The sequence below is a fragment of the Helianthus annuus genome, chromosome 11 (genome assembly GCF_002127325.2).
Source record: "Helianthus annuus cultivar XRQ/B chromosome 11, HanXRQr2.0-SUNRISE, whole genome shotgun sequence".
Classification (NCBI taxonomy): Eukaryota; Viridiplantae; Streptophyta; class Magnoliopsida; order Asterales; family Asteraceae; genus Helianthus; species Helianthus annuus.
Window position 1 is genome coordinate 54,263,101 of NC_035443.2, and position 72,089 is coordinate 54,335,189.

The 72,089-nt window shown below is 34.8% G+C and overlaps 1 protein-coding gene and 1 long non-coding RNA gene across 2 annotated transcripts; both read left to right on the plus strand.

Annotated features, from left to right (window-relative positions):
• The first annotated feature begins 30,860 nt into the window (after nt 1-30,860).
• On the plus strand, nt 30,861-32,556 carry LOC110892029. The gene is made up of 3 exons (XR_002565776.2): nt 30,861-31,115; nt 31,196-31,310; nt 32,263-32,556. It is a non-coding gene; the product is annotated as an uncharacterized LOC110892029 (long non-coding RNA).
• A 10,245-nt stretch (nt 32,557-42,801) lies between these two features.
• Nucleotides 42,802-49,310, plus strand: LOC110890306 (cytochrome P450 81Q32). Its single transcript, XM_022137899.2, has 2 exons — nt 42,802-43,708; nt 48,562-49,310. Exons 1-2 carry the CDS (start codon nt 42,806-42,808, stop codon nt 49,174-49,176), a joined length of 1,518 nt encoding a protein of 505 aa, XP_021993591.1. The 5' UTR covers nt 42,802-42,805; the 3' UTR covers nt 49,177-49,310.
• The last annotated feature ends 22,779 nt before the right edge of the window (nt 49,311-72,089 follow it).

Here is a 72,089-nt window from a genome sequence, read left to right on the forward strand (position 1 = left end):
CTTTGACGTGGTAGTCAAAATGGATTGGTTATCAAGCAACCGAGCAGAGATCGTATGTCACGAGAAGGTCATTCCCATTCCGATGGCGAAGAGATAATTGTAGTGCATGGAGAGAAGCACGATACGCCCCTAAGGATCATCAGTTGTTTGAAGGCTCGAAAGTGTTTGCAGAAAGGATGTGTTGCCTTCTTGGCACACGTTGTGGACAAGGAAGCCGCTGAGCCAAAATTGGAAGATATCCCAGTTGTTAGGGAATATCCTGAAGTTTTCCCCGAAGACTTGCAAGGATTGCCGCCACAGCGACAAGTCGAATTCCACATTGACTTAGTTCCAGGCGCCGCGCCTGTAGCTAAGGCACCATATCGACTTGCACCTTCAGAAATGCAGGAGTTGTCGACACAACTTCAGGAGTTTTTGGACAAGGGATTTATCAGACCAAGCTTCTCGCCTTGGGGAGCTCCAGTGTTGTTTGTTAAGAAGAAGGACGGTAGTTTCCGCATGTGCATCGACTACCGCGAGCTGAACAAGTTGACCATTAAGAATCGGTACCCTTTACCAAGGATTGATGACCTTTCGATCAACTACAAGGTTCGAGTTTTGACTCCAAGATCGATCTACGATCAGGTTATCACCAATTGAGAATACAAGAGGAAAGTATTCCAAAGACTGCCTTCAGAACTCGATATGGACATTACGAGTTTCTGGTTATGCCGTTTGGTTTGACAAACGTGCCAGCAGTGTTTATGGATTTAATGAATAGAGTCTGCAAGCCAGATCTTGATAAATTTGTGATCGTGTTTATCGACGATATTTTGATTTATTCAAAGACGAAGGAAGAACATGAGCAACATCTAAGAGCTATCTTAGAGCTGCTCAAGGAAGAGAAATTGTACGCGAAGTTCTCGAAGTGCGAGTTCTGGTTGCGTGAAGTTTAGTTCCTTGGTCACGTGGTTAACAAAGATGGAATTCATGTGGATCCCACAAAGATCGAGGCGATCAAGAATGGAGAGACTCCGAAGATGCCAACCGAGATTCGTTAGTTCCTAGGTTTGGCAGGATATTATCGCAGATTCATTGAGGATTTTTAGAAAATCGCTCAACCTTTGACCTCCCTCACACAAAAGGACAAGAAGTATGAATGGGGAGATAAGCAAGAAGAAGCTTTTCAGTTGTTAAAGAACAAGCTTTGCGATGCACCGATCTTATCCCTACCCGAAGGCACTGATGACTTTGTGGTATATTGTGACACCTCGCGTCAGGGATTAGGTTGTGTGCTGATGCAGCGACAGAAGGTTATAGCCATGCTTCGCGCCAATTGAAGGTTCATGAGAAAAATTACACCACGCATGATTTGGAATTAGGCGCAGTGGTGTTTGCATTAAAGATCTGGCGACATTATTTATATGGCACTCGATGCACGATCTTTACTGACCACAAAGCCTGCAGCATATATTCGATCAGAAAGAGCTTAATATGAGACAGCGCCGATGGGTGGAGCTGTTGAACGATTATGATTGCGAGATTAAGTATCACCCAGGGAAGGTGAATGTGGTAGCAGACGCCTTGAGTCGGAAAGAAAGAATTAAGCCCATAAGGGTTAGGGCTTTGGAAATGATCATTCAGACAGACCTCTCATTGCGCATTCGTGCTGCGCAGAGAGAAGCTCTCAAGAAGGAGAATCTTGTGGAAGAATATCTCTGTGGGATGGAGAAGCAGCTAGTACCCAATGAGGAAGGAACATTGTGTTTCATGGGAAGAATTTGGGTACCCCTCTTTGGTGGTCTTAGAGAAGTAATTTTCGATGAAGCTCACAAGTCACGGTACTCGATCCATCTAGGATCGGATAAGATGTACCAAGATCTAAAGGATTTCTACTGGTGGCCGAGATTAAAAGGTGATGTTGCAACGTATGTTGGCAAATGTTTGACTTGTGCCAAGGTAAAAGCCGAGTTTCAGAAGCCTTCAGGTCTTCTACAACAACCGGAAATACCCATGTGGAAATGGGAGCAGATTTCAATGGATTTTATAACAAAGTTACCAAAGACACCCAGAGGTCATGATACGATTTGGGTAATCGTAGACCGTCTGACGAAATCTGCACATTTTCTGCCGATCAAAGAAAAAGATAACACAGGTAGGCTAGCCGAGTTATACCTCAGAGAGATTGTTGCACGTCATGGAGTGCCTCTCTCGATTATTTCCGACAGAGACGGAAGATTTGTGTCAAGGATTTGGCAATCCATCCAAGAAGCCTTTGGTTCTCAGTTGAATCTGAGTACGACATTTCACCCACAGACAGACGGCCAGAGCGAACGGACAATTCAAACGCTAGAAGATATGTTACGAGCTTGCGTAATGGATTTGGGTGGCAGTTGGGACACCCATCTACCCTTGGTTGAATTCTCGTATAACAACAGTTACCATGCAACCATTCAAGCTGCACCGTCTGAAGCTCTCTATGGACGCAAGTGTCGATCACCGTTATGCTGGGTAGATGCGGGTGATAGACAGCTTGTTGGTCCCGAATTGGTTCAAGAGACGACAGACAAGATTATACAGATCCGAGAGCGCATCAAGGCGGCTCGTGATTGACAAAAGAGATGTGCGGACCAAAGGAGGAAACCTTTGGAGTTTCAAGTGGGAGATATGGTTTTATTAAAGGTTTCACCCTGGAAGGGTGTAGCACGCTTTGGGAAGCGTGGGAAGTTGAACCCGCGATATATTGGACCGTTCAAAATCCTGGAAAGGATTGGTCTTGTAGCTTACAAGTTGGATCTACCCGCATAACTGAATGGCGTTCATGATACATTTCATGTATCTAATCTGAAAAAGAGTCCAACTCAAGAAACAGTTGTCATTCCTGCCGATGAAGTCCACATTGACGACACACTCCACTTTACCGAAGAACCTGTTGAGGTTACTGATTGGAAGGTTAGCAAGACACGAAGGAGTAGTGTTAAACTCGTCAAGGTTCGTTGGAACGCGTGTCACGGCCCAGAATTCACTTGGGAGCGTGAGGATCGCATGAAAGCGAAATACCCGCATTTGTTCCCCAACTCCCCTGCTGCTAGTAGCAGAGCTTAAAATTTCGGGACGAAATTTTCTTAATAGGGGGAGAATGTGACAACCATCAAAAATCCAGGTATCCGTACACTTAATTAATCTTGATTAGTGCTTAATGACTGTGCTGAATTACAACTGACTGCTTTCTGATTTCTGCATCATACTTACATGTGCATCACATTTCATACTGTCACATCATTTTTACATACAAACTTTAGTGACATAAACGATGCACAAAGCACAGCTAGCACAGTTAGCGGATAACTCAGAAAAATGCTGACAAGGTTCAGTACATAGACAAACAGTGTTTTGAGACCCCGTATGGGCCAGAGACAAGGTACTACACTAGTATGGTGTGTAGGGAAGTAAGGACCACAAAACTGCTTCACTAGGTGATAGTTTAAGTGCCGAAAAGTGCCTAAAACCCACTTAAAGTGCTGAATTCAGCATTTTTCAGCAAAAATCAGCATTTTAACAAATTTGTATCATGCAAAAATATGACTAAATAGTCCCGAATGCTTTCCTAAGTGTCGGGAATTAAAAGTGTCACAAAAGGGTACTTAAAGATCACTAAACGGAATAGTTTGACAATTTAACGAACCGATATCTAACCGAATAACCGGACACTACCCGAAACACCAAAATTATACTAGAAGCACTATTTTAATGTTTCTGAGCTAGTTATGATCCCCGAACACCCTAACACACTATATACCACATAATATGCATAAACACTAACTAAATCACTTAGATTTCAACCATTATGCTTAACTTACCATTGGAAACCAACCAAGACCCCCCCTCTTCATGTTTACGGTCACCAAGGGAGTGGCCCCACCAAAATCTTACTTAATCCCCTAAGATTGGATTAGAGATTTGTATTGTACTTACAAGACATATTATCCAATGGTTAATACTCTAAACTTGGTTATAAGAAGATCTAATGTTCATCTCTCACACACACAAACACACACCATCTTTCTTCCTTCCTCCTTTCCTCTCTTCGGCCGTGAACAAGCAACAATAACACCACCATCATCAACTCACTTCCATCCAATCCAAGATCACCACAAGGTGGTAGAAGGTGTTTAAGGAAGTGTGGAGCTTGTGGATCTTGAAGGACCTCTTCCAATAGCTTTTATCCAACACATTTATCATCTTCTTCATCAAGTGTTCTTCCCTAGCCTTTGTGCTAGTAGTAAGGCTCTTATGATCCCTAGTTACTCCTTATATTGTTGGATAAAAGATGATATACATTGTAAATCTTGATGAACACTAAGGAACATAATCTTGAAACATGAACATAACCTTGTCATACGATGAACTCTTGATGAAACTATGATGTTTAGTGTATGTGTGATACTTGATTGTTATTTTCTTGAGATTATGATGTTAATCATCATAACGAGCTTGCTAGATTGTGATTAAACACATGCTCTAGCAAGTAAGAGGATGATTATGTGATAAAACAAGATGATCATCCTCATGTGTAAACATGAACGTGAAGAATAAAGTGATTTCTTGAAAAATAATAATCAAAGTAAGTTAATAATCTTATGGATCTAAGATTTATGAATGGTTTTCCAAAAGAACCAAGTTTAGAATATGAATTTTAGAAGATCTTGGTTCTTACTTAAACACACACTATTTTTGGTGATAAAACAAGTGAAGAAACACTTGAGAAACAAGAAGATTTCATAAGGAAACGTTTTTGTAAAACATGTTTACAAGTTGTAAACACCCAAATCTTCCAAGAATGAGATTTTTAAAGACGTAAACACACTTTAAAGGGTAACTAAATCTACTAAACACACTACCAAGTTACTACAAGTTTTTATGAAAGTTCAAGTTCATGATTATTATGTAGATAGCATTGTTTTGGCACTCGGTAAGTGTAGATTAATTGTTGATTGTTTGTGATGATTTTGAAAAGAAAATGATATGCTTTGATAGCATGGACACCTCCATTTTTAGGGAAACTATGGCAAAATTTTCTAAAAATATAAACCCTTAGAAAAATATTTTCTAAACAATATTTACAAGTGAGTTTTACTATGGTTTTCAATATAAACTTTTCCATAGATTTTGCTACAAAAATACAAGTATTGGAGGTTGGTTTTTATAAGTAAAAATGGATAAATATGTATTTAGAATATATATTTACATTAAAGACACATTGTGTGTGATTATTTGTATACTTTGTGTACTAGTTATATTATTTTAGGATTTAAAGTAATATAACTTAACAAAATACCAAGAATTTACAATCCAAAATAATACCAAATACAAGAATGCGAATATACATGTATAAGATACCCCCATCCTTGGGAAGGAAATACGGAAATAAATACTTGAGAAGTATTATTACAAATATTGTTTAAACAATTATCCCAAAATTAAATATAATTTAAAGTTAAAATAATCATAGTTTTAACAAGAATTTATAACTTGGGATAACATTAAAAGAAACTTAACTCAAAAACATAAATACTAAGGCAAGGCACGGCCCGTTCATCTAATAGACCCTAGTACATTGTAGGGAGTTGTGTCCGCTGAGGAGATTTGAGTTACGAGTACCGAAGACGCAAAACTGTGAGTTCATGTCCCCATTTTCTTTAAACTATTTTGTTTGTTAACTTCGGGGGTGAAATACATGTTACAAAAGGATTACATACAAATACAATTGGTATGGTTAGCCTAGGAAAGTACCATAGATCATGTGAATGGGTAGGCGGATACTTGAGACCATTAATCCTCGTATAAGGACCGAGGGGCATGAGTGATAGATCTATTTGGGTGTAGCGAGCCCACACCCATGAGGACCAGGGTGGCCCATAGGGTGACTATGTCTTCCAGCCGGAAGCCCGGTGTAAATTTGCTAGGTTTGAGTCTTCCTACACCGTCACACATATCAGTGGCCTTGGAAACCATTGGTGATCTTTTCCTTGTTTGCTTTCATACCGGGATTTACAAACATACATACACTGTTTACAAAGGTTTATACATACATATACGAAACACATGAACTCGCTCAACTTTTGTTGATGTTTTCAAATTACATGTATTTCAGGGAACTAAGTGGATCTGGCAGGTGTTGCATGTTTTCAAGCTGCGTCCTGAATAAAAGATGTCATCCAAGGTCCTTAGGGTTTAGAGGATTTATCTTAATCCTGGACGAGATACATAGTTCTAAACTCGGTTTTAATTAAGGTCCTTTGTCGAGTCTTCGTGAACTCATTAAAACATGTTGTGGTTTGTAACTTGAATTTGGTGTCAACGTTTCAGACAAGTATCTTGTGGTATTTTCAAACTTAATTAATGGATGAACATCTTATGGTTTTTATCATATACCGTTGTTATAATTGAATGCTATGGTATTAAGAAAGTCACACCAATAATCATGCTTCCGCAAAAGTCAGGGTGTGACAACCTTATTACACAAATTTTCAAAAAAAAGAAAATACAAGAGTTGATTGTATTTATTTACAAACTTCAGAAAGGGGAGTGCAACTAGTAAAATTAAAAAAAAATGAGAGTGCATTTAGCAACACCCAAATAAAATACACTTATATATTATTTATAGGTTTAATTATTTAAAAATAAGAAATACTTAACATTTAGTTAATCCATTTAATATAGACTCATATAACACTTGTCAACATATTAGTAAAACACTAAAAAGTTAAACAAATTTATTTAATCTTTAGTGGGATGGGTAAATTACACTTTTTATCCTTTATGTTTATATCGGGTTACAATGATGCCCTTTAATTTCAATAATTACAGTCATAATTCTTTATTTGGAAAATACATTACACCCTAAGTCCTTTAACACTAACCAGGTTAAAAATTTTAGTTAAATGTATTCACATGATGGTAGTTTTGTAATTTTACCTATTTACTTAAAAAAATATATTAAAAAAAGGAAAAAACAAGAAAATATATTAATATTATATTTATAAACCAAACAGTCACACATTCACACACTCTCAACTCCCTCTAAAACCTTATAACCTAAACTCCTCGCCACCACCATTCCTGCCGCCGGCCACCACTACCACTAAAACCACCACCATCACAACCAGGGTGTAACAACGCATCACACCTCCTCTCTCTCTCTCTCTCTCTCTCTCTCTCTCTCTCTCTCTCTCTCTATCTCACCTACACAACCAGTAACAATTAGCCACCTGGAAGCTTCAGACGGCTGGAGAAATTCGTGAGAGAGAGAGAATCAAGAGATATGAAGATAAAACCCAAACTCATTTCATTTCCTCGTCTTTATCTCTCTACATTCTGGTGCACCACCGCCCTAGCACCACCACCGTAAGAGGGAGATGACGAGAACCCATATCTGCAAAAATGAAGTTTTTATTTTCGTTGCCTCCTCTTGATTCGTGTTTATTTTTTATTTTTTTGATAGTGGTGGTCGTGGTGGGGATTGGTGGAAGTTATAGAGATAGTTGAGGTAGAGAGGCCGGTGGGTTGGTGCGGATGAAGTCGATGGTGGATTTTGACTTGAAAGGATTTGAAGTGAACAAGCATTAATTTTGTATCTGAGGTTTTTTTTTGTAGATTTTGAGTATTTAGGTTTGCTCGGAACAGGATAGTGAAAGTAGATTTTTTGGTAAGGTTTTTTAAGTGGTCGGATTTGGTGGACTGTGGTGGTGCTCACATCGTCGGAACTCGTTTTTAGGAGTGGTTGGGGGTAGAAAAGGGTGGCGGTTGTAGCTGGATTTGGTGGTTAGTGGCTAGCTGAGATAGAAGAAGAGTAAAATGACAAAAATGCCCTCATATGAGGTGCACATGATATGTCTTAACATTTTAAAGTAACCTGGTTAGTGCTAAAGGACGTATGGTGTAATGGGTTATGTAAATAAATGATTGTGATTGTAATTATTAAAGTTAAAGGGAATCTATTGCAATCCGATACAAAAATAAAAGAAAAAAAAATGTAATTTACCCAAATGGAATGGTATGTTTAAGGGTATCCGGGGCACACTTGGGGAAGGCATGCGGTGACCCCTAACCCCGATCGGGAACACCGCCGCCATCAACGCGGGGACCCGATTCGGGGAAGGGGATCGGTGGGTATTCACCGCGTTGAATTGGCACATTGTTTGAGGAACGGTCATATAACGGTCCAATTTAAAAAAAAAATCACTTTTTAAACAAATATAAATAACCACACCATTCTTTCATTTTTTATACTATCAAACCACAACAATTTCACACATTTTTTATACTCTCCAACCACACCCACTTCACTCATTTTTTATACTCTTAAACCACACCCACTTCAAACCGAGCAATGGAGAACCAACCCCGCGAAGCCAAGAAAAAAACTAAGGGACTGGGCTCGCAACCATCTCGTGGTGGTTCGAGCGGTGCAAGTGCACAACCACAACCCTCTTTCGGATACACTTCACAACCCCCGTTTTTTTTCCAACAACCTTCACACCCCTCCTTTTACAACACCCAACCACCCAACCTTCAACCCAATTTCAGATATTTTCAAAATTTGTTATCAATGGATGCTCCTCCTCAATCCCCCGCCTTCGACCCATATGGTTTTCGTTCCCCACAAGTTCCATCTATACGAGGAAATGTCGAACGTCCTCTACCTATTTACGACGACGAGGACGATGAGGTAGTGCCCGAAACTCAAAATTTGGGCGATGAGGACGAGGACGAGGAAGATGAATATAGTGTGGATGAAGACGCGAGCAACGAAGAAGATGACGCTCGGGATAAAAAGGGAAAAATGAAGAGCCAAAATTGGACAAAGGTCCAAGAAGAGGCGTTGGCGAAGGCGTGGGTACATTGCTCTACCAACAAAAAGAAGGGCAATTAACAAAACCGCGATAGTTTTTGGCGTAAGATTTTAGATCATTTTAACGCCACCGTCGGTGGAATTAACCGGACCGTGCATCAAGTACGGTCTAAATGGAACCCGATGTTGACGAAAATAAACTTTTTCAACGGCCTATACCAACAAGCGGTAAAAAACATATTTTTTTAACATTGTATATTTTTTAATTTTATTTACTAAGTTCATATTTTTTTAACACTTATTATTTTATAATATGTAGGATCGCACACGAGGAAGCGGATGTAAGGATCTCGACGTGATGAAAGTCGCTTTAAAAGAATTTAAAGAGAGATTTCCGGACGGTTTTCAACATGTCGAGGCGTGGGAGGTCGTTCGAAAACACGACAAATGGGCCCAAGTCCCATTGTTGGGTGAGGAAGGTGAAGGTTCGGCACATAAAAGAAAGCCCGTTGACGTGGACCCTTCGATACCGGATATGAACGAAGACCCCTCGCCACAAAGACCACAACGGCGAGACAAGCGTCAAGCGACATCGTCCGAGGGAAGCTCGGCCGAGTTGGCGGCACAATTTAAAGAGTACACCGCCATGATAGAAGCGAAGCACGCGATGGAATTGGAGGCGATCGAATTGAGGAAGAAACGAGAGTCGGAGGCTCGCGAGCTCATATCGGAACAACGCGAGACGATGAAAAACTACAATTACGATCGAGATATGAAAACATTCCTCAAGCCGCACGACGATGCTCCGCCAAATATGTTGCCGTTCATCCTCGCCCAAAGGCGCGACATCGCTAACAAGTACGGGTGGCCATGCGATTTCTAAAATTTTTATTTTCTAGTTTTAATGTAATTTTTATTTTCTAGTTTGAATGTAATTTTAATTTTCTAGTTTAAATTTAATTTTTATTTTGATTTTCTACTTTGAAATGTCTTTTGTTAAATTTTATTTAATATTTTTTTTATAAACATGCATAATTTCAACAAATAAAAAAACAAAAAATAAAAAATAAAAAACCAAGTCACCTAAGAGGGGAGTACCGTCATCAATTTAAGGTGTTATAGGAGTTTAAGAGGGGAGTTGACGTGACACACGAGGATTGGGGAGTGCCCCTTACACCCTAAGGAGTGTATGCATTTCAAAATAAATAAATAAATAAAGTGGGATGGTTGCATTAGTAGCTATTTGACTTCAAAATCAAGGTGGGAAGAGAGTCATGATGGATCACACCAAGCATGCTTCTGTTTTCTTACACACACCATAGATCTTTTATTTATTTTGGCCGTGCCAATAATAAATTAGGAATTCGCAATTCAAATTCGAACATTAAATTATTTCTTAGATTATTCTATAGTTTGCAAAAATTTAGATTTCTTTTCTAACTAGTAAAAATTCCCCGCGCGTTACGCGGGAGTTCGGTCGGTATTAAATCATTAAATCGATTCCTTACGGTGTAGGCATTCGGTATAACAACCGAGAGCAAAAAAACCCTAAAAATAAAATCATGATACGGCCAAAACGTTATCAACACGGATTTTAAACGATCAAAATAAAATAAGAAAAAAACCAAATAAAAGAATATCAAAAACTATAAAAACATATATCAAAAAGTTAGGGTGAGCACCCTTCCATCCGAAGTTTTTAATTTGGGTTTCAAGGCGAACCTTTACGTATGAACTTTTATTTTTGGCCATCAAAATAAAAAGTAGATTAGTAGAGTAAGACCCTGAAATAAATTGGCAATGAGCCTCTAGAATAAATGAAGCTAATATTATAGCTATTTGATAAATATACATAATAAAGCTAAAATAAGTTGGATTCTGTTTATTTTTCAAACATAAAAAAAAATCAATTTATATAGAAAAGAGGATAACATACTAATTCGTTTCATTAAAAAAAGTCTCAAATAAATATTAGAAATAAATGTTTATAACTTAGGGTGAAGGGGGTGCTCACCTAATAGGTGAGTCCCCTCTCTTACGCCAAACCAATCCCCGTGTGCCACGTCAACTCCCCTCTTAAACTCCCCTAATACCCATTTTTGATGGCGCCACACCCCTATTAGGTGAATTGGTTTTTTTTTTTTAAAAAAAAAAAAAAAAAAAAAGAAAACATGTGATTGGATGCAGCTCCCTCTCTCCTCTCTCTCTCCTCTCTCTCTCCTCCCCTCTCTTCGGTGAACCCCCACCAATTTCACTCCTCTCACCCATTCACCTAAGGGATGGCGGCGGTGTTCCCTATAGGTGAATGGGGTCACCGATTGCTTTCCCCGCTTACACCCCGTATACCCTTAAATCCAAGCTAGGTTATTTTGTAACGAATGGATATATGCTATATTAAAATTTTTGTCCATTTCCTTTGACTTTCTTTAAAACCATTTGAGCTGAAAAGCAGTACACCTGGCATACATCACACCACAAACCCATCATTATCTCTATAGAGAGAGAAAGAGATCTATATACAAAAGAGAGAGAGAGATATGAAATCCGGCAAGCCTGGCGGAGTCGCGGTGGTGCTGCGGCGGAGACACCGCTTCCGGTGGGTGCCTCACCTCTGACCCCTAATATGAAGCTGAGAAACCCATTAGCGGTGACAAATTGGACCGATGAGCGGCGAAGGTAGGGTTTTCGAAAGATTTTGGCCACTGTAAAGGTGGTCTTTTACCCGATCCGTGAAAAAAAGGTAGAGATTGTAATGAGAGGAGGTGGAGACGACGAAGATGGTGGTGATCCAGAGACCTACCAGCCATCTCCGGCGAAGGGGGCTAGATTTCTGGCAAAGCTCCGATAAGTCAATATTGAATTATGTAGCGGTGCGGTGGTGGTCCACCACACCCTCTCTTTCCTCCTCCTCACCATTATTTTCTCTGAATGGAACCTTGATGAAGGTTAAAGGACATCGTAGGGGCTCAAATGAGAAATCAATAAAGTCTGGGGCCAATGAAAAGTATAAATTTTCCTGGCGCAAACCTATGTTGTAAATTGATATATATAATAATTCATGATTAAAATCAGATTTCATTATTTCGTTTCTAACATAGTTACAATATTATTGGTTCCACTTCGTGGAATGAATCCGTAAACTCAGAGGAGAAGGCAGCCAGGCAGGCTTTTACCTACTACCACGTTATGATTGATAATGTCGGAATGCAACCAACATGTCTTCGTCAATGTTGGAATGAAGCTTGAATACATAGTCGCTTAATCGGATCTACTAAGTGCAGCTTGTAGTATATATAATCAACTTAAGTGAAGTTGCAACTTTGATTAGCTTGAGAAGGGCCGGCCCTGGAGGTGGGCGGGGAGGACCACCGGCCAGGGCCCATAATTTCGTAGGGCACGTAATTCAAAAAAAAAAAATCCAATATTACATATGTAAAAAAAAAATTAATAGGGTATAGCCAAGCAATTAAGCAAATACTAACATAACATAAGCCCACTTACAAAAAAAATCATATGGTTTAGATTAGTTAGCCTATTGGGATTAAATTATGAAGAGTTGATTCACCAATTTGCTATCAAAAATGCAAGGAGAGCTTCACGAATCATTGGTTAGCTATTAGCTTATTAGTTTTTTATGGTATGTCAGTCATTCGAATACTATATTTTGTATTTTATTAATTGCATTGTTTATCGAATGCTATATTTTTGTCAACGGTTCACGGTTGTATCAAAAACTAGTTTAAATTATTTATTTCGCTAAGGCGCGTGGGCACGTTTTTTCGAGCTCGAACAGGGTACAAGAATTCTCAGGGCCGGCCCTGAGCTTGAGTAGATATGAATTTAAAAATAACTCTTTGATATTTGGCTATAGATAAATATATGAATTTTGGTTCTCTACTTTGAAAAGAATCTGGAAAGGAGTCTACAACTACTATATGTTCACATCAAGGCTTAAATTTGAATTTCAAAGTTGAGTATAGAATTTGAATAGCTTACAATTTTTTGAAGTAAGGTCGACTCTACCAGTACCGGTATTTATTCTTATAGTTTTGGTTTGAATACGAATTGGTTTTGGTTATACTTCAATTATCTCTCCATGGAGCCAATGAGCTACAACTCAATTGGCAACGGAGGAAAGTGAAGACTTAGGTTTGAGGCTAGAGGTTTCAAGTTCAAATCCGATTTCAACTGGGTTTAACCATAGTGGGCCTTTGAGCAGCGAGTTTTTCCCGGAACTGGTGATGGCGGGCTTGGGCTAGCCAGCGCTGTCTGTGGTCGCGAGTGTATGGGTTCGCCTTTTACCATTGTGTTACCCAGGTCGCCTGACGTTTATTTCGTTGGTTGTTCAAAAAATTTATCTCTCCATGGATCTAATCATAATATATAGATGAATACGATGATAATTCTAAAACAGTTTGTAAAGAACTACATCACATGCCTCCTTATATTATGCGCAAATCTAAGGCTAGAGGGTATGGAAAGGATCCATTGCGCCACATCAATGATACCATAGCTCCACAAAAGCACATCAATGCCATATAAGCAATGCCCCTCCCCTTTTAACAACAAAGAAATGAGTTAAAGCCCTCCGATAGAGCCCCTCTTATTTATTCTTTTAGTTTTAAAGGTTTAAAAGTGAAGTGATGCCCACATTTCAGTCGTTATTGCTCGTTATTGGGATGGCGAGGCTTGAATAGCACCCCCCTAATGGCACCCAAACAATAGAGAGGGGGGCACTATTGTATGGTGAATTGCTGAGATGGATGGGGCAATAATGCCCTATCTCCGAGCCTAAATAAAACCCTACATGCCCATTTTATAGGGATTTTTACATATTTTCCTCTTCTAAAAAGCCTTATTACATATTTCCACAATCCCTAAATTTAATTACATATTTTCCCTTCCTAAAAAAAGACTTATTACATATTTCCTGATCCTTAAATTTAATTACATATTTCACCTCCCTAAACCTCATATATTACATATTTATCCATTTCATTAAAAATACCCTTATAGAATTACTATTTTACCCTTAATGAGTTTATTAAATAACTAGTTACATATTTCTCATGCTAATAAAATTAATTACATAAAAATATAACAATACAAATAGTTTTTTTTTGTTTTTTATATAAACTCTTTATTAACATTTATTCGCTATATTATAATGGGATTTTTACATTTTCGAAAAAAAAAGTTAACAAAAAGTTATTCAAACATGTTTAAGATTGATACTTTACAAATGAGATTATTTTTTTTAATTATTTTTTTAACTAGAAAAAATTCACAAGTTTGATTAGTGTAACTTTTAGGCATAAATTCTGATCGTCCCTTGAAGCGGTTAAACCCTCCGATTGACCCAAGAAAATAAATCAAGGTACGCCATTTCGTATAGTTCAATTATTCGAAACAGCCCACGATTATTCATTGTAGAAAAAAAAATCATAAACGAAGTTATATGTAAAAATCCCCAGACCCCAACCATTTTCACTCAACGGAAATCATAAATAAAAACATTTTCCATTCAAATTGTACAAATTATTACAAGTATATATTCAAAACTACAAAATCTACGGCGTGCTCATAAAGTGTATTGAATAAATTATATGTTTGGGTATTTGTACGTAATTCAAAACTAAATGAGCATGAAGGCAAGAAATATATATAAAATTCTATTGTAATTACTTAAAAAAAAAGCTATTACAAGTTTTATTGTTTGTTTCGAATAACATTGAATGGGAATTGTATGGGTTTGTTATATTTCTTTTTTATAAAAAATCATTTATTTGATATAAAATTGTAAAAATATAAGTATATTATCAATATAAGTTAGTAAGATAAAAATTTTTTATTGAGTTTGCTAATTATTCAAACTTGCGGATAAAATAGTAACTATTTTCTAAACTATATTTAAAAAAAATTAATTTTAGAATGGGAAGCATGTAATTAGTCATTAAATAAACTTATTAAGGGTAAAATGGTAATTTATAAGAGTAATTTTAATGAAATGATAAATATGTAATTAAATTTAGGGATTTGAGAAATATATAATAAGCCTTCTTTAGAAAGGGGAAACATGTAATTAAATTTAGGGATTAGAGAAATATGTAATCAGGCTTTTTAAGAGGGAAAATATGTAACAATAATAAAAAATACATTTATTTATTTAACAAAATCAAATATCTGCAGCCCAAGGTAAAGAAAGAAGCAACTTAGCCCAACTACTTAACGCCCCCTATAAGTTGCCATTTTAAAACCAAACTCTTGGCCGATTTTGTATTAGTTGTGACTTGTGAGGCTAGAATCCTCATGTCACAATTTGTTTGAACGGCTAATTTCTTTAATCCCCTGTCGTCTGTGGGACTTGAATCCAAGACCTTTTCTTTTCCAATCTAGGTGTTTTAAAGGCTCTGTCTTTGTCAATAGACCATCACCCCATTAGTCTCATGTGACAAAGTTGCAACTTATTAGTAAAATTAAATAATATGTGAGTTACTGTTAAGAAAAAAAATCATTCATTCGCTTCTTGATCGTTCACTACCAATTGATTATTGACTGAGTTAATTAATTAGTCACTGATTAATAATGATAGGAGATCTAGGGAAACCTGGGTTTGATCCTTGAGCCAAACGGGTTTTACCGGTAACTTCATTGGCGTGCCTACGGGCGGGTGGGTTACTGAGTTTTCCCCGGAATTTGTGGTGGACCCGGGTTACTCTCGGAGTACTCCATCTGGTCCAGTGGGTTCCCCAAGAGTGCTCGGGATCGATTCTATTAGCCGTTAAAAAAAATAATGAAAATCTTTGAACATGCATTTTATATTATAGTATGTATAATTAATATCTTTGTAGCAAATTTTATTGTTGAGTTGCTTGGGCTGTGAATCGATTTTTTTTTTTCACACCATTTTTTTTCTCTAACTACAAATTACTATAATACAATGAAATAGTAATAGTTTTTTTTTTTTTTTTTTTTTTGGGTTGCGAATCAATTTCTTCGTTAAACACTTAGTTAATGTGAATTGTTCACTCCATTTTTTTTCTCTACCTGCAAATAGTATAATACAATGAAATAATAATAGTTTTCGATTCTTACAAATTTAAAATTTGACATTTTATATGATTCAGGATTTGTCGTTTCAATGTGCTTATTTTTATCAGTTTTTGAATATGAATTTTCTCGTATGGTAAATGCTAATGTACAAATCGTCGAAACCTTGGCTTAAAAATTATAACTTCCGGTGGTAGCATGCGAGTTTCACCCATGTTGCAAGATTTTCCATATGACTAGCAGAAATAACATGGATGATAATCTTAAATTGGGTTGCAAAAGTAGGGGTGTGAGTTTTGGACACCATACAAACCTAATACAAAATCCGCGGTTTGGGTTTAGTATAAACGGGTTCGGGTCAGTTTCGGGTTGGACCCACAAACTCGTTTAGTTAAACAGGTCGGGTTTGTGTCAACCTGACGGATTCGTGGGTTAATCCGTCTAACCCAATTTCGCATTATATTATCTAGATATGCGTTTTATGTCTTAAATTAACTTGAATAGATAATTCATGCCAAAATCTTAACTTAAAAGAGAAATTTATATAAACTTTTGTATAATCAAAATATCATTGTTTTATATACATTTATACTTTTTATTATAAAAATCTAAATTTAGAGTATTAACAAGAGAAAGAAAACAAATAAAATATTCGGGTCAAGCCGCGAATATCCTTGACGTGTTTATATTATACGTCTAACATGATTTTCGAGTTTAGGTTTGTGTTAAATTTTTTGGTTCATGTTAGATTGAAAATGCCAACCCACAAACACAACTCGTTTAACTAGGGGTGGCAAAATGGGTGGGTTAGGTAGGTTTGGGTAATGGGTTAGGATGGGTTTGGGTTAGAATAGGTTTAGGTTAAAATGGGTTTTTGTTAAGATTGATTTGGGCATGATAAAAAATCAAAAATTTATAAAAAATCCAAAAAATTATAAAATCCAAAAAATTATAAAAACCCTGAAAAAAATAATAAAAAATCCAAAAAAATATAAAAAATCCAAAAAAAATTATAAAAATCCAAAAATTTCTAAAAAATCAAAAAAATTATAAAAAATCAAAAAATTACATAAATTCAAGAAAATTCTAAACAATCAACAAAATAATAAAAAAATTCAAAAAATTATAAAAAATCCAAAACAATCATAAAAATCCAAAAATTTCTTAAAAAATATAAAAATCAAAAAATATATAAAAAATCAAAAAATATATCAAAAATAAGAAAATTTTAAAAAATAAAAAAATAATAAAAATCCAAAAAATTTTAAAAAATCCAAAAAAATCAAAAAATTCTAAAAAATAAAAAAACCAAAAAAAAAATAATAGTAAATCCAAAAAATTCTTAAAAATCAACAAAATAATAAAAAATCCAAAAAATTATAAAAAATCCAAGAAAATCATAAAAAATCCAAAAAATTCTAAAAAATAAAAAATATATAAAAATTATAAAAATAAAAAATATATAAAAAATCAAGAATATTTTAAAAAATCAAAAAATAATAAAAATCCAAAAAATTCTAAAAAAAATCCAAAAAACTCTAAAAAATCCTAAAAAATCAAAAAATTCTAAGAACCAAAAAAATCTAAAAAATCAAAAAATTAATAATAAATCCAAAAATTTTAAAAAATAAAAAAAAAATTCTAAGAAATCTGAAAAATGAAAAAAAAAAGTTTAAAAATTAAAAAAATAATAAAAAACGAAAAAAATCTAAAAAAATCCTAAAAACTTTTTTTTGATTTATTTTTTGATTTTTTAGAATTTATTGTTTTTTTATTATTTTTATAATTTTATATTTTTTATACTTTTAGATTTTTTTTTATTTTTTTAGAATTTTTTGGATTTATTATTATTTTTTTATTTTTTAGAATTTTTTGCATTTTTTATAATTTTTTTTGATTTTTTTGAATTTCTTGGATTTTTTATTATTTTTTTGAATTTTTTTTTATTTTTAGATTTTTTTGGATTTTTTATAATTTTTTCTATTTTTTATAATTTTTTGGATTTTTATAATTTTTTGATTTTTATAATTTCTTGTAATTTTTATTATTTTTTTTGATATTTTAGATTTTTTTGTTTTTTTGGATTTTTTATAATTTTATAATTTTTAGTATTTTTTTTGGATTTTATTATTTTTTATTATTTTTTAGAATTTATTTGATTTTTTAGAATTTTTTGGATTTTTTAAAATTTTTTTGATTTTTTATTATTTTTTTGATTTTTTTGGATTTTTTATAACTTTTTGGATTTTTAATAATTTGTTGGATTTTTATATATTTTTTTATTTTTTAATTTTTTGGATTTTTTATAATTTTTTTATTTTTATAATTTTTTTTATTTTTTATAATTTTTTATAATTTTTTTGATTTTTTTGATTTTTTATTATTTTTTAGAATTTTTTGGATTTTTTTATTTTTTTGGTTTTTTAGAGTTTTTAGGATTTTTTAGTATTTTTTGGATTTTTTAGAATTTGTTTTTTAGAATTTTTTTTGATTTTTTAGAAATTTTTTATTATTTTTAATTTTTTTATTATTTTAAAATTTTTTATTATTTGTGAAGCCAACGTTTACGAATACTAGTGTTCGGAGGAAGAATCTGTCTATGATGCTATTTTTTGAGTTACCCTTTTATCCAGCATAATACCAATCGACCCACGAATTATTTAAACAGATATCATATAACCCATCCTGACCCATCCTTAATTATTTCTTAACCCATCCTCATTTTCAAAAACACTACAATTTTATAAAAAAACCTGATGGATTCCCCTAATTCTTCATCTAAACATGCGTTGCGTTTTACATTTAAACCGTCTGCACCCACCAAAAACAACCGTCACGTTTACATTCAAAAGTAACTTAATACATAACCCTGCAGTCATAGATCACTCGGATTGCCGCACTTATCCATTAACCGTCACAAAAACAGTGGTTGCATCCCCTCCGACTTCCGATCGAGAAACCGTCGTAAATAGGAACAGTCAACCATCATATCCCTTCACATTCATATATAAATAAACTTACATGCAAATTTTCAAACAAAGAAATTGGGATATACATAACTTGCGGCATAGAAGAAACCAAACCGTCTTCGTAACGAATTCGCGAAGAAGATTATCGTTTTCAGGCGATAGAACACCATCCTTTTCCGTCATTTGCATTTCAGTCTCCGAACATCCTCATCGTTTCTAGCCATGGGAGTAAAACCTGCAACTGTGTCTCTGTCGGCCCTTTTTGCAAACACATGTTGATCACCAACACTAGAATTGAAGCGGCCAACCCTAGATCTGATGGATTTTTGTGTGACATCTACCAGCCGGTACAACCGTACAACCATCATGGGTTTTGACGTTTTGTTTTTTTGTCGGAAAAAAACGTCATTTGACCAGAAAACAACGACTTTGAGGGGTTCTTCTATGACTTTGTTTTTTTGCGCGCGTGGTGGCGAAGAGGTTAGTGTTGGTGTTGGTGTTGGTGGCCTTGAGAGAGTTTTGATTTTTGAGAAATGGAGAAAGGTTATGATATCGTTGAAGGGAGTGATTTTCTCTGGGTGGTTCATTGTTGTGGGTATTGTCTTTAGTTTAAGCATTATAATTTTCATCCAGTCATATGTCATTCTGATCCTTTTGTTGAAAAAAATTACATATCATTGCTATAATGCATTATATACTTTTTACATAACAAAAATGACGATAATAGATATCCATTTACGTGAATATGTTTGTTCATCCTTCTTTACAACCGTTTCAGACAAGATCAACAACTTCAAAGAAGCGTATGTGAATTTAGTTAACAAATATATAAATAAGCATGTTCAATTGCAAATAACGTAAAACAATGATTTCAATCCATCTCGGAACTTACCAAACCAGCGGAGAGAATAAGGGCGGAGCAACGTAGATCGATTTCTATGGGTTCGAATCTTCACGTAATAACCGTTTCGCCCCCGTTTCTGTGCCTAATAGAATTTTCAACACCGTTTTCTTCGTCTTTACATTGGGTTTCGTCATCGTCGGTCCCTTCGAATCGAAGAGTAGCATCACCTTGCTGTTCTTTACGTCGTATCAATATGAATCGTGTTGCCTGACTGCTTCGCATACGGCGTTCACCAGAAGTTTCATATTGTATGATGTTGTTTTCCTTAGTTTTTATTAGAATTACGTGAGGAAATAGAGGATGAATGAATATCAATGTTGCCGACTCCGACTTCGAGTATAATGTGACGGTTAATGATTAATGGGTGTTGGCTTTTCGGTCGATGAAACGCTATGACGGTTAGCCGGAAGTCTACATTTTGAAAGGGTGATTATGAAACGGGGTTAATATTTGGAAGGGATAGAGGCGTTAAAGTTGTTAATCATATTTAGAACATGCGCAGTGGCGGACCCAGAATTTTTGGACAATGGGGTCCCATTTTTCCGGTGTTCAAATTTTTTGGATCGGTCGTCGTTCGGGTCGGGTCGAGAAACATATTAGAAAACAATATCGTAACTAAATTACAAGTTTCATTTGCTACACATTCAGCTAAATATAGGTGAAAAAAATTGAAATAGAGAAAAAAAAATTGAGTGACTAATTTAAAATCAGGTTTAAAAAAAAAAAAAAAAAAAAAAAAACAAATAGGTATCGAACCTGTGACCTTTTATATGTAAACAAGGGGTTTTACCACTACACTAGGCTCACTTTCATTGTTATGGGGTCCAACTAAATAATTTTATGGGTCTATAGAAAATTTTATATACCGCTTTTACTACTTTTTAAAAAAAGATTAAGGTCCAGGGACCCCGTTCCGCTTAACGTGGGTCCGCCCCTGAACATGCGTAGTGGTAAGGGTGAATAATGCCCCCACCCTTGGGCGTTTTCCGCCATGTGGCAGTATAGTCAGCAAGGGGCGTTATTTGGCTTTTTTTTTAAAATTGGTGTAGTGGGGATGTGGACATTATGTTAAAAGGGTATAAACAATTAAATAAAATAAAAAAACTAATAAAAAAAGGTATTGATCAAACCTAATGAAGATAGATTTGATTGGTGGGGGCTCGGTGGAATTGGTGTGTTTTAAATCACGCCGGGAAGTTTTTTTTTTTTTTTTTTTTTTTTTTGTAAAATCACGCCGAAAAACGCCCTAGGGGGTTGGGGCTCGGCGGAATCGGGCATTATTGTGGGAGAATCATGCCGAAATCTCGCCCATTACGGGTAGTCTTACAGGACGCGATGTCTAAACAACGACTATATTGATTTTTGTATTAATATAAACTATATTGATATAGTTGATAACATATTGCCGTAAAAATAATTGATAGAAGGGATTGGAGAGATTCGAAGTTTATTAATTTCACCGCTACGGCATATTGGTGTCAGTTTACCAGAAGTGTTCTAAATCAAGTGGCAACTAGCATTTCATGGGAGAATGTGTAATGTGTTATGTTGCATATTAATTTATTTATTATAATTTATAAGTATTATTTTTCTTTATAATTATTTATAAAAATATTTTATAGTCTCGTTTTATTTTTATGTTGCAAATAAACTTGAAAAGAAATTGAATTGCTTATAAATTGGTAGTTTTCCTGAACAAATAATAAATATGTCCAATCTTTCAAAATAAAACAAAAAACAAGTGTGTTAAGGGGAAACAAATATGTATATTATGAGACTAGGATATAATCACTAAAATATTTTAACCGGCAAACATGAAAGAAAGATTTAAAGATTGAACACTCAAGCTACACATGAGTTTTAATCATACACAAATAACACAAACGACTTGAACTGTAAATTGTAAAGATTTTCTTGCATTAAGCGATTTGAACCGTAAGTTGTAAAGATTTTCTTGCATTAATAGACTGGAACTCAATAAAATGATGATTTCAATCCTTTAATCTTTGCTAAAAGACACATATACATCAATTTAGTATTTAATTTTAGTAATAGCTATGACATCAATGAAGGAAAATGTGGCTATAAGAAATTTTGCCAATAAATTTATTCTTACACTTCTTGCATAACCATTTATTCTAATGATAGGAACACCTTAATCATTTATTCTAATGATAGGAACACATCAACTGGGATCTACCTATGTAAAAACTGTTACTATGCAAAAGTTGTTTAAATTATATTCCAACTTTCAATAGAGGCCTTTTGGTTTGAGGCTAACATATAAGAAATTATAGACAACATCCCGCTGCAACAAGTGGGTTAACATATACTCGTTAGATTGAAAATGCCAACACACAGACACAACTCGTTTAACACTCGTATGCAAAAGTAAACCAGAAATGGATGACTTTGATCAGAAGAAGAAAAAATAGCATATTCAGTAACATCACATCTCATATTTTAAATTCATAAATAATTAACAATGCATATAACATGTGTCACACATAACATAACGATCATTTTTCCCTATTCACAAAAATTTAGTCCACAGCCTTTTAATGGAAAGCAACATTTTGAACTTTATAGTTATTTTAATACAAGTAGCTAAAATGAGTGGGCATCCTCTCTTCCGACATGATAGATGTATGGTCTAGATTCACCGTCATAAGGGGAAAGGGGCATTCATCAGTAACATAACATAAAAATTTTATCATGCCCATCATATTTCACCTATGACGTTTGTAACATCTATCATATTTCAAAATAAATATCACACATAATCACAATAATTAACACCTGATTCCTTTTATCATCATCAACACCGAGTTCCGGAGTTTACTAATGGAAGTAAAGAAAAGAAAAGAATTTGAAAGAAAGTAAAAAAAATTGTGTTCTAGAGTTTCATTAAAAGAAGGAAGTGAAAGAAAATAGAAAGAAATCCTCTTTTAAAACTCTCCTTCCAAACTCCAAAGGAAAGGAAAGAAAAAAAAGTATTGGCATTCATCATCTTAATTCTCTCACTTAATTTATTTTACAATCCATCAAGAGTATAATTTTAAAACTATACCTTCTCTTCTATTCAACTCCAGAACACATAAAATCGTTATTTTCTTTTATATGATAAGATGTTGTTGGTTAATGCCAATGAGCATTTCTTTCTTTTAAAATAGTTTTGTTTTTCACATAAAAAGAAATTACTGACTACCGAGTATTTTAAAATTAGCTTTTTTTTTTCTTTTGTAAAAAACAAACAAACAAAAATGGAGAATATATAAAATATAATGTGTGGGGAGATGTTGACTACACAAAATTTAAAGAAACTTGAAATAGACGATGTTATTTAGTTTTCAAAATAGAAGAATTATCAAAGGATTCATTCAATAAAAATGTTGGAAGCTGTCGGCACCAACCCATCAAACGTTCACCATGTCCCTTGTTTTTGTTTTTTGTTTTTTTTTTTTTTTTTTTTTGAAGTAATTAGTGAGTTTTCTTATTTATAAAGATGTTTTAAATGTTTGAATTTCAAACCACTTCTTAGAATAAACACACACTTACCATGAAACACACGTTATCAATCTTTACTATGGAAAAATCAATATGTGAAGCGTGAAAGATATGATGCCATACGTTCCATTCTGACCTAATGGAATGCCATACGTTTAGTGGTATTTCGTGTTACGTATCAAAATAGAGATCGATTACAAGAGATAGAAGAACACAAGAGAGGAAGAAAATATTCTCAAATTCATCGATACCCTACTCAATCCATGACTGATTGTTTAAGTACAGTTGGATCGTTCACAATGACCCCCTAAACTACTTGACAATTACAATTAACCCCCTCACTTATTAACACGTAACAATACATTCCCCTCTAAACATTCTTGTCCTCAAGAATGATTGTGGAAAAAATTACTTTTTCTGCTAATATACCAACAAAGAACCATTGTTGCTATAGACTAATATCAGTAGAACAAATCTCTACCAGATGGAGTGTTGCTCCTTTCCCAAATAACGCAGAACTTGAATTATTAAGAACTATCATCATGGAACTTTTGTTCTTCCAAAATGGTGAGTCACATACCACTTTGTAAAGGAGCCAACCTACCAGCAGTGTGGCATGAACAAGAAGTGTGCTAATAATCCATCCTTGTAGAACTGTATTTTTAGCAATGCCAAGCTCTGTCTTCATCTGTTGAACTAGTTTTGGGCCACTTTAATTTGGATTTCCATTTGTGATACAAGTACAAGTCTGCCATATGTACTAGAGCTTGAACTCCATTGGATTTATCTTTGTAATAAAGCAAAACACAATCAGCAGCCAATAGTTTTACTTCGAAACAAACAAATGACTTCTTGTATATTTTATATGTCATTTCAGTGGCTTCCTCAGCTCCAACCGGTATTGGTCTCGATTTTTCGTTTGGTGAATCAATACACACTTCTGCAACTTTTGCATCATCTGTGGTCTGATCAACAAGACTTGCCCTAAAAATACATGATAATTGATGACACTGTGACCCTTTTTGTCCCAAATAAATCCTGATCCAGAACCCTATGAATCCTCCAATAATACCTCCAGAGTAAACGTATCCTGCCATTTTCTCTATGACTAGAACAAGTAACTTGTAGGCCTCATGTTGCTCACCCCAATCGAACCATGATAATTCAGTATTTTCATTAATGTAGTAGCTCACATTTTCAACCTGCTTGTTTGACCTGGTGGCAGAAAATGCAGCAGATATTACACCTTCTCTATCACCTTTTTTTTATAATCTTCAATTTCCACCTTGTCCAAGCCATCCATGACTTCAGTTTGTGCAACTTGTGTACTTCCAAATTCAGTAGACACTAATGGATCCATAGTTATGTCATCACTTATGTTTGAGCTATCATCAAGAAGGTAGCTAGTTGGATCTAAACTCTCTTCTTCATCAAATTGAACACCCAACTTGGTCTCCTCAAATGTGCACTCCAAAACTTTAGAATCACTAATTTTACCATCAATTTCTGATAAAAGAAAAATTATAGATTTATGTAACAAAAGCACATGAACAAATGTCTTCTTAAAACGTAACTGCTTAACATGTTTGATATTATTCTTCCTTTTCCACTTAACTAACCATCTTCTCACACCTTCCTTTTTGTACTTGAACATCAATTTGTCTAGCCAATGAGTATGGCCCTTTAACACTTCTTGGTTGCTTTTGAAAAGATCACCATCCAAAGAGTTAAAGACATCATCTATTTTTGTTTCATTTTCAGAATCTGTGACTTCCTCAGCCTTTTCATTTTCTGAAATTTCATCCACAAAAATATTCCGCAACTCATTCATTTGATCAGTCCCATCAATGGTTTCTTGAATCACATTTTTAAAACTACTAGGCATTTCATCAAACACCTTGGTTGCAGCCTTATTATCATTTTCATTTTCTTCTAAAACATCATTATCAATTACCCTTCCATTTCCCCTTGAATCATTAACTTCAAATACCTTGGAAGCATCGTATAAAGAAGAATTTGGATCATAAGGAGAAAATGAATCTTTCAATTCGTTAGCGTCCAATTTCAAAGCCAAAGAAATAGTGTCTTTCAACGTGTGAATACTATATTGATGCCATGTTATAAAAACATCTCTAATTTTTGGTTCAAGACCGTCTATAAAGAGGTATATAGCACAGTAATTTTTAGCCTGATCGAACAAAAATTTGAATTGCTCACAATATTCGTTAACAATACCTTCTTGGCTTAGTGTCATAATCTTGTCCATAGCACTTTCCATGGTTCGTATGCTGCCTTTTGTGAATCTTGAATATTGTTGTTGCCCTAATTGTTGAATTGATTAAACTCTGGAATTGTAACAACACCCCAATTGATATCCACTGCTTAATTCCGATTGCCCACTAATTGTTGATGTTCTTGATTGGTTGCTTCAATTCTTGATTCGAATCACTTGTCAAGAATCACTACAGGGAATTATTGATAGAAACTGAGCACGTCCTGAGGAAAGAACTGCTCTGATACCAATGTTACGTATCAAAATAGAGATCGATTACAAGAGATAGAAGAACACAAGAGAGGAAGAAAATATTCTCAAATTCATCGATACCCTACTCAATCCATGACTGATTGTTTAAGTACAGTTGGATTGTTCACAATGACCCCCTAAACTACTTGACAATTACAATTAACCCCCCTCACTTATTGACATGTAACATTTCGCCTTAAGGTGAGTAGGTGACGTTTGTGCTTGGTCTTATTCCACCGTAAGTGGGTTGTGTTGATGTACTTGGTTTTCACGCAATATGAACCAAAAGAATAATCAAGTTACACTTGGTTACAAACATAAACTCAAGAATCACACTCTCAGGCACGATCGTACCCCAAGACGTGTTCAAAACAAATTAACTCATGTTAGCGCTAATATCATAACATATTGGATTAGATACTAGATTATGACAATGAAATCGTGGGTTATTTATTTATTTTCTTTATCGAAAAACAAACATTGAGAATTCATTAGGGAAAACTCGCATGACCCCATCAATATCATGTTGACCAATGAAACGACGTAAATGTAATACCCAATTTTTGCTACTACTACAAAAAGAGGCATTGGCTATGAAATTTTGCTACGGAAAAAAATGGTGGCAAATTTTGCTACGAGTTAGCTACGAACTCATTTTGCTACGAATTAGCTACAGATTAGCTACGAACTTCCGTCGCAAATGAATTTCGTAGCAAAACTCATAGCAAATCCGTAGCAAAATTGATGAAATTAATATAAATCATACAATGTAGCAAAATCCGTAGCAAAATCATGAAAATAAGTATTTAGAAATAAACTAAAAAAAGTAAAATAAATTCTGTAGCAAAATTGTGAAAATAAATATAATAAAAAAACTTAGTAAAATTGGTAGCAAAGTCCATAGCTAAATCATAAAAATAAATATTTAAAAACTAACAAACAGGTAGCAAAATCGGTAAGTAAATAGAGTCCGTAGAGAAATTGGTAGCAAAATCTAGAAAAAATCTTAAAAACTAACATAGAAAAATCGGTAACAAATCCATAGAAAAATTCGTTGCAAAATAAGAAAAAAAAAGTATTCAAAAAATAATTTACTAATATCCATTGCAACATCCATAGCAAAATACGTTGCAAATAATAATAATAATAATAATAATAATAATAATAATAATAATAATAATAATAATAATAATAATAATAATAATTAATAATAGTGGTAGCAAAATCCATGGCAAAACTAACAAAATAAATATTCAAAAAACAATAAAAAAAGACGCATAAGAAAATCCATAGGGCTGTAAACGAACCGAACGTTCAGCGAACAGTTCGTGAACCGTTCGGCGGGAAGTTCGTTTATGTTCGTTCGTTTAATAAACGAACGAACATGAACAATTTTTGTTCGATTAGTTAAATGAACAAACATGAACAGGGGTCTCGTTCGTTCAATTGTGTTCGTGAACGTTCGGTAAGAAGTTCGTGAACGTGTTCGTGTTCGTGTTCGTGAACGTGTTCATGAACATTCATTCATTTGTGTTCGTTTATATTCATATGTTTGTGTTTTAATTAAATATTTTTGTACTTTCATATATTTATCTATACTTTTTATATTATTAAACTTTTATTTATTTGACACCCATTAAACTTTTATTTATTTTATTACCCTAACAATTAAATTAGGAAACCCTATTTCCTTTGTTTATGCATCATTTTCCTTTCATTTCTCATTATTTAAATCGACGAATATGATCGACCTTTGTTCCACAATAAGGGTCCATCCACCTTTATCCTTCGTCACACGTTCGCCAAATTTATTTGTGTTCGTGAACCGTTTACGAACAAACTCATTTCCTTAATGAACGAACACAAACATAAAATTCCGTTCGGTAAGCGTTCATGAACTGTTTGTGAACACATTTATTTACTTAATGAACGAACACGGACAAGACCGTGTTCGTGTTCGTTCGGTTCGTTTACAGCACTAAAAATCCATAAGCAAAAATGGACAAAAGAAATATTAAAAAATTATTAATAGTATATACAATAGAAAAATCAAAAGCAAAAATATTAATTACTTAAAAATAGTTAAAAAATTCAATTTTACACGGACTTATGTAAACATAAATACATTTAATATAGCTATCTCAAATAAATAATACGTACTAAATTAAGCATAGGGATGAACAAATGGTGTTGGGTACCGGTACCGAATATATTTGGTACCGACTTTTGATATTTTTTGTACCGATTTGGTACGGTACCGGTATTTATCGGTTTTATCACTCAAATACTGGTACGGTACCAGGTATTTTCGGTACCAGTACCCATTCTTGGGATTTTCGGTACCAGCTGACACCGAACTCATCCCTAGTTAAACATATTAGATTATTCTAGTAATTGATTTCTATAACGTTTTCATATTATGTGTACTCATTTTATTTTATAAATATACAAAATCCATGGGGGGAATAGTGCCAGGCAACTGCCTGACACTTCTCTATTTACCCAAACAAATTATGAATTTACCCAGCTTAGAATTACGATTTGGACCCCAGTTAATATACAAAATTCACGAAGGGGAATAGTTAGGCAGCTAGCTGCCTGGCACATCCCCATTGGCCACAAAAAATTACAATTTTACCCCAGTTTAGAATTACGATTTGCCCCCAATTCAATGTTAGAGTCTTACCATCGTTGAAGATTTCGACAAATTACGATTTTACCCCAGTGAAATTTACGATTTTGTCCCAGTTCAAAATTACAATGTTGCCATCGTTGTAGCTTTTGACAAATTATGATTATACCCCAGTTGAACTTACGATTTATCCCCAGTTCCGAATTATAGTCTTTTTATCGATTTTGTTTTTCTTTTCTAGCAAAACTTTGATAATGTTTTGTTTTAATTGGTAGAGAAATATTTGGCCGAGCGCCCCGTGTTAGTGCAGTTGTCTGTCGACTTCATCTTCGTTCGAGTCTTAGTCTAGTTTGTATAAATCAGTGCACGTAAAACAAGGAAATGAAATTTATAGGTGATTTCGCTTGAAAGTGTACATGGTGGTTTCAAGCAAAATCAAGTGAGTTAATTCCGCTTGAGTGGTGATTTCGCTTGAGATGTAATTCCGCTTGAAGCATGTTCAAGCGAAATCACATGTCCTATATATACCTTTCAAGCGATATCAGATGTAACAGTCTTGTTTCCAACGCCGAAGTGCTGTCGAAGTGTCTCCAAGTCTGTAAACGTGTTCTAATCAATACAAGAGACAGTTAATAGTGATTCTAGTGTTATACAAGCTAAATAAAGACTGAATCAATGAATTCCGCCTCTGATTCAGTCTAAGACCTCTTCTGATCGACTCATTAAGGTCGTTTCACGATCCTACACCCCGCAACGTGGGCGGGGCATAAACTAGTACTAAAAAGATTATGAGGGGGAACAACGCCAAGCAGTTGCCCGTCACTCCCACATTGGCCCAGACAAGTTACGATTTTACCCACAGTTTAAAATCACGATTTTCCCCATTTTCAAAATTAAGATTTTGCCCCTAATTCTAATTTACATTCTTGCCACTGTTTTAGATTTTGACAAATTACGATTTTACCCCAGTTAAAAATTATGATTTTGCCCCCATTTCGAATTACGGCCTTCCCATAGTTTTAGTTTTTTTAGCAATACTATGGTTGTGTTTTATTTTAATTTGTTGACTCGATATAATTTATATTCGTGTCAGGAAGGTGCCTTGCACTAGCTCATTGTTTTGACAAATTTCAATTTTGCCCCCAACTAAAAATTATAGCCTGTTTTATTTTTTTTATGTAGCAAAGCTATAATAGTGTTTTTTTAATTGGTAGAGAAATATTCGGTCTAGCGCCCCGCAATACGGGCAAGGCATAAACTAGTTCATTTACATATATAACTAGTGTTAACCCCCGCGTTGCAGGGCGTGGGTCGTAATACCATGATAAGTAGTAAGCAAACAACTACCAAGACCTAGAAAAAATTGTAAAAGAAAAACACGAATTTATACCGTCACGTTACATTCAACACTAACGTAGATAAATACAAACTTATACAACGTAAAACTTATTTAAAAGTGAGGAAAAAGATAAAAAAAAAAAGTTGGATTTTAAATGAGAAATCTGACCAGATTTTTCTTTTGGTTGAAAATGGTAATAAAATTGAAACCATATGGACCCTGATTCAAAAGGTTTGAGTTTTAGACTAAAGTGAAAAAGGTGACCAAACCTCAGGGTCATTTTGGCAGTTTACTCTATATATTATTTAGTTAGTTTGATCATAATTTGATTTAACGACAATTAATATGGTGTAAATGTATATTTTATTTATTAAATATACTTTTTATAAATGAAGGCTCGTTTAGGCTCACGAGCCTACTCGAGATCGACATGTGAAGCAAGCGCTTAGACTCGTTTATTAAAGAAACTTATTTTTAGGGTTGAGGTCGTTTAAGCACGACTCAATTCGAGCTTGTAGTTAACTCATCTCAGGTAGCTCACGAGCGGGTCGATTCATTTACACCGTAGCTAAACTTTTTTTTTTTTAACTTTTAGTCTTATTTTATAAGGATTTAAATGCCATTTTAGTCCATGTGCTTTGTGCCATTTTGGCAGTTTAGTCCAAATGTTTCGTTTTTCGCCTGTGGGTCCAAAAAGGTTTCACTGTTGTCATTTTATTCCACTGGGTTAACTTCGTCTATTATTTTTGTTAACGGAAGGGCAATTCGGTCATTTTATATGGCCGAATTGCCCTTTTAGTTAACAGAATTACATATAAAATAACTGAATTGCCCTTCTCATTAACATAAATAATGGATAAAGTTAACCCAGTGGACTAAAATGGCAACGGTGAAACCTTTTTGAACCCACAGGTGAAAAATGAAACCCTTGGACTAAACTCACAAAATGACCAAAACCACAGGGACTAAAATGACATTTAACTCTTTTATAAGTTATAGTTTTTAAATATTTTTCCAAAACAAAAAATAAAACAATTCATTTATTAAAATCACATCTGAAATATAATTTCCCTTCAAAATCAAAATTTAATTTTCAAAATCCCCCAAAATACGGTTCACCCACTTTCCCCCTCTACTCCTTTTTCACCAAAACTGATTCACATTCCCTTCTTAATTTCTTCACCTCACTCCTCAAATTCTTTCATATTTGCGCACCTTCTACTTCCCTCCCCAAATCCAAACATATTTCTTGATATGGTTTGATTGATTCTTATCTAATGACTGGTGATGATGGTTGTTATTTGTTAATTTTTGTCTATTTGTTGAATGTGCATAGGTATATATGACATATCAACTTGTAAGTTTCAAATTTTCTATTTCAGCTTGTTATGTTATTCTTTATTCCGTTGTGTTGATGATTTTAACCTGAAAAATTAGGGCTACTTAGATGGATGGTTTGCAATTTAGCGAAAGTGGAGAGACAACATGAAGATTGAAAAGCTTTTCATGTTTGTCGCTGCTGGAGTTTTTAAGCAACAACAAACGTTGCAAGGTACTTTAACTTCAAATTGTTCTACAAATTACAATCCCACTGCTTTATTTCAAGGTACCTTTATCAATAAATTTGAGCCTTAGAAATTGTAGACTTCAAAGGGGCTATTTTTCACCATAAATATCGATTGCGAGTATAAATTCATTATTGCTTTTGAGTTGAAAAGTATACATGCTTGAATATAATGATGTTTTTTGTGTAAATTTGTGATTATGGGGTTGAACTGAGTCAAATTTACATTTTGTATTACTAATATTTAATATATGCGTATGAAACGCTTGATGAAATGCCCGTGTCAAAGACTTTCATGAATTTATAATGCAAAGTACATATGCACTTATATAGGTAATTAGGTCTTGTTAGAACTTTTTATGATTGGTGCTTAATAGCATATTCATGTTGACATGAGTATGCTAATTTGCTATTATTCTCATTCTCGTAAGTTGAGAGTTTGAAGTTAATCAAGTGACTCAGATTATTCAGATCTCAAAAGGGCTAGTTTCTGACTTTTTTTTAAATAATTTGGTTCCTTATTATTATAGTGTAGTTAATACAGATATAATCATATTTACTATTATTTAGTATGTTAACTGTTGATATAACTCAAAATATGGATGAAGAAGTTTTGGACACACACCTCTAATAATTTGACAACTTGAGAGATTAAGAGAAAGTCAATCAAACACAAATCTTTGAATAGCTAAAAAATGGCAAGCCTAATTAGTAGGTTTAAGAAGGCTGTTCAACTTATATTTACCCAAGGGTCACGTGCTTCACTTTACTAACTTAAAAACATAAATTCTTTTTAAAAAGGAGATCACGAAGCAAATTACTAGTCTTAGTTTATTTTTTAGTGATTAGGCTATATGTTATCTCTTGTATATTGTTGCTACCGTATACAAAATTTATATATTTTTGGTATGTTTTTTTTGCTTGTATACTATAAAAGCAGGTTACAATTTGGACTGGATTTGGGCATGTCCTGTTTATTTCAGGTACTGTATGAACCGAAGACCAATACCTGGATTAATTGAAGACCAATGACCAATTGGTTCACACTTAAAGTTAAGCGAGTCTAGTATTGGGTACATAATTATGCCATAATGGAGAGATCCGAAGAAAACATGAGGTTATACGCTCAAGTGCCAAGTTAGAATATGGTTTCATATAAGCTTAACATATTGTATTGATTTTGGATAATTTAGTTCTTTATTGTGATATATTTGGATAAGTTGGAAGTTGGATATTTCATTCTATTTTGTTTGGATATTTATTTTTATTAGAATTTATATATGTTGTGAAAATTAAAATTTATTCTTTATAAAAAACAAATATATAAAAATATATATGTATATATATAAATAAAAATTCATAAAAAATTGTAGGTAAAGTTGTAACAAAAGGCTTACAAAATTTATAGCAAAAACCTTATATATATGTAGCTAAATTTATAGCTAAAATTTAACATAACTTGTGGCAAACTTCATAGCTAAATTGTATAGTAAGAATTGTAGCAAAACTTTAGCAAAATTTCTTAGCAAAACCGTAGCAATAAACACTCCGTATCTAATAATTCATAGCAAACTTTGTAGCTAAATATCCATAGCTAAAAGTCCGTAGCGAAATTTCGTAGCAAACTTTTTTCATAACAAATATGTAGCTAAAATAACGACCACCTTAGCTAACTCTGTTGCAAATGTCATTTTCGTAGCTAAAATTCGTAGCAACAAAATTCGCGACGAGACTTGTAGCTACGAACCAATTACGTAGCAAATTCGTAGCAGAATAGGTATTTGCTACGAATTTGCTATGGATTTGGCCATAACAAATGCCTATTTATGTAGTAGTGACAAATAGTTTTTAAATTATTGTAATAGTAAACTAGTCAAAGCTGAGTTTGAACATGATATGTCTAAAGGGAAATCAGTCACTAACTCACTATGCAACCCTAGAAAGTTTCAAGTAATCTCTTTTAACTTGTCTTTTGGCATACATCAAACATTTAAGAAAGCAGATGGCGATACTAGGGTTTGCAAACAAGACGTATGATAAACCAGTACCCTTGTGGAAAGTAGGTATTCAGTCATGTCACATTTGTCATTTGTCATGAACTTTGTTGGTCCACATTCTTCAATGGGTATCATGTGTTTCACACATAAGTACATTTCACGTTCTTTACAACATCCCATTGAAAGTCTTATATGTATCTTCTCTCCGGTTAAAATTTTCATTTGTGTGGTTTCTATTTCCGAATAAAGATCCAAAATGTACTAGTGGGATATATAAAAAACAATATATAGTATTGTTTTTATATTGTTTTTTAAAATGAGTACAAATGAGTGGAAGAAAATCATTAGTGTCGTGGTCCAAACAATCATGTGGAATATATGGAATTAATCACGGAACGAAAAGGAGTTTGAAAGCATAACTCGTAACAGCAATGACATAGCAAAAAGATAATGGCGGATAGCTTCATTTGGTTAAAGAGCAGATCTAAATTCCGTGACATCGTTTGGGAGAGATGGGCAGATTTTAACATTCGAGATATAGTGAGATAGTAGCATAATCGTTGGGTGTAGTCGGTTTTTTTGTTTTTCTTTGTTCTGTTTTGTACTTTGGGTTTTTACAGCATATGCTGGCCCTGTTCTATTAATCATAGAATCTTACCATTAAAAAAAAAATATAAAAAACAATAATGAAAACAGGTAGTCAATTTTGTTTAAATATCTATTTTTGGGAGTTTATATACACGCAGGGACAGACCCACATTGAACGGGTTGTGGGTCCTCCGACCCCAATATTTTTTAAAAAATTAGTAGATCAAGTATGTTAAATTTTATAAGTACCCCATAAATATAATTAGTTGGACACCATAAAACGAGAAGGAAAGCCGGTGTAGTGGTAAACCTCCTTCTTTAACAACAAGATGTCATGGGTTCAATCCTTGTGTAGCCTATTTTTTTCTTTTTTTTTTAAATCTAGTTCGAACCTCGCTCTGACCTGACCCGAACGAGGATCGACCAGAAAACTTTAACGTTTTATCATGAAAATTTTGAACATTGAAAAATGGACCCCATTGAAAAAAATCTTGGGTCCACCACTGTATACACGTGTGTAGGGGTGTTCAAAACTATCCGTATCCAAAAATCCGATCCGAATTATCCGATATTCGAATCAGAAATATCCGAAATTTCGGATATCCAAAATTCGGATAGTGATTTTAAAAAATTTCGGATATTTTGGATATCCGAAATATCCGAAAATTTAATTTTTATGTTTTTCGGATATCCCAATATCCGAAGTATCTGAAAATATCCGAAATATCCGAAAACTTATACTCGGATATCCGTCAGAAAACTTATACTCGGATATCCGAAACTATCCGAAATATCCGGTTCTGAATATAAAAAATAATAAAAAAAGAATTAAATAAAAATTGGAAATTCGGATATCCGGTTCACTATCCAATCATCCGAATTTTCGGATATCCGGTTTTGAACACCCCACGTGGGATATATTTATACACTAGAGGGGTGTTTGCGTGATGCGACGGTAAACACTAACATTACTGGTAATATTATATTCAAATTATAGAGAATAAAATGTTTGTTTTCATGGTATAACATTTTTTTCTTAAAATATTAAGGTATGAAAAAGTTGTAGCCATTCAAAAATTGTGGAAGTAAATAGATTTAAAAGTTAACAATATGTTTTAAATTATTGTACCATATTCTTTCTGACTTCTAGTTACTTAAATTCTTGAAATTACCTTCTTTCCCTCTTTATATGTATTAGAATAGAGTGTGTGTGTGTATATATACACAGAGAGAGAGAGAGAAACGGGTTCTGTAGAAAACGCCTCAAAGTGTGAAAACAGATTTTGGCGCGACACGTCGCGTAGGCGCTAAATAATATGCGGGGGTATGATCGTTATTTCCTCTAATATTTTGAAAAATTCCCTTTTTGTCAGGGCATTTATTCCTTTTTGAATCCAACTCCAAAATTTTCATATTAGCAGTTACCTCTTGTCCAAGTTTCCCGAGTTTCACGGTGTCTGATATGGATTGCGAGTTACAAAGTAATAATGTTTATTTGTAAATTTCTTTTATCTCTGTTAGTTTGTTGTTCAAGCAATTCATGTTATTGACCTGGCGTTTTTTAGTTATCTGTATTATAATGGCGTCTATCTTGGTATTTCGTCATATTATTATCATCAATGTTAGTTTATGTTTGTTTTTACTCATCATTTGATATGTTTAATGGCGTTTTCAGTTACTATAGTAATAAAACAGTGATTACTTATCGTGTTGTAATTATGTTTATTTTGTAAATTTCTTTTATCTCTGTTAGATAGTCGTTTGAGTAATTCATGTTAATGATTTGGTGTTCTTTTAATTATCTGTATTATGATGGCGTTTATTTTGGTATTTTATCATATTATTATCATCAGTGTTAGTTTTGCGTTTGTTTTTTTCTTATCCGTTTATATGTTTATTGGCATTTTCAATTAATATGGTTTTGTGTTTAATGAAAGGCGTTTTATACTTTGGCGTTTTAATATAATTTTATCATCGCGTTTTTTTATTAGGTGCCCCGCTAAGTCCAATGAAGGATTTTTCCAAAACTCGGTTTACTTTATGCATTCCTGCCGTTAGTGAAGATCTAAAGCCACAAATAGGAATGATTTTCAAAAGCCTTGATGATTCCTATGTTTTTTTTATCTTAAATATGCAACAGCTAGTGGTTTTGCTCTTAAGAAAGGAACTGAAAAGATAAACGCCAAGGAAGAAAAACATATAAAGTATTATATGTGTATGAAATTTGTCTTATACAAGAATAAGAAGGTTGATACATTGGACCCGAAGCAGAAGGAAATGAGTGTGAGATCCAAATTTTTCGAAGAGAACTGGTTGTGGAGCAAAACATTTGTCTTGAGTTTTAGGCTGGATTTTGGAAGTTATATAAGTTTGTTGAAGAGCACAACCACAAATTTTTTGATTAGCCTGATAAGTATTTCCTACCGTCATAAACGACACCTCGCTTAACTTTAGTAGCATGTTATATACATAGCATGTCTAAGTTGAATTTGGGCCCTGTGAAGGCGTTTAATGTTATGAAGACTGTTTTGGCGGTTTTGAAGATGTGGCTGCAAGTAAAGTTAATTTTAAGAATTACAAGAGGCAAAATAATCTATTCATTGGTGGAATACGATACATACATGGTTGTGAGACACCTACACAAAAAGAAACAATCTCAGCCTAATTTTTTGTACGATTACTTCACAGATGATGACTATCGGTTGAAGGGGCTGTTTTGTTGTGATGATCAATGTAAACGTAATTATCATGTGTTTGGTGATGTGATTCCATTTGATGCCACCTACCGGTCTAATAAGTATGAAATGAAATTCATTATATCTATTTTGGCGTTTTCATGAACTAGAATTCATTATATCTATTTTGGCGTTTTCATGTTATCATTTTATTTGGCGTTTCCCTGTTTTTTTATTTTAGTGGCGTTTTCACACTTTTTGTGTTTGTTTTTTTGTTGCAGATGGTGTTTGTACCTTTTACTGGTATATATAACCACCACAGCAATGTCGCATTCGGTGCTGCATTAATTATTAGCGTCATAAACGGTTGATTGTTGGGGTTTGTCTATTCATTATTTGTTAATTTTAGGCACTTGATAGCTCGAGGTCTTCCTACATATTCACGACTAGGTGATTCTAGGTTTTCGGTGTATCAATTTAAAACTAACTTCATAATTAAAGAAGTTAAAGTGTGTGCTTTTTCTTGTCTCTAGCTGTGTGATTCGGGTTCAGTTGGTCGAGTTGTTTCTATCTAGCACTTCATTCACTATCTGATTCTACGTCCTAGATCAGTTTTTAGGCTTTTGTGAGTTGGTCACATTCATCTTGTCTAATCACTGTAGGATTTATCTTCTGTGACGAGAGGTAGTCAACCTTTAATCAGGAAACTTGGTAATTATCAACCGTAGAAGTCTTGCATGTGGTTAGGGATTCTAGCCTAGGTAGTTTGTTCATCATCACCGATTTCACTCTTATTTGCTATTTGCTCTCGTCTTTGTCTTCGTTATCACTAGGATAAATTTAGGATATTAGTTAATAAAAATCACAATTAAAAATTAAATCAATTTTAGGCTATTAATCCAGTTTAAGCCAAATTTTAGAGTTGCTAAATTAGAATGTCTAGGTTCGATACTCGGTCTTGCTTACTATACAATATATGTCTAGTACACTTGTCATTTGTGTGTAATTTTTATGTAATTCCATTTTTTAAAAAACTTGGTCTGTGTAACACCCCGCCCCGGTTAGGGCTGACGTGCCATTTATACAGTATTCAGATTACAAACATAATTCCATTCATAAGAAAAATATTAAAATTTATACAATTAAATTACAAGTTCAGTACAAAACATCATTAACTTTAAGAAAATCCTGTGAGTTCTTCAGATAAACCTGTAACCTAACGTACATAAAAGACATGCACGCCTAAGTAAAATTTACTGAGTGGGACAATGACTATAAACAATATATACAGTTCCTTAACAATATCTATATATCAAACAATATACATAACACATACGGTTAGCCACATTCAGTAGTTTGGTGCGTAGTTAATTCACATTCGGTAGTTCGGTGCGTCATATGCTATAATTCGGTGCGTCATATTCATATTTGCTATAAACAATATAACCTTATCTATATGCATATATCATAACACATAATTTTGAAGATCACGAAAGCATATAAAAACGACTTAAAATTCCCAACAACGAGGTTATAAAAACTCACAACCGTATACATAAGTTGTTATAGAGTCCACACTTAAAACGCGTAGATTCAAACTATCAAAAGTTGTACCGCCATACTCATCAAAAAGAGATCGATCATAACACATACGAGGGATGATATGGTTTCAGTTGTATAGCTCAAAGCCAATATCACTTTATAAGAATTGTAGAAAAGCTTGATCATTATCTAACTTGAATTTGTGAGATAAATTCAATGTGCTTATAATAATCAGTAACTAAAATTCAAATAAACCCATCTGATTCTTTATTTCAAGTTTCAATATTATATATATATATAAAAATTTATTGTCATTATCTTTAAAACTTGTTTTTAAATCTATTAAATAAACAATAAGTATCATGTTATTATTCAAACATTACTATTATTTAATATAAATGTTCGAACAATCAGGGTGTTACAACACTACCTCTCTTAAAAAAAATTTTTTCTCGAAATTACAAAGTAAAATAAAATACTTTAGCGAATAACGTTGAACAAATCCTAAGTCTTTAAAGGTTAATACAAAGTTCGGAATTACTTATATCTATAGCAAAAACACTACTTATAGTATTAACCTAACTTGTACATGTATCTTTACTCGATGTCTACACATTACCCACGGGTTTTTGTTTTAAAAATAATTTTCGACAAGAAAGATTCTGAGCTCTGATATCATAATTGTAACACCCCGCCCTGGTTAGGGCTAACATGTCAGTTATATAGTATTCAGATCACAAACATAATTCCATTTATAACAAAAATATTACAATTTATAAAACATCATTAACTTTAAGAAAATCTTATGAGTTCGAGCCTTTTTCCCTGGTCTCTCTAGGTAAACCTGTAACCTAACGTACATAAAAGACAAATGCATGCCCGAGTAAAATGCCTGAGTAAATTTACTCAGTGAGACAACGACTATAAGCAACATATATAGTTCCTTAACAATATCTATATATCAAACAATATGCGTAACACATACAGTTATCCACATTCGGTAGTACGATGCGTAGTTAGTTCACATTCGTGCGTCACATAATCACATTCGTAGTTCGGTGCGTCATATTCTGTAATTTGGTGCGTCGTATTCATATCTGCTATAAACACTATAACCATATCTATATGCATATATCATAACACATAATCTTGAAGATCACAAAAGCATATAAAAACGACTTAAAATTCCCAACAACGAGGTTATAAAAACTCAAAACCATACACATAAGTTGTTATAGGGTCCATACCTAAAACGCGTAGATTAAAACTATCAAAAGTTGTATCGCCATACTCCCCGAAAAGAGATCGACCATAACACATACGAGGGATGATATTGTTTCGATTGTATAGCTCAAAGTCAATATCACTTTATAAGAATTGTAGAAAAGCTTGAGCATTATCTAACTTGAATTTATTAGATAAATTTAATGTGCTTATCATAATCCATAACTAAAATTCAAATAAACCCGTCTGATTCTTTATTTCAAGTTTCAAATATAATATATATTAATTTATTGTCATTATCTTTAAAACTTGTTTTTTAAATCTATTAAATTAAATAAACAATAATTATGAGGTTATAATTCAAACATTACTATTATTTAATATAAATGATCGAAAAATCAGGGTGTTACAACATTACCTCTTTTAAAAAAAAAATTTGTTCTCGAAAATACAAAGTAAAATTAAATACTTTAGCGAATAACGTTGAACAAATCCCAAGTCTTTAAAGGTTATACAAAGTTTCGAATTTCTTATGTCTATAGCAAAAACACTACTTATAGTGGTAACCTAACTTATACATGTATCTTTACTCGATGTCTACACATTACCCACATGTTTTAGTTTTAAAAATATTTTTCAACAGGAAAGAGCCTGAGCTCTGATACCATAATTGTAACACCCCGTCTAGGTTAGGGCTGACATGTCACTTATATAGTATTCAGATCACAAACATAATTCCGTTGATAACAAAAATATTACAATTTATAAAACATCATTAACTTTAAAAAAAATCCTGTGAGTTCGTGTTGGAATTTACTCAGTGAGACGACTGTAAGCAATATATATAGTTCCTTAACAATATCTATATATCAAACAATATACATAATACATACGGTTACCCACATTTGGTGAGTCACATTCGGTAGTTCGGTGCGCGGTTAGTTCACATTCGTACGTCATATAATCACATTCGATGAGTCACATAATCACATTCGGTAGTTCGGTGCGTCATATTTTGTAATTCTGTGCGTCGTATTCATATTTGCTATAAACAATATAACCATATGTATATGCATATATCATAACACATAATCTTGAAGATCACGAAAGCATATAGAAACTACTTAAAATTCCCAACAACGAGGTTATGAAAACTCAAAACCGTACACATAAGTTGTTATAGAGTCTATACCTGAAACGCGTACATTCAAACTATCAAAAGCTGGACCGCCATAGTCCCCAAAAAGAGATCGATCATAACACATAGGAGGGATGAGATTGTTTTGGTTGTATAGCTCAAAGCCAATATCACTTTATAAGAATCGTAGAAAAGCTTGAGCATTATCTAACTTGAATTTATGAGATAAATTTAATGTGCTTATCATAATCCATAAGTGGATTTCAAATAAACCCATCCGATTCTTTATTTCAAGTTTCAATATATTATATATATATTAACTAGGTTAGAGCCCCGTGTATTACACGGGTTGAATAAATGTAATTTTATTCAAGTTGAAATTGTAATCTGTAACTCGTTTTTGTTTCCGTTTTTCTTTCCTGTATTGTACTTTATGGCTTGAGCACCTTGCTTAAGCTTTGTTCTATTTTATAATACTGCCAGCCTTTCAGAAAAAATGTAATTTTATATACTAAATTAAAACAATTATTTTTTTAAAAAACTCGTTTATACACTGGTTGAACAAATGTAATTTTATATATTAATTAAATAATAAAAAATTATATCTTTAAGAACCCAATAATGTTAAAATTAGTGCAATTTCACTTTTGCCCTCCGAGCGTCTACACATATACATTTATATGCGCATACCGCAAACGGGGCGAATCTATACTATGTAATAAAAAAAAGTTATATCTTTAAAAACACCATGTATTACACAGGTTAAATAAATGTAATTTTGTATAGTAAATAATATGCTATTGGATTCGTTTAAAAAAGCATAAATTTGGTTCGGTTTAATTCGAATCAAGTCATAAACTTGGTTAAGTTTAATTCGAATTGATTAGAACCCCAATTTGAAAAATCAAAAACATAATTATATTATAAGCTTCTCTTCCTAATTCGTGTTTTTTAAAGCTTGATCTAATGTCTAATAAGTTATTTTGTATATTTTGTTTGTATTTTAATTTTTTTTATGAGCGTATTATTGTTTTTTTAAGTTTAAAATTATTGTTTTGTGTTATTATTTAAAAAATCTTTAATTTATAATTTAAATTTGAAGATAATATATTATTGGATTAAATAGAATGATCCTATCCGACTTTCAAAGTAAGATAAGATTTAATATTAATTGATTATTTATTATTTAATTAATTGATATAAGATAAGTATGAAAATGCAGGAAATTAAAATGTAGACGCTTTCAATGAGTGACACGTGTCCCAAAGTTGGTTTCTTTTATTATATAGTAGAGATTTATTGTCATTATCTTTAAAATTTGTTTTTAAATCTTTTAATTAAACAATAACTATCAGAGCCGGCTCTCGGGTCGGCAAACTCGTGCCGTCGCTCAAGGCCAAATTTTAAAAGGGCCCAAATTTTTTTTAAGCTTTGATATATATAATAAATTACATGTTCAATATATGCATTCATTCATTATATAAAAAAGTGTTATTGGTAGAGTGGAAAAACCATCTCAAGAAAATATAAAGGTCACAAGTTCAAGTCTTGCCACCACTACCATGGTTTTATTTTTTTAATTCATTTATCCTTAGCCACAAGTTTGGGCCCTTTTTTTTTTGTCGCTCAACGCCTAAATTTTTTTGAGAGTACTCGGGGATGGCTCTGATAACTATCATGTTATAATTCAAACATTACTATTATTTTAATATAAATGATCGAAAAATCAGGGTGTAACAGTCCGATTTTAAGTACACATTCACACACATCACGCTGCGAAACACTGAAATTCCCCATAGTTTAATACATATTCACACGTAACAACTTCCATATGCATGTTAATGGAAAGCAACATTAGACCCATATGTACGCCGCCAATGATCTCTAGATCAAGTGGTAGAAGACTTGCATTTTATCTTGGAAGATCCAAGTTCAACTCCTACTTGGTGCAGAGTGAGGCATTGGTGGGCAATGATAGGAGATCCAGGGAAACCTGGGTTGGATCCTTGAGCCAAACGGGTTTTACCGGTAATTTCATCGTCGTGCCTATGGATGGGTGGGTTACCGGGTTTTCTCCGAAATTGCTGGTGAACCCGGGTTACTCTCGGAGTACTCCACTTAGTCCAATAGGTGCCCTAAAAGTACTCGGGGTTAATTATCTTGGCCGTTTAGAAAAAAGACCCACATGTACGCCATGATATACACATTTGTGGTTCACATCATTCTATTGAAAGTCTTACCTACTTCTTTCTAAATATCTTTCTGTGTGAATGTCTATATATACATATTGCATAAAAAGTAACCTTATCAAACCCAAAGATGGATCATATTTATCTTTTCTCCCTTTCTCTTGTACCTTTAATCTCCCTGCTTTTGCTTTTCAAATTAAGTAAACCCAAAAATGTTAAAAATCTTCCACCAAGTCCACCATCTCTCCCAGTTATTGGCCATCTTCATTTATTCAAAGGACCAGTTCATAAAGTGTTACAACGCCTTTCTTCCCAATATGGTCCCATCATGGCTCTTCAATTCGGGTCCCGCCCGGTCCTCGTAATAACCTCACCATCAGCTGCAGAAGAATGCTTCACCAAAAACGACCTCATTTTAGCCAACAGACCATTTTTTTTAAGTGGCAAGTATTTTGACTATGATCACACGGGCATCGGTTCAGTGCCCTACGGACGTTTGTGGCGAGACATTCGTCGCATTATGACCGTTGAACTTTTCTCAACAACGCGTCTCAAAACTTACACGCGTGTCCGACAAGAAGAAATCGCGGCATTGATCAAACAACTTGTTCAAGATTGTTTTCAAGGTTTTACCAGAGTGGAAATGAGGTCAAGAATAGAAGGGCTACCCTTTAACATAATCTTGAAAATGGTTGCTGGCATTCGGCCGTGTGGCACGGAGAATGACTTGAAAGAAGTTAGTGAGTTTAAGGATGTGATGAGGGATGCATTTGAAATCAGTGGAGCAACAAATGCTGGTGACTTCATTCCATTATTGAAATGGATTGATTTTCAGGGTTTGGAGAAGAAGCTAGTAAGTTTGCAACATAAAGCCGATAGGTTTTTGCAGAAGTTGATAGAAGAGTGTCGGAGTAAAGGGTCTGATTGCTCTATAGAGAAAGGAAAGGAGAAGACGTTTATGGAGGTGATACTTTCTTTGCAGGAATCAGAACCCGAATATTATACTGATAACGTAATCAAAGGCAATATAATGGTACGTGTTCATAATCTGTAACTACTAGAAAACAGACTTTCACTGACGAAAATTCATGTCACTGATCACCGACGGTCAAATAAACTCTAAGAAAATCTATTTTTTTTTTTTTAATGATCGTCTGTGGTCAGTGACGAATTACCGTAAGAGACTAAGAGTAGACAACTTACCAAGCTAGAAAAGTAAAAAATAGGGTTTTTTAAATATGCCCATGCATATGCTTACGTTTTATTTCCAAGGTAAGGATCCACTAAAAATATAGCATAAAAATATCAAGCACAAGAATGTAGTACAAAATATCTCCAGCACAGAATGTTATACAATATAGAAATTTAAAATAATTTCTTGAGGTTTTTTTTTTATACTCATATTTTATATAGAAATAATGAAATACTGTGCTCAAATTAAAGATAAAAATATGATCGATTTTATGGTGTAGTTTAAAAAAAAATAGTGTCGTAAGAAAGTTATGAAAGTTCTGAAATTATGGGGAATATGTGTATGCCTTGTATATATAGAGAGAAAAGTGCAATAAATTAGGTCCTATTTTTTTACACTTTCATAGGTAGATTCATCGTCTCGCGACAAAAACAATTTTCTATTTGATTTACCCGTTACTTTCAGCATTGTCCCAAGTTATTACAATTCTACATATTATATGTGGTTGTTAATTACTCCTTTATGTTTCTGGGACCATTGTATTCGGGTGTGGCCCTTTGCTAGCGACTTGCTAAATGCCAGGGGTGTGTATATATTTTTGGTTTGTTTGTAATACACAGTCGTAAAAAAAAATTACTCCTACATATGTATCGCTATAGTCCAAGTTTATATATGTGGATGCAGGTACAAAGTTAGTTTTTGATATGATTTTTATATCCCAACTTTTTTTTTGTCATTAACCAACTTTATATATATGTGGATGCAGGTACAAACTTAGTTTTAGATATGATTATTATATCCCAACTTTTTTTTGTTATTAATCTTTTTAAGGAACCATAACCGTTCGAATATGTATTTTGTATTATAGCTAATTATTTTTTTTATTATTTTGTTACTAGCTTAGAACCCTGTGTTTTACACGGGTTGCATAAATTTAATTTTATATAATAAACAATATAGTTGTATCTTTAAAATACCTCGTGTATTGCACGAGTTAATATATATAATTTAATCGATTAACACATACAGTCGTTAAGCTATGTATTTAAATGATGAATTTGATGTACTATTTACTTATTAAAATTTTAATTTGTTTTTTTTTATTATTAGGTGAGAAACATGTGTATTATACGTGGTAGAACCATTGAAATATTAGATGAATATTAATAAGCGGAAAAAATAAAAGAAATAATAAATAAATAAATAAGAGAGATCCGTGAAGTTTGTGATTTAATATTAAATTCTTATTTCTGTCTACTATTAAATATTAAATAATAATAATAATAAAATAATTTAACTAAATCTAATTTAAATGAGAATAAAAATTTATATATTTGCTTGGTTCTACAAAGAAAAAAAAAGAAAATAAAACTTCTTCTATCTTTTACGGAGAAGGAGAAAATACAAATTATATATTATTATTTCAAATTTTGATAAAAAAAATTATTACCATTATCTAAATTATATTTACTTGAACTATTGTTTAATAGGAAAAAGAAACTGAAAAATAAGATAAGGAGATTATAAATTTAAAGTTTGATAAAAAAAAGTTATTATCTTTATCTAAATTATATTTAATTAAAGTGTTGTTTAATAGGAAAAAGAAATTAAAAAATAAGATAAAGATACACCAGAGATTGACACGTGTCAAATTTTTATTTATTTATTTGTATAGATATTAGTTAAACATTTTTTTTTGTTTTTTATTATAACTTTTAAGATACTATATTTTATAAAATTTAAAGTATGCCATTGTGATATGTCTACTGTTATCTACATCTCGATAAAAAAAAAAAAGACAACGACGTCGTTTACTCTTTCCGTTATTTCTAAGAATATAGTGCAATACTTTATTAAAATTCCAAATATACTATTTGCGACGTGCTTATTTTGATCTATGTTTCATTAAAAGTTTTGTTCATGATTCGGGTCATATATAATTGCTTTTCTTGTTATTTACTCTGATGAACCGAACCAACATCGTTCGAATAACTTAGGTACCATTATATAATAAATTTTATACATCGTAATCTATAGTGAGTGTCCATACCGTACTATATTGTGAGGAACCAAACTGATATCGTCATAACAACACCGATGCCCTTAGGGGTGTTCATCGGATGGGGTAACGGGTTATTCGGATCAGATTATTTGGATTTGAAAATTTTAGAAACTTATCTAAAATTTGATCCAATCTGAATTGGAAAGATTCTCATCTAATACAAATCTATCCTAATTTAATTCGGATCATATTTGGATAAATCTGAATAATACGAACGGACATTCGATTGATCCAAATTAAACAGATTAGTAAGTTTTCCAAATTTATGATTTTTTCCTAGTTTCTTGTTCCTAACATAGTAACATTTTACTAGCTTAGATTCACCACAAACATACAAAACCTGAAATGTAGTCTTAAAACGCCAATATAAAGTTCAAACTTCAAAAAAAAAAAGTCTCTATAATATAAATTTGTCTTAAAACACAAATAAAAAGTTCAAATTTGAAAACATATATTAAAGTTTATTCGGTTTATACGGATATCCAAATAATCTGAACATTCTTAATTCTAAAATCCGTCCGATCCGAATATCCGAATAAGATTTCGGAATGTTTTTTTGGTTCAGATTTCGGTTTTTTTGAACACTCTTAGATGCCCTATCGATTTCGACCTTACAACATTTGTACTGGTGTCAATACTTTCGGAACCGTTATTGATATTTGTTTTCATGATTTTCAATCAATGTAAAACACTTACAAATAATATTTTGGTCATATCATGACTTTTGTTTTGGGTTTTATCTTTCGGTTGCTATACAAAATACTGAAACTGTAACAAATAAATTTCATACCAACTAATAGTCACTGCAACGGACGGGTGAACTTTACTAGTTATACCCTTATACAATTACCAACTTGGGTTATGTCTTATTTGTTTAAAAGTCACAACCTTTAGTTCATTTTTGTCACACCCTTTCATTTTATTATATTATACTATACATATATATAATAAACCAACGAAAAGTTCCGTGCAATACGAGTCGGTGCGGTTGCGCCGTTTCTTTTTATTAAGCATCGATTCAACAAAATAAAAGGTTACGCCACCCTTCACCGAATCACGTATATAACTTAATTTATATTAATAAGTTTAATTCATATGACACATACAACGGATTAATCAAAGGATACCATCTCACATACCCCAATTACGGTTCTGTAACGACGTCCAGATTTTTCACCACCACCATTTTCATGTAAGAATTCTTCTTCATCTTTTTACTTAAATCTATATGGATTAAAATTGATTCAATCAAAGGCAATTACATGTAAGAAGACAGTTGATTACTGCGCAATTGAAATGGTCCAACATTGTTTTATCCAATCCCTGTTTTCCGTCAGTTCTACGCAAAATTATAGAAATCTGTAGTCCCGAACCGAAGAACATCAAAATAAGTAGTGTTTTTTTTCCCAAATGGGTGTAGATAAAAAATATTTGCTTTTATCATGTACGTTGAAAAATATGTAATGCTTAACACCAATTGAAGACGAAGATTAAGACTGCAATTTCTGACTTTAGTTCGATTGATTTTGTTTCATTCGCTTTCGCTGGAGGCGACAATTTTTCGATTTAGTTTTTTGGCCAGAAAAAACGTAATTTGGCCGGCAAACGGAGACTGAGAAGATCGATCGGTAAGCGGGAATCGGTACCGCCATATTCTGGCCGTTTTTTTTACTTAAACCGACCGGTTCTTGCGGTTTTCCGGTTGCTCTGTTGGCGGCTGGTGACTGCAGCCGAATCGGGTTTGTTTTCTTTTATTATTTTCCGGCGCTAGAGAAGGGGTAGGAAGTAGAAAAAGAAAGATATAGGAGTTGCATATGCAAATGTTGTGTTTCATTTTCATTTTCACTTTCATTTTCGTTTTTTGTTGAATCTTGAAGATAACCTATCTGCCTGAATATTAGACCCAGGTTTTTGATTTGCACAGAATACACCCAGAAAACCCATAACCAAAGAAATAAACTAAAATGACCACATGTATGCCATATGCATAAAGTAACCAAATTTTATATTAAACCCAAAATCTAATTTGAAAATAGGTTCACTTACAAAGGATATTGGAAAAAACTAAAACCAAAAAACAAATAAAAAAAATTAAAATATAGCATATAAGTTTGATATGAAATTTGGGAATAAACCATACTTTTGTTAAGTGAAATTAATTTCTTGATATGACGTGTAGTGAAACGCTGGAGGGTTTACGTAAAGGTTTTAATTTAATTTTATAGATTTCGACTTTTCAAGAACATTAATTTTCTAATGGTTTAGGGTGTCGCAACGCATTCTTTAAAAACTTCATTTTTATTTATTGTTAATGTTTTAGTGTGGTGTTGTAGGCCCGGGTTAAAAGAAAAATGAAAATAGTACTTGCATAAACTTAAAGATTTTCGCATCTCAAATAGTGATACTAAAAATTCATAGTTAATATCCCGCCGTAACGCGCGGGTTAATGTAAACTCGTTTTATATTAATTATGTTTACAAAATTTGTACACCAAACTCATAGGGTACGAACAAATTACAATTTTCCCTTTGATTTAAAAAATAAAACAAAGTGTTACAATGAATAGGTACTATACACCGAACTCAGAGAAAATTGGATGACTCTTTTAAATGGCTTAAATATTTTTGTATAGGCATTGCTATTTGCTGGAACAGACACTTCATCTGTGACAACAGAGTGGGCTATGTCACTTCTTCTAAATCATCCCAACGTTTTAGAAAAAGCTAGGGCAGAAATTGATGAATATACGCGTCAAGAACGTTTGGTACAAGAGACCGATCTTCTGAATCTTCCATACATCCAATGCATCGTTAACGAAACGCTAAGACTATTCCCAGCCGCACCACTATTGGTGCCACATGAGTCATCAGAAAACTGCATCATTGGAGGGTTTGATGTGGCCAGTGGCACAATAGTGTTGGTGAACGCACTAGCCATCCATAGGGACCCAAATGTGTGGGACGACCCATTGAGTTTCAAGCCAGAGAGGTTTGAGAAAATGGGAAAGCAGGGGTACCGGTTCATACCGTTCGGAATGGGACGTCGACAGTGCCCTGGGTACAGCCTCGCGAACAAGGTCGTTGGGTTAGCTTTGGCATCTTTGATCCAATGCTTTGAGTGGGAAAGGGTTGGTGAAGAGTTGGTTGGGTTGTCGGAAAGGAAAGGTCTAACCATGCCTAAAGATGAACCGTTAGTGACAATGTGCAAAGCTCGTGAAAAAATGAGTCCGTTTCTTAAGGCATTATGAGAACATGTTGAATGATCAATGGTTGATATGTGTTTTTGTGTTTGAGTTAACCATGTCACTTTTGTCAAAACTTCGTATTTATATTAGGAAATATGTATCAAGGTTGTGTTAAAAGAAAAGATTTAATTCTCATTCATATGTTATATTTATTTTATTGTTACATGTTATAATTTGTTATAGAGTTTTTCTGTACAGCTTATATGACTTGAAGGGTTGAAGTATAAAGTTCTTATGTTCAGAGGGGCTTTTGTGCAAAGATGAAAGGAATACAGGATGTTGGTTACAAGCTGTTGAAGTTTGTTGAGGTCCCTTGTATAAAAGGGGCTAGGGTTTCTGGAGTCTTCATCACCCTCACACTTTTACGCACACTTTGTCTCAGTTCTCTCTCGTTGTATCCTCCGTATTTTGTACAGTTGTTGAAAGATCTTTGATAGATCTTATGATCGAGTGTGATCACTGTTATCGATCTAACTGATTGTTTCAGTTCTTTGTATTTGTATTTGTATTCATATCTCACAGTTTGTAAGATCAAAGGGATTTGGGGGGTGTTTTTTTGTTTGGGTAAATAATAAAGTTTTGTCGCCTGTTTTCTCGCTATTTTGTGTGTTCATCTGTTGTATTCATACCATTTTACACGGTATCAGATCTATAGAGCTCTTGATCTATCTTTCGCTTGTTGATTTCTGATATTTTTTTGTTATTTTTGTGTTCTGTTTAGGGTTTCTTGCCCTAAAAGTCTTGATCGGAAAGGTGTTGTTGTAGATCTGAATCCTTGGGATCTATGCCGGTGAGATCTGAGAAGACAAATCCTAATCTAGGGTTTGTGTTGTGTTGTTGAAGACCTGTGTTAGTCTCTGAAACCCTAGAAGGTTCAGGGCAAACTAACCAGAAGTGTTTGATTGTGGCTTGATTAGATCTTGTAGTGTCACACCCCAACCGATGGCGGAAACATCGGGATGCGGCATTAAGCGTTCAGATTGCTCATGAGATTCTATAACACTAGATATTTCATTATAGATTAAATCCATTTCATGATAATTGTCTAAGTATCAACCACAAATCATCGATTATAATTCATCAATTAGTTTAAAAGTTTCTAGTTTAGCTACGATGTGTTTCAAAGCAGCATCCTAGCAAGTTTCATGAATCCTAGCATCCTGTCAGCCTGCAACATGTATTAAGATAAAGTCAGTACAAAAACATACTGGCGAGTATACAAGTTTTGAGTATATAGCATAGTATATTAAACGACTCATATCCATCATGTAATATGAAATAAAATAGTTTCAGCCATGCTAGTGTTCGCAGTCCAAGTGATAGCCCAAGTGTCCCGATGCTTTGGTGTTTTCCCAAGACTCAAGGAAAACTAGAATCCTCCTAACAATATCCCCAAGAATAATCGGGAGGTGCATCATCCTATAGCGCTACTATTGTTAAGGCGGAACTACACACAATGGATTAAACGTTCACATAGCATAAAGAGTCAAGAATCAAGAATCACAAGTTTCACATACACATTGGATAGAGTTTAGATTCCAAAGTATCAAGTTTCATAGTATAATAAAATACATGTTGCATCCCAAAGTTTAAAAACAAAAAGGGATCGAGTATACTCACAGTTATTCCTTAACAATTTAACTGTTATTGGATCAAAGGGAGCTCTTTAGGTTTAGCCTGGTTAGATTACAACAGATAAGTGTCGGACAGAATAATGAGATTGCGCAAAGTGTCGGATCAGTCACTCGATCAGATGGCTGTTCGATCGGATGGCAGTCCAATCGGATTGCCATTCGATTGAGATGACTTATGTGTGTGTGGGGACGGATTGCCATCCGATCGGATGGTCATCCGTATGGATGGCCATCCGATCGAATGGTCATTCGATCCAAGTGTTGAGATTTCCAGATTGTTTAACCACGTGTTCAAAATCAGGTCACTTCAATCGGATGGTCATTCGATCGGACAGCAGTCCGGTCGGAATGCCATTCGATCATGGTAGTTCCCAAAGTTTCAAAGTTTCAAGATTCAAAGTGTTGAAAGGTTAAAGGGCACATGTCACTTCGATCGGATGGCAGTTCGATCAGACGGCAGTCCGATCGGATTGCCATTCGATCGTCATGACTTGTTTCGTTTTGTAACTTGTAAAGTTTCTAAGTTTCTGGTTTGACGGTGAGGACGCGGTACGTCTTGAGACAACGGTAATCACATCAATGTTCAACCGGTCTGATCGGATGGGAATCACCCCAGTCCGATCAGTCGTCTGTTCGTGACAGTGCTTATGTCGGAATCCTTACTCCGATCATCTTTTCCGACAACAATCCATTTCCAAACCAACTTCAGACTAATCATCAGATCTACAGTCCGTTTGGGTCCGGATTTCACCGATCTAAGTAAAAGTTTAAGAAAAGATGAAGAAAAACATAAGTTTAAACTGAAAACCTAGATTTTAGTAAAGATTCAGTAAAGAAACGCATGAAATTCCTTAGATCTTAGCTAGATCTTGACTAGAATGACATCACACAACAGTTTGTACAAACCGCCATGATGACGTCATCCTCAAGAGCTCAAATCTCAGAGATTTCACGGTGAAAAGTGCGATTTCAAATGAGAATCACGTAGAGGATAGTGCATAGATCAAAGAGGTACAAGAATCTAGTGTAAAACATACCGAAATCGCCGGGAAATGGAAGAAAAGTGGGAGTGCGTGCGTCTTGATCGAGTGAGGCTGTCACATCAGAGAATGATGTGACAGGCCTATTTATAATGTTAGAGAGGGAGTGTAAGGCGGTGTGCAGCGGATCGGATGGCACTTCGATCGAATGGCCCTCCGATCGGATGGTCATCCGATCGGATGGTCATCCGATCGGATTGCCATTCGGTCAATCCCATCTTTTCCGTTTCACCGTCGTTGATTCGTTTTGCGAGTTAGATTAAGCGTTGCATTGCGTGTTTATTGGGTAATAGAATCACATAACTAAATTACATTATTAACACAAAAGTTTCCAAGTTTCATAGTTTCCGCCAGTGACAAGACCCCAGTCTCTCGTTCAACCAAGTCTAAAGTTTCGCGAATCTCAAGAGTTGAGCAGCAAAGTATCAAGAGTCATAGCTTCCCAAGTATCAAGTATCAAGAATCAAACCTTAAGAATCAGATATCAAGAATCAAGTCTCATAGTGTTAAATATTAAGAATCAAGTTTCAAGAATCAAGCGTCGTAGTATTAAGAATCAAGAATCTAGATTTAAGCATCACAAGTATCAAAAGTGTCAAGTATTGTAACAACTCTCGCCAAAATTACTATTCTTTATTTCATTAATTTCTATTAGGAAACCCTAATTGAGACCCCCAAGTAGTATTGCATGACCCCTAAAATTTTCAGAACAATCGGAACTAGGATTAGGGCCCCCTAAAACTCAGGGGGGTATTCCCTAATTGGTATTATCCTCACTGTTTGTTGTCGAATGCGAATTTCGTCGAACGGCTGACTCACCTAGGCTAGAAATATACAAGGCTACCCTATCCTAGAAGTGACCCGTCGCGCCACGTGAGAGCCTCTCGTGTCAGACGACAGGGACCATTTTTCAGTATAAGTATCAGGGGTTTGGCACTTGCATTTTGGCGTTGGTTCGACGTAAAAATTCGTTTTGTACGTTGAGATATCATCAGTTTACTCCAAAAACACACACAAGCACGAAATTCTGCCGCGATAACAGGGTAATAACTCGATCACTGCTACGATTCAATGTCCGATCGATAAAAACCAATCCGATGGATGTTTAAGTGCTGCCCGTATTTGGGCTATACTTTGTCATTCGTCGTGAAGGTTTTGATCTCGTGAGTTGTCGTAAAAGTTGTATTAAGTTACTGACCTAGTTTCGTGTGCATTGTTATTTGAATTAGGTTAACCAGGCTAAAATCAGTAGACTAAACGTTGCCCGTCTAAATCTGCAATGTGAGTCATTCTCTTTTTATCAAAGTGCTTTACAAAACCCTAAATGTTTTCTAGTTATAATTACAGGGATTAAGTCTTTGTAATCTTCAATTACTGCCGGTATGTGGGGTGTTGTATACATTACTTGATACCCGTCACCATTGGACATCGGGTTAGCCAATAGGTGATCTGACCATAGTCACAGACACTGTCAAGTGACAAATACCGATTTGGGGTAATTGGTTGATAGAAACATTGTTAATCACCCTTATTACTGTATATTATAACAATGTGTCGTTTTGTGCAACTTGAATGACTCGCCAGTATTTCCCTGCTGATAAAACTTTTTTAAAACATGTTTCAGGTGATCTGCTGTGATCTAGGAAAAAGTGCCGTGTAGCACTCCAAGCTTGAAGAATTGGCTCAATAAAATAAATAAACATGTTTTTGTAAAATAGGGGATTTCCTTGAGAAATCACCTTTATTGTAAATTACAGGGGTTTGTCCCGAACTATGAAATAAAATAAATTGAGTATTTTCAAGTTTTAAAAGATCCTGTTAAAAATTTCCAACATAATAATTACCATGGGTTTCTGTCCTGCGTCTCCTGAAACGGGTAAAACCGGGCCAGGGGCCGTGACAGAAAAAGGTGGTATCAGATCCACTGATTTAAGCCAATTAAGTATTTAAAAATACTTAATTTTTCTGATTGCCATTCTGTGATTTTGTGAAAACTTAAATTTACAATAAATAAAATCTTAACTTAAATTTGTGTGTGTCTTCACGTGTGCTAACAGCATGAATGAACTATCAGAAGCCCTTCAAAACTTTACTATCCATACCACAGATATGGATACTACTGGTACTTTCACTGGATACCAGGCTGATACTGAAGAGCCGATGGTGTTCCGGGCGCAACCGCAGGAGCAACCAAAGACGAAAAAGAGAAGAAGGTTTGTAGGCTGGAGGCGTGTGCGTAGAAAGAAACCAGCGATACAGGAAGTTACAAAGACTGAGGACCCGAAGGACAAGGGGAAAGGAAAGGAGATTGGGGAAAGTTCCAGGCAAGCCCAGGGAATGCCATCCTGGGGGGAGTTGGATCGTAAACTGGCACTTAGCGACCTCATCGGACCTGCCGATGAAAACCACTTCAATTACCCAGTTAAATCACAACTTCCAGTTAATCTAGAGCCTGCTATCCCAGATCCCATTATCAACCCCCGACCTCTACCAGGAGAGCTGGAAGAATGGTGGACCACTGACTGGCAATTTCAGAATCTCATAAATAACCCTAATACCTTTTTCCCTCAGTTCGACCCGGAGCCTGCAACAAACCCACCGATGAGTAATGAGAACTGGCTGAACTCCGCCACTATGGCGAGGAACTGGTGGATGCAAGAAATAGAATCCGGGAAGTGGGAGAACAAATCTCCTGGAAGTACGACGAGAGGGAATGTCGTTTCTGAAGTGCCAGCTGACGGGGATCGTATGTGGTTGTGGGAATGTGTGTTTAATAGTAATAAAATAATAATAAATAATAAAAATATATAATCAGGTAAAATAACTTAAAATAAAACTTTTGTAATATAACTGGTGTGTACGGATGCCTACTAATTTATAAAAATATATCAAAGTCGCAAAGTCGACAATTTTGGCTATACGTGTTTATGTGTGTGATTGCGTTATTATGTTTGGTTGTTAATTACTTGGTTTGGTTATTAATCATTTGGTGCCAATAAATTATAATTATATTGTTAATTATTATTCAGATGGAAAACGTGGAAAACCAACCAGTTAACGAAGTTAATCAATCTGAACAAAATAATGAGGATCACTTTCTAAATCGGCAAGATATAGAAAACATCGTCGCTCAGGGAATAGCCAACGCTATCGCGGCAATCGTCGCTGCTGTTAAAAGTCCTGCTGAGCCTTCACAAGCCAACCCCAATAAACGCACGCGTGACGATAATTTCAGTAACAGTGTTAATGGAGGCGGCATCAATGAGAATAATGTGATTCAAGCCCCGGTACTCAAGAAAATGAAAGTTGCAACACCTGGTTGCACTTACAAGGAATTTCTTGCCTGTAAACCAGCTGAATTTGCAGGCAATGAAGGGGCGACAGCCGCACTACGTTGGTTAGAGAAAACCGAGGCAGTAATTAAAATAAGTAAATGTGCTGAGGAAGATAAGGTCATGTATGCTTCTCACCTTTTCAAGGAAGAAGCATTAGAATGGTGGAATACGGTACTGCAAGCCAAGGGAAGCGACCTGGCTTATGCCATGAGTTGGGAAGAATTTAAACATCTGGTGGAAAGAAAATTCTGCCCAGAATATGAAAAAGAACAAATGGCGAATAAATTCTTGAGCCACCGAATGGTGGATGTTGATTGTCGAGGGTATACTTCGAAGTTTTTCGAATATGCTCGAATTGTACCAACTCTGGCTTCGCCAGAACCGGTACTTATCTCTCACTATATTTGGAGTTTAATTAGTGAAATTCGGGATATCGTTAAAGCTGCAAGGCCCCGTACAATTGACGATGCAGTAGAGTTAGCCAACACTCTGACTGACGGGCTGGTGCATACGCGAGAAGAAAATAGGTAAAAGGAGTTAGCCCAAAAGATTACCCAGGGATTTCGTGTGGGTAATAACAGCAACTTTAAAAGAAAGGGAACTGGGCAATCTTCCACCCCGCCGTTTTGCAGAAACTGTAAAAAGAAACATTTTGGAAAATGTAATGAAGTCTGCAATTTCTGCAAAGCTGTAGGGCACCGAGAGGAGGAATGTAGGAAGAAAACAAAGGTCTGCTACAATTGTGGAGAAGCTGGACATTTTAAACCAGACTGCCCTAAACTGATCAAACCAGCTGACAACAAGGCTAAACCTGCAGAAGGAACTACCAAAAAGAATGCAAGAGCTTTTCAGCTGACGACCCAAGAAGCAGATCTGATTCCGGATGTGATAGCGGGTACGTTCCTAGTTCACAACGTTTATGCGAAAGTATTATTTGACTCTGGTGCAAACCAAAGTTTTATAAATACTTCGTTCTGCCAAGCTCTTAAGCTACCTTTAACCAAACTTAGGCAGATTTATACAGTAGAAACAACAGACGGTAACTCTATTAGCACAGATCAAGTTTTGCAAGAAGGTAAGATAGAACTTTCAGGTCATAAATTTTCTGCAAATCTGTTACCTATGAGTTTAGCTGGATTCACTGTTGTGTTAGGAATGGATTGGTTAGTAGCCAACCATGCTTGAATCCTCTGTGATAAGAATTCTATAGAAATTTATGCGCCATAAAGGAGATAAGCCACGTAAGTCTACGAAATTCATTTCAGTAATGAAAGTGGCAAGTTATTCAAGAAAACAAGGAATAGCATATATGGTTTCGGTAGTTGTTAATACCAAAGGTAAGGAACTTAAGGAAATTCCTGTAGTATCAGAATACCCGGATGTATTTTCGGAAGAACTACCTGGATTACCACCCGATAGGGAAGTAGAATTTAGAATTCATCTAATTCCTGGAACTACACCGATAGCCAAGGCACCTTATCAGTTAGCACCCACCGAAATGTTAGAACTGAAAAAGCAATTAGATGAATTGCTCAGCAAAGGATTTATACAACCTACTTCATCCCCGTGGGGAGCACCAGTATTGTTTGTGAAAAAGAAAGATGGTTCGATGCGAATGTGTATCGATTGTAGGGAATTGAATAAAGTTACAATTAAGAATCGATACCCATTGCCTAGAATTGATGATCTTTTCGATCAACTTCAGGGAGCTAGATATTTTTCTAAGATAGATTTACGCTCCAGATACCATCAGTTGAAAGTACAAGAAGAAGACATACCTAAAACCGCTTTCAGGACTAGGTATGGTCACTACGAGTTTACAGTTATGCCATTTGGATTAACAAATGCTCCTGCAGCATTTATGGATATGATGAATAGGATCTGTAAACCGTATTTGGATAAATTCGTAATTGTCTTCATCGACAATATACTTATTTATTCCAAGAGTCAGGACGAGCATTGTGAGCATCTACATGCACTCTTAACTTTGTTAAGAAAGGAAAAGATTTACGCCAAATTCTTGAAGTATGAATTTTGGCTACAGGAGGTGCAATTTTTAGGACACATGGTGAATCACGAAGGTATTCACGTAGATCCCTCCAAAATAGAAGCGATCACCAAATGGAAGGTCCCACAATCAGCTATGGAAGTTTGAAGTTTTCTAGGATTAGCTGGGTACTACAGGCGTTTTATTAAGGATTTTTCTAAGATAGCTGTGCCATTAACTAAGCTAACCTGTAAAGCCGTAAAGTTTGAATGGGGACCCAGGCAGGAGGAGGCCTTTAGGATTTTAAAGCAAAAGTTAACAAACGCCCCAATTCTAGCCCTGCCAGAAGGAACAGAAGATTTTGAAGTCTATTGCGATGCTTCTAAGTTAGGATTAGGATGTGTGTTAATGCAACGCAAGAAGGTAATTGCGTATGCCTCAAGGCAATTGAAAAAGCACGAATAAAACTATACAACTCATGACTTAGAAGTAGGAGCGATAATTTTTGCCCTTAAGATTTGGAGACACTATCTGTATGGAAGTAAATTTACCGTTTATACAGATCATAAAAGCTTAAGGTATATATTCGGGCAAAAAGAATTAAACTTGAGACAACGAAGATGGATGGAAATTTTGAGTGACTACGACTGTGATATCCAATATCACGAAGGAAAAGCAAATGTAGTCGCAGATGACCTAAGTCGTAAGTATCATGAAAAGCAAAAGCGAGTTCGTGCTCTTAGATTAAATCTACAGTTAGATTTAATGGAACAACTGCAAAATATCCAAGAAACAGCAATCAAGGATGATGCTGAAGGAATGAAAGGGAGAATAAAGGAATTGGAGCAAGGAGCTGATGGAATTTGGAAATTCCACAAGAAAAGGATTTGGGTACCTAAGCAAGGAAATTTAAGAAATAAGATTCTAGAGGAAGCCCATAAATCTAGGTATACCATGCATCCTGGAAACAACAAGATGTACCAAGATTTAAGGAATAATTTTTGGTGGATAGGAATGAAAAAAGGACATAGCTAGATATGTATCTAAGTGTCTAACCTGTTCACAAGTTAAGGCAGAACACCAGAAACCTTCTGGGTTACTCCAACAACTAGAAATGCCTGTTTGGAAATGGGAACTAATAACCATGGATTTTGTTACTAAGTTGCCCAAAACCAGAAAAGGTAACGACGCGAATTGAGACTATTCTTTATTTCGTTAATGTCTATTAGGAAACCCGAATTGAGACCCCCAAGTAGTATTGCATGTCACACCCCAACCAATTGCGGAAACATCGGGATGAGACGAAGTGTGAAGATTGCTAGAGACATCATAACGCTATTTGTGACAATATTTAATAAACCGATTTCATTTCATAATTCATTTGTCAACATTACAAGGAAATCAAATAACGTCAAGTTTAAAGGAAATACAACAAAACATAATCAAAATTGATACAACGATTAAGCCTAAACGCTATATGTGTATCTAGGTATCAACGCTACTTCATTTCATAGCATCATCATCCTCAACCTGTAACATGTTTAAAATAAAGTTCAATGCAAAAGCAAAGGCGAGTATACAAGTTTAAGCATAAGTATAAGTATAAGTATAAAAGTTTAAAACGAATCCACATGGCAACTTAGTTTATACGAGATCAACCTATCGTGGCATGCAATATTTCTAGCCAACCTCTGTTTACGCAAGAAAGTTTAATTAATTCAACATGACCCAAGTTTAAGGGGGCGGTGCGTTACTCCTATAGCGCTATACATGTCGAAGGGAGGCTCGTGAGAGCTAATGACTAAAACATATCACATAAGTATGGTCCACGTAAGCATCAAGTATCATAACATAGTATTCATGTATAAGGATTGTTTTGTGCATTGCACAAAGAATTTACACCCCAAAAAGTGGTAAACATAAAAAGGGGGTTGCGAGTATACTCACAAAGTTTGCATATGCTTTCCGATTATCCAATGTGACGAAGTTGATGAGGTTAGAAGGTTGAATATGTTTGTTTAGGGATTTAGGAAGTTAAAACACAAGAATATAGGTATTCGAAAGTAATCATCCTTTAACAACAAGTACTTGTTCTTGACACTATGAAACCTCAAGGGTTATTGTTTTCATGAGTAATATACTCATTAGAATCGTAACAGGTCTTATGTCTTAAATGATGTTATTCTAATATCTTGACGAATGAACACAAGTCCACCATCAAGGGCTCAAATAGTATATACATGTATAAGTATTATATGTAATATTTAGTCCATTAGTCAAGCATGAGTTAGAAGATAAATCTTCATTTAGGTACCTCTATTGTGTCATAGAATTCATGTAGGAGGTAGGAAGAACAAGCTTCCATTTAGGTACCTCTTATGGTTCACCACTACACTTGATGTAAAAACATACAAGGAGGGTCATGAACTAATAATAAAGTAAATCTAATCTAATAAGTTATAAAATGTTCAAATGAAGGAGTGGAACTTAGTTTGGAAAGCAAAAGCTTCCATTTGTTCACACTTCACAAGTCACAAGCTCATCATATAAAAGATGATGTCTTGTGTTTGTTTTCATCATTAATTTGTTATGTATAAACATAAATAAAAGGGGTGTTTGAACCCAAAACTTTAATGGAAATCCCCTAAACACAAACCCACAACCATAGACTAAGTTGTGAGCTTGGTGGGAACAAGATTCCACCAAGTTTTCTATCAAAATATGAACATAAAAAGGAATAAAAATGAGCAGAATTTTATATGCACTTTGGACCTCAAAAATGGTGAGATTTCACCTTAGTTTACCCAAGCAAACTTTTTGAAAACCTTCCTAGAGGTTATCCAAGTGTTTTAGAAGAAGAAACAAGAAGAAAAGAGTTGAAGAAGTGAGCTAGAACTCACTTTGAATGACTTAAACTTTCTGCTCAAAGCTGAGAATTTCTAGAGTGATTAGAGAGTGATTTTGGAGTGATTAAGAGGTTTGTAAAGTGGTAAAGGGGCTGAACATAAGTTGGTATTTATAGGGAATGAATTAGGGTTAAGTTAGATTGGCATTAAATAGGATTAGTTGGGTGTTAAACAAACAATAATAATAAAAAAAGACCAAAAGCAGCCCAATTACTTGCGGCCGTAGCTGTTATCCTTCTTGTCTTTATATTTTTTTTTATGTTGTTGCTTAATTTATATAGAATTCATTTATTTGTAGTACTTATCATATATCTATGATATGTATTGTTTATTAATATGTAAAAAAAGGCCAACATACAAGTAATCATAAAATAGAATGGATCTGATGGTTTCTGTTGAAGTCCGACTGCTAGGCTTTAAATTCTTAATTTTTTTTTCTTTTTTTTTTGTCTTTTAAAAAAAAAATATTAATATGTATATTTGCAAAGTCACATTTGAAAGAAAACAACATCAACTTTCGTTGATGTTAAGGTTATTATTATTATATTATTATTAGAATTATTATTATTATTACTATTATTATTATTATTATTATTAGAATTGTTGTTATTATTATTATTATTATTATTATTATATTACTAGAATTTTAACCACGTATTTAATAGTTAGCAAGTATGTATAAGTTATGAGTACCAGTATGTCGAGTATCGGCTGCGTGTATGCATTCGAGATTGGTAACACATAACCCGAGTATTGCAAGACGTATAAGCATGTATAAAAATAGAATTTTATTACGATCGAAGTCTCAGATTTACAATGGCTTGAAACGAAATACGAACTACAAAAGGAACAAACTTCCAAAAAACAGAAATACAAGACACGCTTTCTTGTTAAAGAAAGTTACGAAAAAGCGGGGCGTTACAGTCTCCCCTCCTTCAGGAAATTTCGTCCCGAAATTTATTCAAGAGGAAGGCTTGAAAAAGTTTTGGCAATAAAGTGATTATTAAGAAATGAGACTTGGAAAATTTGAGACGTTTTGAAAAGTATGAAGTTTTGGAGAACGACAAGGTCTAATACTTTGAATAAAGTGATAACGGTCTACTACGTACGTCTATAAGAATAGGAAGATGGTTTAACAGACTTGATTGTCAACGAGGTTCGTATAAAAGACAAAAATAATGGAGAATACTAGAAGTATAGAAGTGGACGATTGATTCTTAATAAACGAATGCAGGTATAAGAATGATATAAGTATTAGATAGACGAAAGTAGCGTGTTAAAGATGAAGTCTCGTCATGGATTATCGGATATAATGCGTTTGTGAGTTGTTTAAAGTTTGTATTAGGTCCAAAGGCCTGCAAAACACTGAATTTCTCATGGCACGTTTTAAGAAATTTTGGTAACATGGTGAAAACACTTATATATAGGAAGTACCAGCGACGTATCCACCATGTTTTGACCACATTACGTCCGTTTCGTATTCGGTGTCATGTTACATTCCGTGTCTTACCATACACAGTAGTACACTCTAGGGTTCTCATGCGCTTATCACTATAGTCCCGTGTGCACCCGCGATTATATTGATCATCGCATGATCCGCATAGCTTGTACTAGTTGTGTATGAATTAGCGTGTACATAATTTAAAAATTAAGAATGTGTACGCATAAGAATATAGTATATAAGCAAGTACATGCTTAAGTATGTAAGTGACCCACGCAAGCGAATCCCTCAGATTCTACTCGCGTACGGGTACGAATGTATGAGTCATGAGTATGAATGAAAGTATGAGCATAGACATTAAACGTATGACTAGTATGAGTATACGTATAAGCATGAAACGTATGAAGCATGAAACGTATGAAGCATGAAACGTATGAGTAATAGAAAAAAACATGAAACGTACGAGTATAAGTATAAGCACAAAACGTAATGTTATGAATATGAGTGTGAGTACGAATACTAATGATTGCGTATATAGTATTAATTGAAACATAATAAATTTAAGTATGTAAAAGTGCTCAAAAGGTTGGGCATGTAAATACGAACGATTTAAATGAAATTGTCGCGATGAAACGACTAAAGTGTGTATAATGATAGGCATGTATAGTTGTTTAAACGAAACGTTGAGTTTATCGAATCAAAATTAGATTGAGCTTGGTTTGAAAGGTGGAGTATAGTTTGCATATGTAAGAGGATATAAAGTACTCATTGGTTAAGCATAATGTATTTTGTAATGAATGGAAATGCTACTTTTGTTTTAAAAGAGTTTACGTAATCCGAAGATGGTCGGTCCCCATGAAGTCTTCTTGCCCACGGGTTTTGTAAATCGGTGTAGGAAAAGGTCTTCGATAAAAAGTAAGTTTGTTTCATCAAACGAGAAATTATGAATTTAGAAGGTACTTGTGAGAACGAGGATCCTTAGAAAAGAAATTTATCAAAAGGACTTAGTGATTGTTAAAAGTTTTAACAAATGATTTGTTGATGTTGAAAAAAAAGTATTTGGTAAACGATCGTATAACATCTATAAGATCTTATAAGTAATTTGAGAAAGGTTGGTTTGATTTCAATTAAGAATGGAAGTCTCTAGTATAACGATTTAATGTGAGCATGTTTTAGTGATTAAGTCGAATATGAAGTTCATGGGCAAGAGTTTCATTGGGCCGATTAAATTGATAGGTAGCATTTCGTAAGGTTTTGAAGTTCGAGTAATAAAATGTTTTAGGACATGATTAAGAATCCCGTGTATATGAGGTATGCGAAAAAGATTGTGGGTTAAGAAGTACGTTTGATAAAACGATGTATTTCGAAATCGTATAAGTACGTATTTTTGAATAATGATAAACAATTTTAGGTATAAGACATGACCGAGTTTGCATAATAAGATATTTCGAAAAGACGTTTTGGTAACGATAACCTAAGGGAATTACCCCTAACTCGTTGGTGAGGTCGTTTTAAGAAAAAGGGGAGTGGAGTTAATCATCAAGGTAAGGAAGTCACTCCTATCTCGATGATATTTCTCCACTTGTCTTTACAAGGAAAATGAATTTAAATTATATGAAATCATGCATATGTATAAATGTATGGAAAAAGGTTCAATATGTTGTGTGCGAGAAGAAAATATCTAAAGTAAATTCGAATTTGAAAGATTGCATCGTATGAAATAAATAATAGAAACACATGTTTGATTAAAATTTAGGATGGTTCCAAAATGGAACTTTGACTAACCAAAGTGGTCGAAAAATCTTTCAAGTTTGAGGAGCATGCTTTGGCCTAATAGGTGAAATACTCTCGCCGACAAGTCGGTTAACGGTATTTACCCTTCCGGTTACTACATGTCCCAAATCAATCGAAATTTCGAGACTTGGAGGGATTTAAAAAAAATCAAGGAGTGGAACTAGTCGACAAGGTGCGGGTTTCACCCCTAACTTGGCGGTTTAGTATCCTAAGTGTGGTTGGTACTCGTCGGATCAAAATTTAATTTCAACACTTTGACGAGGGTCCACTAGAATTTGAAATTTGAATTTCTCCATCAAGGTGAAGATTTCGCTCCTAACTTGATGGTGAATTTCGTGTAAAAGGAAAATGTAGATGGATTGAGGGTCGTTCACCAAATTGTGGGTTTCACGCCTATTTTGGTGAAGTCGTCTCGTTTGTGTAATACGAGTGGCTTTGATGTTTGTATAAATAAGTAAAAGACGTATGCTCAAAATAGTAATAACAAGTATAAGCATAATAAGTATTGCAAGAAATAATACGAAAAAGGTATTTCAAGGATAGCACATAAGGATGGAATAATGCAACAAGTATTAGCAAACAAAGCAAGTATTAACACGAAAGTGGCATATATGTTTAAAAGGCCAAAAGCAAGTAAATAAGGAGTAAATAATGTATCATGCAAGTGGTTCAAGCAAAACATAAGAATAAGGCTCTAGAACTATAGACTAGGTTAAAGCATTCCTACTTTTCCTAATACCCAAAAGTTATGGCTCTGATACCAATCTGTCACACCCCAACCAATGGCGGAAACATCGGGATGAGACGAAGTGTGAAGATTGCTAGAGACATCATAACGCTATTTGTGACAATATTTAATAAACCGATTTCATTTCATAATTCATTTATCAACATTACAAGGAAATCAAATAACGTCAAGTTCAAAGGAAATACAACACAACATAATCAAAATTGATACAACGATTAAGCCTAAACGCTATATGTGTATCTAGGTATCAACACTACTTCATTTCATAGCATCATCATCCTCAACCTGTAACATGTTTAAAATAAAGTTCAATGCAAAAGCAAAGGCGAGTATACAAGTTTAAGCATAAGTATAAGTATAAGTATAAAAGTCTAAAACGAATCCACATGGCAACTTAGTTTATACGAGATCAACCTATCGTGGCATGCAATATTTCTAGCCAACCTCTGTTTACGCAAGAAAGTTTAATTAATTCAACATGACCCAAGTTTAAGGGGGGCGGTGCGTTACTCCTATAGCGCTATACATGTCGAAGGGAGGCTCGTGAGAGCTAATGACTAAAACATATCACATAAGTATGGTCCACGTAAGCATCAAGTATCATAACATAGTATTCATGTATAAGGATTGTTTTGTGCATTGCACAAAGAATAAGTTTAAGTGTAGTTTAATAGTAAAACATGTTACACCCCAAAAAGTGGTAAACATAAAAAAGGGGTTGCGAGTATACTCACAAAGTTTGCATATGCTTTCCGATTATCCAATGTGACGAAGTTGATGAGGGTAGAAGGTTGAATATGTTTGTTTAGGGATTTAGGAAGTTAAAACACAAGAATATAGGTATTCGAAAGTAATCATCCTTTAACAACAAGTACTTGTTCTTGACACTATGAAACCTCAAGGGTTATTGTTTTCATGAGTAATATACTCATTAGAATCGTAACAAGTCTTATGTCTTAAATGATGTTATTCTAATATCTTGACGAATGAACACAAGTCCACCATCAAGGGTTCGAATAGTATATACATGTATAAGTATTATATGTAATATTTAGTCCATTAGTCAAGCATGAGGTAGAAGATAAATCTTCATTTAGGTACCTCTATTGTGTCATAGAATTCATGTAGGAGGTAGGAAGAACAAGCTTCCATTTAGGTACCTCTTATGGTTCACCACTACACTTGATGTAAAAACATACAAGGAGGGTCATGAACTAATAATAAAGTAAATCTAATCTAATAAGTTATAAAATGTTCAAATGAAGGAGTGGAACTTAGTTTGGAAAGCCAAAGCTTCCATTTGTTCACACTTCACAAGTCACAAGCTCATCATATAAAAGATGATGTCTTGTGTTTGTTTTCATCATTGATTTGTTATGTATAAACATAAATAAAAGGGGTGTTTGAACCCAAAACTTTGATGGAAATCCCCTAAACACAAACCCACAACCATAGACTAAGTTGTGAGCTTGGTGGGAACAAGATTCCACCAAGTTTTCTATCAAAATATGAACATAAAAAGGAATAAAAATGAGCAGAATTTTATATGTACTTTGGACCTCAAAAATGGTGAGATTTCACCTTAGTTTACCCAAGCAAACTTTTTGAAAACCTTCCTAGAGGTTATACAAGTGTTTTAGAAGAAGAAACAAGAAGAAAAGAGTTGAAGAAGTGAGCTAGAACTCACTTTGAATGACTTAAACTTTCTGCTCAAAGCTGAGAATTTTTAGAGTGGTTAGAGAGTGATTTTGGAGTGATTAAGAGGTTTGTAAAGTGGTAAAGGGGTTGGACATAAGTTGGTATTTATAGGGAATGAATTAGGGTTAAGTTAGATTGGCATTAAATAGGATTAGTTGGGTGTTAAACAAACAATAATAATAAAAAAAAGACCAAAAGCAGCCCAATTACTTGCGGCCGTAGCTGTTATCCTTCTTGTCTTTATATTTTTTTATGTTGTTGCTTAATTAATATAGAATTCATTTATTTGTAGTACTTATCATATATCTATGATATGTATTATTTATTAATATGAAAAAAAAAGGCCAACATACAAGTAATCACAAAATAGAATGGATCTGATGGTTTCTGTTGAAGTCCGACCGCTAGGCTTTAAATTCTTAATTTTTTTTCTTTTTTTTTTTTGTCTTTTAAAAAACAATATTAATATGTATATTTGCAAAGTCATATTTGAAAGAAAACAACATCAACTTTCGTTGATGTTAAGGTTATTGTTATTATATTATTATTAGAATTGTTATTATTATTATTATTAGAATTGTTGTTATTATTATTATTATTATTATTATTATTATTATTATTATTATTATTATATTACTAGAATTTTAACCACGTATTTAATAGTTAGCAAGTATGTATAAATTATGAGTACCAGTATGTCGAGTATCGGTTGCATGTATGCATTCGAGATTGGTAACACGTAACCCGAGTATTGCAAGACGTATAAGCATGTATAAAAATAGAATTTTATTACGATCGAAGTCTCAGATTTACAATGGCTTGATACGAAATACGAACTACAAAAGGAACAAACTTCCAAAAAAACAGAAATACAAGACACGCTTTCTAGTTAAAGAAAGTTACGAAAAAGTGGGGCGTTACATTGCATGACCCCTAAAATTTTCAGAACAATCGGAACTAGGATCAGGGCCCCCTAAAACTCAGGGGGGGGGGGGTATTCCCTAATTGGTATTATCCTCACTGTTTGTTGTCGAATGCGAATTTCTTAGAACGGCTGACTCACCTAGGCTAGAAATACACAAGGCTACCCTATCCTAGAAGTGACCCGTCGCGCCACGCGAGAGCCTCTTATGACAGGCGACAGGGACCATTTTTCAGTATAAGTATCAGGGGTTTGGCACTTGCATTTTGGCGTTGGTTCAACGTAAAAATTCATTTTGTACGTTGAGATATCATCAGTTTACTCCAAAAACACACACAAGCACGAAATTCTACCGCGATAACAGGGTAATAACTCGATCACTGCTAGATTCAATGTCCGATCGATAAAAACCAATCCGATGGATGTTTAAGTGTTGTCCGTATTTGGGCTATACTTTGTCATTCGTCGTGAAGGTTTTGATCTCGTGAGTTGTCGTAAAAGTTGTATTAAGTTACTGACCTAGTTTTCGTGTGCATTGTTATTTGAATTAGGTAACCAGGCTAAAATCAGTAGGCTAAACGCTGCCCGTCTAAATCTGCAATGTGAGTCATTCTCTTTTTATCAAAGTGATTTACAAAACCCTAAATGTTTTCCAGTTATAATTACAGGGATTAAGTCTTTGTAATCTTCAATTACTGCCGGTATATAGGGTTTTATATACATTACTTGATACCGGTCACCATTGGACATCGGGTTAGCCAATGGGTGATCTGACCATAGTCACAGACACTGTCAAGTGACAAATACCGATTTGAGGTAATTGGTTGATAGAAACATTGTAATCACCCTTAATACTATATATTATAACAATGTGTCATTTTGTGCAACTTGAATGACTCGCTAGTATTTCCCTGCTGATAAAACCTTTTTAAAACATGTTTCAGGTGATCTGCTGTGATCTAGGAAAAAGTGCCGTGTAGCACTCCAAGCTTGAAGAATTGGCTCAATAAAATAAATAAACATGTTTTTGTAAAATAAGGGATTTCCTTGAGAAATCACCTTTATTGTAAATTACGGGGGTTTCTCCCGAACTATGAAATAAAATAAATTGGGCATTTTCAAGTTTTAAAAGATCTTGTTAAAATCTCCGCTGCCAACATAATATTTACCACGGGTTTCTGTCCCGCGGCTCCTGAAACGGGTAAAACCGGGCCGGGGGCCGTGACAAGTATCACATTGTTTAGAGACTAAAATTGACAATAGCTAATAGTCTAGGGGCGCAGATGTTACAGTCTCCCCTCCTTTAGGAGATTTCGTCCCCAAAATCTAGGAAGAAGACTGCTCGAAGAGCTGCGGATACTTGGCCTTCATCTCACTTTTAAGTTCCCAAGTGAATTCGGTGCCGCGCTTTCTTTCCCATCGAACCTTGACTATGGGAATTTTGCTGCGCCTCAGTCGCTTGACACCTTGATCCATGATTTCGACCGGTTTCTCCACAAAGTGTACTGCGTCATTTATTTGCAAGTCTTCAAGGGGAACCTACAGTTCCTCGTCGGCTAGGCATTTACGTAGGTTATATATGTGGAACACTGGATGTACGTTGTTTAGTTCTTGTGGTAGGTCGAGTCGGTACGCTACCTTACCAATCCTCTCGAGTATCGTGAAAGGACCCACATAGCAAGGAGCGAGCTTTCCCTTCTTACCAAAACGAACCACTCCCTTCCAGGGAGATACCTTGAGAAGGACTCGGTCACAACATCAAATTCCAGAGGCTTGCGCCTTTTATCAGCATAGCTCTTTTGTCTGCTCCTAGCCTTGATCAAGTTATCACGGATCTGAAGAATCTTATCCGTTGTCTCTTGAATGATTTCAGGGCCAGTAAATTGCATGTCACCATCATGCCAGCTGAGAGGAGATTGGCACTTACGACCATACAAAGCTTCGAAAGGAGCCAACTAAATCTTGCAATGATAATTGTTGTTGTATGAGAACTCAATCAATGGTAAATGTACATCCCAGTTACCACCAAAGTCGATAATACAAGAACGGAGCATATCCTCTAGGGTTTGAATGGTACGCTCGGTCTGTCCATCCGTATGAGGATGAAAGGCCGTACTAAGATTCAAATGAGTACCCATAGCCATGGTTGCAAAAGTCGCTAGGCGCTCCCTAGTCGGTCGACCGGGGAGTTGAGAGTACTCAGTCTTGGCGGAGAGTACTCGGAGAGTACTCGGACATGTTAAATTATAAAGAAATTACTTTTTGGAGATTAAATATATGTCAAATAACACAAATTTACTAATATTTATTACAAAATACCTGGAAATGATATTCATTATTTAATATGATAGGCATAGAAATTATGTTATATTATTATATAAGTCAAACTTGGCCCGAGTTGACCTACTAGATCCAATTCTGGCCGAGGTTGACCACGTTTGACCGACTCCGAGTAATTAGGCGGAGTCAAAGAAAGTCGCCTCGGCAGCCTGCCTTGTAGCGACTACTCGGGGAGTACTCGGCCTTAGAAACCTTGTTTTACAACCATGCCCATAGCGGATTGAAAAGTTTGCCAAAGACGTGAAGTAAAACGACCATCACGGTCAGAGATTATGTCAAGAGGTATGCCATGCCGGCATATAATCTCATCGGTGTAGATTCGAGCAAGCTTCTCCACCTTATAATCTTCGCAAATAGGAAGAAAGTGAGCGGACTTGGTCAAACGGTCAATGATCACCCAAATACTATCATGACCAGTAGGTGTACGGGGTAGTTTAGTAATAAAGTCCATTGCGATGTTATCCCATTTCCAACCATGGATTTCGGGTTGTTCTAAGATTCCTGAAGGACGTTGATGTTCAGCCTTTACCTTTATACAAGTAAGGCATTTCGAGACGTAGGCAGCAATGTCCTTTTTCATACCAGGCCACCAATAAGTCATACGCAAATCATGGTACATCTTATCAGCACCTGGATGAATAGAGTATCGAGACTTGTGAGCTTCATTCATAATGAGCTCACGAAGGTTATCGTGATCTGGCACCCAGATGTGATTGAGATAGTATTGAAGTCCATCAGACTTAGTTTCGAGTTGATCCATAGTCGCGCCATGAATTTCAACAAATAGATTACCTTCATTTGCTGACGAATACTGAGCTTCATGAATACACGCATGAAGATCGCTAGAGATGCGAATAGCATTAATATGAGTTTTACGACTAAGAGCGTCGGCCACTACATTCGCCTTGCCAGGATGATAGCGATTTCGCAGTCGTAGTCGTTAAGCAATTCCACCCAACGTCTCTGTCGCATGTTCAGTTCCTTTTGGTCAAAAATATGTTGAAGGCTCTTATGGTCGGTGAAAACCACACACTTAGTACCATACAGGTGGTGTCGCCAGATCTTTAACGCAAACATAACTGCACCAAGCTCCAGATCGTGAGTAGTATAGTTTTTCTCATGCACTTTGAGTTGACGAGAGGCATAAGCGATAACCTTCTCCCTCTGCATGAGCACACAGCCCAAACCACGGTTCGAGGCATCACAATATACCACGAAATCACCATTCCCATCGGGTAGAGTAAGAATAGGAGCGTTACACAAAAGGGTCTTAAGAATCTGAAAAGATTCCTCTTGCTCAGGATCCCAAGCAAAAGGTTTCTCTTTTTGAGTCAACGAAGTGAGAGGTACAACGATATTAGAAAAGTCCGAGATGAGTCGGCGGTAATAACCCGCCAATCCTAGAAATGAACGAATCTCAGATGCAGATTTAGGCGTACTCCACTTCTTTACTGCTTCGATTTTAGACGGGTCAACATGAATACCTTGCTTACTAACAACATGACCAAGAAATTGCACTTCATTAATCCAAAACTCACACTTAGAAAATTTAGCATATAAGGGTTCAGCACGTAAGAGTTCAAGCATCAAGCGTAAATGACGAGCTTGATCATCCTTAGACTTTGAGTAAATGAGAATATCATCAATAAAGACTATCACAAAACGATCCAAATAGGGTTTAAAAACACGATTCATAAGATCCATGAACACAGCGGGTGCGTTGGTTAATCCAAAAGGCATGACCACGAATTCGTAGTGTCCATAATGAGTACGAAAAGCGGTTTTAGGTACATCATCTTCGAGTACACGAAGCTGATGATAACCAGAACGAAGATTGATTTTCTAGAAACAGGACGCGCCTTGTAGTTGGTCAAATAGGTCATCGATACGAGGAAGAGGATAATGATTTTTTACGGTAAGCTTATTAAGTTCACGGTAGTTGATACACATACAAAACGAACCATCTTTCTTCTTGACGAATAACACAGGAGCACCCCACGGAGAGGTACTTGGACGAATGAATCCCTTGTCGAGCAATTCCTGTAGTTGACTAGATAACTCTTGCATCTCGGAAGGTGCAAGTCGATAAGGAGCCCTGGCGACAGGAGTCGCACCAGGTATAAGATCAATATGAAAATCAACGGATCTAGGAGGAGGAAGACCGGGAAGATCTTCAGGAAAGATATCAGGGAAATCACACACTACTGGAACATCACTTATGTTCTTCCCCTTGCCCTTTTGTTCCACCACGTGGGCCAAGAAGGCAAGTTTTTGTTTACGTAAGTATCTGTTTGCTTGAGTACATGACATTAACTTCAGTCCTCTCGAAGGTCGGTCTCCATAGACGTGCAGAATATCACCGGACAGAAGAGGTAGTCGAACAAACTTCTCGTGACAAGCAATCTCGGCATGATTCTTACGCAACCAATCCATACCGATAACGACATCAAAACTACCTAATTGCATGGGTATTAGATCAATAGTAAAGACGTGGTCGTTAAGAGTCAGGGAACAACCACTGAGAATAAAATCAACAAGAATCGATTTACCATCGGCAATCTCCACCGAAAACGACTTAGGTAACTTAGAGTGTGCACAATTTAGCAAAGATTCGAACTCTATGGACACAAAACTTCTATCGGCACCAGTATCAAATAGTATCAAAGCGTAAAGGTTATTCACAAGAAACGTACCATTAACGACGTCATTGTCGTTACGAGCCTGATTAGCATTAAGATTGAACCCTCGTCCACGAGCGGCTGGCTGTTGGTCTTGGTTTAGCTGAGGACACTGGTTACGAAGGTGAGTAGTGTCTCCACACTTGTAGCATGCACGAACAACATTGACTGGTCTCGGATTCTGTGGAGGAGCTGGAAGAGCTGGTAAAGCTGCCTGAACTGGGGCTTGCTGAGCTGGTTGAGCAGGGTTAACTTGATGAGAATAGGGTGTCGTGTGACCATAGCGATTACAGTTGGTACACAAACGACATGCAGAGTTAGCAGGATGATGAAAGTTGCAGGTTATACACTTGGGGTGAGGTCCAGTGTACTGCCACTTGATTTCAGGAGCGG

What these genes read in the sequence shown, in the direction of transcription:
- LOC110890306 (XM_022137899.2), top strand. Translation starts at nt 42,806, where the DNA reads ATGGATCATATTTATCTTTTCTCCCTTTCTCTTGTACCTTTAATCTCC. An exon ending in TAATCAAAGGCAATATAATG is followed by an intron (nt 43,709 to 48,561) that starts GTACGTGTTCAT and finishes ATTTTTGTATAG; the next exon opens with GCATTGCTATTTGCTGGAAC.